At 46.2% G+C, this 71,941-nt stretch overlaps 1 protein-coding gene across 1 annotated transcript; it reads left to right on the plus strand.

The window, feature by feature from the left end:
• The first annotated feature begins 19,714 nt into the window (after positions 1 to 19,714).
• LOC136636261 (acyl-CoA (8-3)-desaturase-like) lies at positions 19,715 to 54,323 on the plus strand. The gene is made up of 12 exons (XM_066611236.1): positions 19,715 to 19,948; positions 21,648 to 21,758; positions 24,418 to 24,615; positions 25,785 to 25,886; positions 34,341 to 34,469; positions 38,810 to 38,870; positions 43,145 to 43,218; positions 46,526 to 46,623; positions 48,758 to 48,854; positions 49,970 to 50,049; positions 50,212 to 50,337; positions 54,053 to 54,323. The coding sequence occupies exons 1-12, from the start codon at positions 19,715 to 19,717 to the stop codon at positions 54,123 to 54,125; spliced, it is 1,383 nt and encodes a 460-aa protein (XP_066467333.1). The 3' UTR covers positions 54,126 to 54,323.
• The last annotated feature ends 17,618 nt before the right edge of the window (positions 54,324 to 71,941 follow it).

Here is a 71,941-nt window from a genome sequence, read left to right on the forward strand (position 1 = left end):
CAGTGCTCTTCAAATACCTGAAGAACTGTTATAGGGAAGAGGGATTTTGCTGGTACAAGTCCAAGTGGAACTGGGAAGGGGGATAAGATAAAACTGCCCTACTGCCACTGATACTGCCCCTTCTCCACCCCGTCTCTGCCCCCTTCCTCCCCCCCACCCCCATGCTGACTTACTGGTGCCGGGGCACACACTGTGGCTGCTGTCATATGAGTGCAGCTGCTTGCTTCTTGCAGTGGTGGCCAAGCTGCACTCTATGGCGTGTTGCTGTTCACAACAGCTGTACAGTACACTCACTGCGTTGCTGGAAGGCACATTCTGGCAGTGCAGGGGCCCAGTTGGATTGGGCTGCCAGTGAGTTTACTATAGAAAAGAGAAGGCTGGTGTGTTGTATGCTTTGGCTTAGAATGGTTGTTGTTTTGAAATAGAAGGCTGTTGGAACTCCAAAGACATAATCTAAGGTTGGTTGGCACGGATGTTTGTGGTACAAAAGAGTAAAAATAAATGCCAAATTTAAGAATCACTATATAAGAGGAGCACTTTTGATGACAATAAAACCAAGTTTTGTACAAAAATACCATTATGGATCTCGCCACACAAGGTTTTGTGGGCCCAATCCTCTCCAACTTTCCAGTGCGGGTGCAGCTGTGCCAATGGGGCATGTGCTGCATTCGGCAGTGGGGGAACAGTCATGGAGGGAGACATTTGTTCCCTTACCTTGGAGCTGCATTGCGGCTGCATCAGCACTGGAAAGTTGGATGGGATTGGGCCCTGTATGGCCAGGGAATATCATCTGTTTATTATATAAAAAATTATTAATTTTTTCACAAGGAGAATGTAAAATGAAGGTGAGAGAGGAACTATTAGAAGAAGGTTTAACTGTCAGTGGTTTTTATATGCCCACTCAGAGCTTCTGAGAGGAATTTTGTCAGGGGGTAAAAAGTTTATTTGGGGCCCCTTTGCAAAGGGGGAGGGGTGAAACAGAGCAGGGGAGGGTGGTGATGGGCAAGCAGAATGGGGGCAGGGAGGGGCAAAACAGGATGGGGGGAGGGTGGAGACAGTTGGAAAAGTCTTCTGAGCCCTGGTCTACCTACCCATGTGACATCGGCAGACAGATACAGTAATACAGAAAACCAAACACATATGTGGCATGCCAGTAGCATATGTGGCTCCTAAGCATATGTGGCTTGCCAGTAGCTACATGCTTCAGGTAGTGTCCCCAGTGTTATGTATGCAAGTTACGCAGGATCGAAATCCTGCATAACTGATTGGCCCAGACTTATGGCTGGCCAATCGGGTGATGGATCAAAATCCTACCATCTGATTGGCCCTCTAGTTAATGTTTCAACTGCACCAGTCATGGGAAGTTTGGGCAGAGCTAAAGGGTATAAAAGCCAGGGGTGTTTGCCTTGTGTCAGATTCATTGCCAGGTCCTGTTCTAAAGATGGAATAAACGTATCGAGCTGTTATCTCTATGCCTTCCTTTATTCGCATGGACTCACTATATAACATCCAGCATCCCATGCAGGCAACAAGTCTGAATATATAGGAAAATGTAAGATCCCAGGGAATTTCTGGGCCCCCTCCTTTGGCTCCTGGGCCCCCTTTTTGACCCTGGGCCCAGGTACAAATTACCCCCTATATCCCCCTCTCCTAGGCCCAGTGCCCACTTTGTTGAGAGATTTAGGCCCAGTCCTATCCAACTTTCCAACACCGATGTAGCCGCAATGCAGCCCTGAGGTAAGGGAACAAATGTTCCCATGCCTTGAGGGGGCCTCTGCGACTGCCTCCCCACCACAGGATGCAGCGCACGCCCCATTGGCACAGCTGCACTGGCATTGGAAAATTGGATAGGATTTAGCCCTCAAAGTAGATAAAAGAATTTATGGTTTTGAACAAGAAGAATCCCTATTGGAACATGATTATGCACAGAAGAGGGACAGATTATTGCTAAAACGTTCAAATGGTTGTTGAAATATGAGACAGAAGACAAACAGGTTAAAGACTTTATGATTCAAAGGGGTAAAAATGTGGAACATATTTTCATGAAACAATGGGAAAAATTATGGAGTAAACGATTGAAATTTACATTAATTGTAAATCTTAAAGAGAATTTTTATAAAATGATGTATAGGTAGTATATGACCCAAGTAAGAGCCCAATCCTGGCTTGGCGCGCTGGCTCACTGCCGCAAACCTGCCGTTAGGCACGTTTGCTGTCCTAACCACCGGGCGGGTGCCCAATAAGCGATGAGGTAAGTGGGGGCGTGGGGGGAGGCAGGGAGGAGGCATGCCAGAGGGAGGGAGTGGGGAGGGAGGGAGGCGGGATCTGTGGAGCTCTGCTCCACTGGATCCTGAGCCTCCGTGTTGGTCTCGCCACCCTACCTGGAGGCTCTCGATTCACTGCTGACCTTTTGGCCAGTGGTGAATCGAATAGCCCTATTGCAGGGCTACTGCGTTTACCTGGGGAAGGGGATGAAAGCACGCAGGATGTGGTGGCAGTTATTTTAGGCGCCGCTGTAGCTGCATGCCCTGGGCAGCTCAGGATTGGGCTACCCACTAGCAAAAATGTATGAAAATATGACAAACAGATGTTGGAAGTGTAGAAAACAAGAAGGTTCTTTCTATCACAATGTAGTAGACTTGTGGTGAAGCAAAAATGTATTGGATTCAGATGCATACTCAGATGCAGACAGTCAATTTTTAAAATAAGCATACAAATGAAACAAGAAGCTTTTCTGTTAGGTTTGATAGGATGTTGAGAAAAAAAAGCTTTGAAACTTTATTTCTATATATGACAGCTGCAGTGAGGATACTTTACACACAGTACTGGAAAACAACAGAAGAATGGAAAGAATGGAAGATTAAAGTTTTGGATTTAGCAGAAATGGACAAACTTACAATTTTACTTAAAGAGAAGTCAGTATATACATGTATGAACAATTAGAAACCACTCATCGACTTTCTCCATACGAGGGTCAAAATGATATTACGATTTGTGGATATGATGAATAGAGATAATGGAGATAAATTATCAGGAAGAAATTAGAAAATTAGTTGACAAATGGATGAGAAAAGTAATTTATAAGATCTGTTGGAGATCCATAATGCTTATTTTGATGTTTGGATTAGATCAGTGATTTTCAATCTTTTTCAACTCATGGCACACTGACAAGACACTAAAATGGTCACAGCACACCACCAGGTTTTTGACAATTGACAAGGCACACCATGCTGCCAGTGGGGGCTCACATCTCCCATTGGCCCTATTAATAAATGACCTTCCCCAAACTCCTGTGGCACACCTGTGGACCACAGCACAGTGGTTGAAAATGGCTGGATTAGATGCTAAGGAAGCTGTATGCAAATGCTGCTCCAGTTTTGCTTTATTTTATGTGGTTAGAGATTTTATCTTTTTTATTTGTTGTTTTGCTTATTTGTTGTGATGTTAAGTGGTCTATAAAAAATAAATACACATGGAAGAGAGAAAACAGAAGGCTGGCGGGGGGGGGGGGTTTGGACATGATAGTGCTCTTCAAGAACCTGAAGGGCTCTCACATGGAAGAAGGCTATGCTTTGTTCTCTAATGCCATTGAGAGCAGAACCACTTCAGAGGGGCTTACACTTCAGGAAGGAAGATTTTGGCTGGATATCAGAAAGAAATCCTTCACAACTAGTGCAGCCTGACAATGGAACTATTCCAAGAGGGTCTTCCCTTCAGGGAGAGATGCTGTACAGAGGACTGTCCTGCTTCAAGCAGGGGGTTGGACTAGACAGCCTGGAAGGCCCCTTCCACTTCTTTAATCCTATGATGAAATCCACATGTCTTTCTCCACCAGGGCTTGTCCAGGTTACCCCCAGCACCCACCTTCCCTCAGCGTCAAGTTGAGCACTTCAGGGCACCTGGGAGGTTGCTATTTCAAGCTCCTCTGTTCAGTGTCTCATGGCATCTCTACATTCTGCTTGTGCTGCCTGGAACCAGAAGTCTGTGTTTTGGTCAGTGTACAAGGATGACAGTTAATAGGGGAATGGCATTCAAGGGAGAATCTGCTTTGTGCTCAGTCCCATGCAAAGCAGCTGATTCTTCAACTGAGGGAGGTGGCTACCGAATGGCACCGACAACACCCTATCTTGTTTACAAGCAGGGGGTTAATGCAGTGGTGTAGCATGGGGGGGCACAGGGGTGGTTGCCCTGAATGCAAAATTCTGAGGGGTGCAAAATTTCTAAAGAAGAAAGGTAGGAGTAATAAATAAAAATTAGTCCTTTTCCACAGTGGGTTACCTTTCTTTCCATCGTCTTTTCCCCCTTTCTTTTGGTTCTCCTGGACTTTCAATAACAAATACCAAAGTGCAAATCTGGGTGAATCCCTGAGGGACACAATGCAGCTCTTTGGAACCACAGGAAGGGAAGGGAGTGGCAACACTGGCGACCACAGAAAGGTGAGAGAGACTGGCCTGGAAGGGGATGCCCTCCCCTACTCTGGTTCACACACACCAGGGCCTCCTCATGCCTCAAGGCTGCCCCGTGCATCCGGATAACCTCAGGCGCCCTCTGACCCAATTTGGCCTGATTTTGCTGTCTTGGCTGCCATGCTTGGCCTCTCCATCCGTGCCTGCAGGTTTCCCTTTCAGGTAGGTTGTCTCCCTCTCTGGCTCAGGGGGCAGGCTTAAGACTCCCCACCTTCCAATTGGGGCACATTGGCCCCTCCTTGCCATGTCATGCTGCCCCACCTGCAGAGGCCGCTCAGAGTCCAGATCCAGCAGCCGGTCTGCACAGAGGCTGCAACCAAAGGCAGCCCGTTCACATGGACGCCACTTAGCCCTGCTTCTCAGTCAAGGACATTCTCCAGCTGGAGCAGCAGAGCCTGGGGGGCCCCCATCGAACCACCCTTCCCCTCAGCTGCCCTTGCCTCTTGCCTCCTGGGCTGCCGCTTCTCAGACAGGGAGGAGGACGAGGAGAAGCTGGCCTTCCTAAACTTCACTGCAGCAGCAAAAAGCCACAGGACTCTCATTGGGAAACTATGTGCATATGGTGTTTCAGGGCACCTGTAAGCCCAAAGGGCTGGTGGAAGAGGGAGAGCTGACGCAGGACTCTGAAGCTGGTGAGTCCCAGGCCAGGGCTCCGAGGGGCCAAGTGGATGAAGGGGAGGCTTTTGGGAGGAATAAAAAAGTCTTCATCAACCCATCAGGCAAGCCTGGCCACGTCTGGCTTCCAGAGTGTCCGAAGAGCCACACTCTTCAAAACCCAATACTGTCACAACTGAGAGAGGTTTCAATGTATATTTCAATACTGTGATTGAAAAATTGGCACACATTTAAACCAGGTGATTTTAAATAAATTTGCATATACTAGCATTAAATTCATTTTACTTTAATTATAATGGTCCATGGGTTGCGGACACAATACTTGCCTGGCCCTGGGCACTGGCAACCTATACTACAACACTGGGATGGTGACTACTAGCACCTGGTGCACAGATGGAGTCAGAGATGATGTCCCCGAGTCTGGAAGGGGACCAGAGATCCTTGAGAGTAGTGAAGGTGGATGAAAGCACAACAAGCATTGCGGGCAGACAGTGGTAGTAGCTGATGAGGTATTTATCTCATCCTGCCATATAGTGTTTGTTATAGCGGTATAGAAGCAATGACTTCTTCAGCAATCAGTTGAAGGCACTGCAGTGTTCCTGGAAGGCCTGCAGCAGGGCATGGTGCTATGCTATGGTACGCTAGCTCCACCTTGTGGCAGAAGTAGTGAAAGCAAAGGAAGCAAACCCTGGATTGGAATTGTTGGCACCCTAGCAGTGCTTTTCAATTCCTGTGCCATGGCCGCGAAAGGGCCTCAGGTGAGCCATGGGGCCAGAGGAGACAGACAGCAGTTGATGGGGAGAGTGGCTGCTTTAAGCCTTGCTTGAAGCAAGGAAAATTTTATGAGAAAGATGTATTCATGTTTGGAGAAGTTTGATTTCAACTTGTGGTCAATTTCTTTAGTTGTCATGAAATGATTTAATTGTATTAATTAATTAATTGTAATGTAATAATTTAATGTAATTTAAAAAACTGGTGGTGTGCCTTGACAATTCTTGCATCTTGTCAGTGTGCCATGAGCTGAAAAAGTTTGAAAATCTCTACTCTATCAACTCTCACCCTGAGACTCTCTATAGTACCATGAGAATCCCTATGAAAAATGTCCAGGCCAGTCTCATGAGGCTGCAGGGCATGAGGGAAGTGGGCTAGAATCTGGGCCATGCTAGCATGGCATCCTCAAAGACTGAATGGCTTGAGAACCAGATGCTGTTTAGGCCTTCCCATCCTCTGGGCCAGTAGGAAGGAACCATATATACCCACCACCAGGGTAGCTCATATGTTTAATCTGCAGAGATCCTCCTTCCTCCAGTGTCTCCAGCAGTCTCCAAAGTCCATTCACCCATCAGCAGTTCCTCAGTCCAATCTCCAGCTTTCCTTCTTCTACTACCCACCAAACCCTTCCTGCATCAGGTGCTTCTTATATCCCTAGAGACCTCATTGCCTCTAGTGGCTTCAGCTGTGCAGCACACCCTCTGCTCAAAGCCCAGGCCTTAACCCTTAAAGGGGCACTGCTGACACCGCATCCTATCTCCTCAAGGTATCTTGTGCACTTCCATTACAAGTACAGCATAGGCCTGCCTGTTCCAGAGCAAGTGAGGATTGCGCTGCCCATCTAGTAAGTACTTTTGCATTCATCAAGGGTGTAGGGTCTCTGTTACTTCACAGAGCCCACCTTGCATCTAACCACCTTCTCTTCCCAGGCACAAGCCACCCCCGCCCCCACCCTGGGCAGGGAATGCCTGCCTGGCTTCTGGTCTCAGCCCTGGAAAGTTAATGGAGCAGCGGGGTTTTGCTTTGGGGTTTTGGCTGGCCCTCACATGCTCTGGTTTGGGTCCACAGAGCTGCCTGCCACTGAGCTCACACCCACTACCACAGTTTGGACAGGGTTGGTGCCTTGGAGGACTTGGCCTCAAGCTGCATTGGCCTCATCTCTTCATCAGTGAGCTGGAACTCCCTCAGAGCCTCCTCAGAGTGAAGGATGGGCAGGAGCAGGCAGCACAGCAGCTCCGCCTTTCCTGCAGTAGCCACTGCACAAGGAGCAACCAGCTATAGTGGCTGCCTGGCTCCCTTTGAAACCAGCAGCCACAGCAGCTGGTCCCACTCATTCTGCTCTTGTTGGTGTGAAGTTGACTTCCTTGTTCTCTTGTGAGAACAGAGACAGCTCATTCTGCCACCCACTGGCAACTGTATCACAGCCACCTCCTTCAGGTGCTCCTCGGCTCTGTGCACTCGCTTTCTTCATCATCCCCTGGTGCTCATTAAATCATTTTTAAAAGTTATCAGGGTGAAAACTGGCTTGCTTTTTGGCTTGATTTTTGCCCTGGTAAGTGTTTAAAATGATGTAACAGGTGCATGGGGGCAGCTGCAGGGGGATGGGGGCATCTGCAGTACTCGCGGACCCCCAGTATCCGGGGGGGGGGTCTATAATGGATCCTCCATGGATACCGGGGCACACCTGTATAACATGATGGTATTATTTGAAAACACCCAGATTTAAAAAATTGGGAGGTGTGCTCTGTCACCCCCTGCAGCTTGGCACTCAGGATCTGTGCCCCCCCCAGCCCTCTATTCATACACCACTGCATGTGGGTGCCCCAGACCTCTATCTCATGGCAGCAGGACAGCACTGCAGTGCCACAGTTACAGACAGCTTGTCATTTCTTAAAGACACAAGGTGTGTGTTCTCCAAGATGTAGGGGAGGCCCACAAGTCGTCAAGGCACCAGATAGGACAAAACCATTACAGTGCCGCTCACATGTTGAAGTGGAGTGCCCAGTGGTACACATGGGGCCCTAAGACAACCTGGCCTGGCCTCAGCAATGCAGCACCACACAGGCAGCCTGTCATTTCTTGAGGACAGAAAGGGGTGTTCTCTCCAAAATATGTATGGAGGCAAGATGGGGAGCATGTGGGCAAGGAGGGCATTTTGTCACCGGCATGCCCACATCCTATGATAAGAGAAGTCCTGCCCACTGGGGACTGGTTCAGAGACATGAGAAATACTTCCACCTCTCCCAAGTCAGGGGCTTGCCTCCTCCCAGGGAAGTATGGATAGAAGTCTCCCAGTCCTCCTTCTCAGGAAGGACATGAACCCTATGGGAGGAATTGGGCAGGAAAGTTACACCCACCCCAATGATAAAACAGTGGTGGCAGGAGGGGTGGGAGGCAGGAAGGCCACTTGCCACCAGCATGTCTAGACCCTTTTGGAGGAGAAAGGAAAAGAAAGGGTGGAAAGAGATGGTGGCATGATGCTGAGCTGTGACCAGCAAAGAGCCAGCCAAGCATGCAAACCAGCCAGGCAAAATCAGGCACACACACAGTGTGCTCACTATTACTTACAGGCAAGTTGTTTCTTGAAGACAGGAGGGGTGTTCTCTAAGATTGGGGGGGGCAAGTTGTCAGTGCAGTAAACTGGCAGCAATCACTGAGGTGGAGTGCCCAGTGGTTCATGTGGGCCCCCCAGACCTCCACCTCCTGATAGCAGGCCAGCACTGCAGTGTCACACTTACAGGCAGCCTGCCATTACTTGAAGACAGTAGGGCTGCTCAAATAAATATGGTGGCAATGTTGCAAGGTTGATGAGGCAACTCAAGAATAACTCTGTACTCAGGAGTGAAGGTTCACAGGCTTTTTATTTGATCTGCATGCAATTGGTTGATGGGACTTCCTGTCTCAAAGCATGGACCCCAACCCAATATGGATTCCAACCTTTTATACCATTTTTGGGCCCTTTGTCCCAAAATCTAGACTTCCCATTGGCTGAAATTTGACATCAGAAATGGGGCTATCTCCTAATAGGATACAGATAAGGTACGATTTACATAAAAGATGGGAAATAGGTGGCCAACAAGTGGGCAAAACAATTGATTGGCTGTGATTTACATACAGGTGGGGTTTCACCTTAAAACTAAGTCAAAATTACACTATTTCCAAAAGTTTTCAAAAACCAGCAGGGTGTGCTATAATTTCATTTACTCAGTGTTGAATTTCATTTACATAAATCAAGCCAATTATACAGATTGTTTGACAGGTAACATTATTAAAAGAGAGCAGTATAACACAAATACTTAAAAACAGGTGTGAAGGCCAACATGACTTAATTTCTTGGCAGAATTTCTCATCCCTCATTAGGATGGCCTGGTTCAAGCGGCCTATCTTATCTCCTCTGCATTCTTTTTAGTAAAGCACTGTGGGGCCCTCTGCAAACTTCTGCAAAGCAAAGGCTTTTAGACTTCTTTTAACAGTTTTACTAAAATCAAGCAGTTTGGGTTCCCTATGGCCTTCTTCTATAATTATTATTATATGATTATCATGTCCCCTTATATGTGGGTTACAGGTTACTTTGTCCCTATATTGCATATATGTGCTTTTGCTCTAAATCAGTGATGTGAGGCCCATCGCTCCAGTAGCTGCTCAAAACTGATACCTGCTATCTCTGGAGCGACATCCTTTGAAGCTCAACCAGCTTGAGTCAGACTGGTAAAAAGGATTCTTTATTGAAGCCAAGCAGCTTTTACATTGTGTGTTGCTATGCTTTAGCAGAGCAGGCTTTCACATATGGGCTACAGTTTGGGGGCTACAGTGTGTTAGCAAGATGGGGAGCAAGCAGTTTGAACATAAGAACATAAGAACATAAGAACAGCCCCACTGGATCAGGCCATAGGCCCATCTAGTCCAGCTTCCTGTATCTCACAGCGGCCCACCAAATGCCCCAGGGAGCACACCAGATAACAAGAGACCTCATCCTGGTGCTCTCCCCTACATCTGGCATTCTGACTTAACCCATTCCTAAAATCAGGAGGTTGCGCATACACATCATGGCTTGTACCCCATAATGGATTTTTCCTCCAGAAACTCGTCCAATCCCCTTTTAAAGGCATCTAGGCTAGACGCCAGCACCACATCCTGTGGCAAGGAGTTCCACAGACCGACCACGCGCTGAGTAAAGAAATATTTTCTTTTGTCTGTCCTAACCCGCCCAACACTCAATTTTAGTGGATGTCCCCTGGTTCTGGTATTATGTGAGAGTGTAAAGAGCATCTCCCTATCCACTCTGTCCATCCCCTGCATAATTTTGTATGTCTCAATCATGTCCCCCCTCAAGCGTCTCTTTTCTAGGCTGAAGAGGCCCAAACGCCGTAGCCTTTCCTCATAAGGAAGGTGCCCCAGCCCCGTAATCATCTTAGTCGCTCTCTTTTGCACCTTTTCCATTTCCACTATGTCTTTTTTGAGATGCGGCGACCAGAACTGGACACAATACTCCAGGTGTGGCCTTACCATAGATTTGTACAACGGCATTATAATACTAACCGTTTTGTTCTCAATACCCTTCCTAATGATCCCAAGCATAGAATTGGCCTTCTTCACTGCCGCCGCACATTGGGTCGACACTTTCATCGACCTGTCCACCACCACCCCAAGATCTCTCTCCTGATCTGTCACAGACAGCTCAGAACCCATCAGCCTATATGTGAAGTTTTGATTTTTTGCCCCAATGTGCATGACTTTACACTTACTGACATTGAAGCGCATCTGCCATTTTGCTGCCCATTCTGCCAGTCTGGAGAGATCCTTCTGGAGCTCCTCACAATCACTTCTGGTCTTTACCACTCGGAAAAGTTTGGTGTCATCTGCAAACTTAGCCACTTCACTGCTCAACCCTGTCTCCAGGTCATTTATGAAGAGGTTGAAAAGCACCGGTCCCAGGACAGATCCTTGGGGCACACCGCTTTTCACCTCTCTCCATTGTGAAAATTGCCCATTGACACCCACTCTCTGCTTCCTGGCCTCCAACCAGTTCTCAATCCAGGAGAGGACCTGTCCTCTAATTCCCTGACTGTGGAGTTTTTTCAGTAACCTTTGGTGAGGGACCGTGTCAAACGCCTTCTGAAAGTCCAGATATATAATGTCCACGGGTTCTCCCGCATCCACATGCCTGTTGACCTTTTCAAAGAATTCTACAAGGTTTGTGAGGCAAGACTTACCCTTACAGAAGCCATGCTGACTCTCCCTCAGCAAGGCCTGTTCGTCTATGTGTTTTGAGATCCTATCTTTGATGAGGCATTCCACCATCTTACCCGGTATAGATGTTAGGCTGACCGGCCTATAGTTTCCCGGGTCCCCCCTCTTTCCCTTTTTAAAAATAGGCGTGACATTTGCTATCCTCCAATCTTCTGGCACTGTGGCCGTTTTGAGGGACAAGTTGCATACCTTAGTCAAGAGATCTGCAACTTCATTCTTCAATTCCTTAATAACCCTTGGGTGTATGCCATCAGGGCCCGGTGACTTATTGATCTTTAATTTATCAATGAGGTCTGAAACATCTTCTCTTTTAACCTCTATCTGACTTAACTCCTCGGTTAGAAGGGGCCGTTCGGGCAGCGGTATCTGCCCGAGGTCTTCTGCCGTGAAGACAGATGCAAAGAACTCATTTAATTTCTCTGCCATCTCTAAGTCTCCTTTTATCTCCCCTTTCCCTTCCTCACCATCCAGAGGGCCAACCGCTTCTCTGGCGGGTTTCCTGCTTCTAACATATTTGAAGAAGCTTTTATTATTCCCCTTAATGTTGCTGGCCATGCGTTCCTCATAGTCTCGCTTGGCCTCCCCTATCACCTTCTTACATTTCTTTTGCCACAGTTTATGTTCCTTTTTATTCTCTTCATTAGGGCAAGACTTCCATTTACGGAAGGAAGCTTCCTTGCCCTTCACAGCCTCTCTAACTTGGCTGGTTAGCCATGCGGGCACTCTCCTGGATTTAGTGGAACCCTTCTTTCTTTGCAGTATACACCTCTGCTGGGCCTCTATTACTGTTGTTTTAAGCAGCCTCCATGCACTCTGGAGAGACTGGACTCTTTTTACCCTCCCTTTCAGCCTCCTTCTAACCAGCCTCCTCATTTGAGGGAAGTCCGCCCGTCGGAAGTCAAGGGTTTTTGTTAGAGATTTGCCTGGTATTCCTCCCCCAACGTGCACGTCAAAACGGATCGCAGCATGATCACTGTTCCCCAATGGCTCAGTAACGTTTACATCTCTAACCAGGTCCTGCGTACCGCACAAAATTAAATCCAGAGTCACCTGTCCTCTGGTGGGCTCCGTGACTAGCTGATCTAAGCCACAGTCATTTAGCACGTCAAGAAATCCGGTTTCCTTATCGTGACCAGAACACAAATTGACCCAGTCAATATGAGGATAATTGAAGTCCCCCATGATTACAACCCTGTCCTTCCTTGTCACCTCCCTGATCTGTTTCCTCATTTCAAGGTCCCCATCAGATTTCTGGTCTGGAGGGCGATAGCACACCCCCAGTATTACATCGCTGCTCAAGCCTGGTAATTTAACCCACAGAGATTCTACGGTGGAGTCGGACCCACCTTCAATCTCTACTTTGCTGGATTCTATCCCTTCCTTAACATAAAGGGCCACCCCACCTCCAACACGCCCCTGCCTGTCCCTCCTGTAGAGTTTATAGCCCGGGATTGCGGTATCCCACTGATTCTCCGCATTCCACCAGGTTTCCGTTATGCCCACTATGTCAATATTTTCCCTTGTCACCAGACATTCTAGTTCTCCCACCTTTGCTCGTAGACTTCGGGCATTCGCATAAAAGCAATTATACATGGAATGCCCCAGGATGGGCTGCTTATTCGCTCCTTTGTCCCCGCATCCTCTCAGTTTGGATGCTCGCATCCTGTGGCAGGTGAAGTCCTGCCCACTGGGGACTGGCTTTGAGACATGTATCACCAGAGGACACTAATGGCAACAGTCAGAAACTAGAAACACAGAAATGCGTGCCAGCCTATTTGTAAATCATGTGCTTCTAATATTAAAATTTTGGAATTTGGTATAAGGGCCCAATCCTATCCAATTTTCCTGTGCTGGTGCAGCTGTGCCAATGGGGCTTGCACTGCATCCTGTGTTGGGGAGGCAGTCTTGGAAGCCGCCTCAAGGTATGGGAACATTTGTTCCCTTACCTCGGGGCTGCATTGAGGCTGCACCATGCTGGAAAGTTGGATAGGATTGGGCCCTAAGTCCCCAGTCTTTTATCCAGTTGAAGACTGCTGCTTGGTAGTATAACTCCCAGTCTGGTAATCCGAATCCTGCTCTTTTTTATCATCTTGAAGTAATTTCAGTCTTATTCTTGGTTTTTTACCTTGCCAGACCAATTTTGTAGTAATTTCATTCAATTCTTCAAAAAAAGTTATCTTCAAAATAATCGGAATAGTCTGAAATAAAAACATTAATTTTGGTAAAATTTTCATTTTCAATAGAACTATTCTTCCCATTAGGGATAGTTGTAATTTATTGTTTTTCTCCAAATCTTTTTGTATTTCTTTCATTAATTTAATGTAATTGTGTACTTGTCTTTTTAGTAATTATAATTCCTAGATATTTTACTTTATTTATTTGTAGTTCAAATTCTTTTTATCTTTCTATATCATTGTCTTTTATATTTTCAAGTATCATTTTGGTCTTCTGGTAATTTATTTTTAAACCTGCCACTTCTCCATATTCTTTTTTTTTTTTTTACAGGTATTTCTATACCGCCTTTCTTGGTCCTCAGATTTCTCGTTAGACGTTTTATGTCTTCTATCAAAAATTCTATAGATTTCAGTGGATCTTGGAAAATAAATACCAAGTCATCTGCAAATGCTTGTAATTTGTATTCTTCACTTTTAATTTTGAGCGGTTTCATCCAGTTATCTTCTCTTATTACATTATTCAATATTTCTAGTGTCAAAATAAACAACAATGGTGAAAGTGGACAACCTTGTCTTACTCCTTGTTGAATGTCTTACAACCTTGTCTTACTCTCTCTCTCTCTCACACACACACACACACACACACACCAGTCCATCTACAAGGCTGTTTGAGACATTTGTCACAGGCAGAAGGTCAGTAGAGGGTGTGCCCCTCTGCCAGCCCACTTGCCTCCATTGCTCCTCTCTCTCCTCTGCTCACACCCTGATTAGGAAAAGGGAGAGGGGGTCAGAGTGCAAGGGGAAGTGTGCAGAAGAGAATGGTGGGCTAGAGCCTCAGTCACTCTCCTCATCCTCTATGCAGGGGCTCGTCTACCCTGGGGCAAGACAGGGCAAGAGCTCTGTGTGCCGGTGGGAGGTGGGACCAGAGTGTGTGCTCCAGTCGCTTCCCGGCCTGTGGCCCTCTCAGCAAAATCCCTTGACAGGTTGCTGAGAGCAGAGTGTGCATGCGCTCCAACAGCTTCCCAACAGGGGAAGCAATTGGAGTGCATGCAACCTCTCAGCAGCTTATCGGGTGAAATCGCCCCACCAGCTTCTGAGAGAGTGTGCACCCCAGTTGGAAGCTGTTGGAGTGCACACGCGCTATCAGAAGTCAGTTGAGTGATTTTGCTCCAGCAGCTGCTGGGACCACCTGCTGCCTGGGCCATCACAGCCCCAGTTCGGGCCATCTCACTCCAGCCGTTGTTGGGAGCGCGCAGGCTCGTTCCCGCTGCTTCCCCGAAGTGTCACCAGGTGGCTTCACTCCATTCCTGCCCAGGACGCCGCATCACCCTGGTACGCCTCTGCCTCTAGGCTTTCCTTCCCACTCTGTCCCCCTCTTCCTTTTATAATCTAGGAATGGGAGGAACAGATGCTGACACATCACCAAGGAAGGGGGGAATTTGGCAAACCACTCCAGGTGCCAGAAGACCTTGGGCCAACCCTACGCCCGCCCCCCACTTACCCACACAGTGTTTAAAAGGAAAACAAACATGCAGAATGGGAGGAGGCAGAGGGTGGGTGGATCAGACTCTGGAAGGGGGCAGGATCAACATGCCAGTGCACACTGAATCCCTGGCCCTTCCTAGGCCTGATCTGCCTACTTGGATCAACATGGGCTTGCACCAGCAATGTGGCTGTTGTGGATGCTGGAGCTTACCCTAAGGCAGGGATTCCCCAACTGGGGCATCACAACGCCCCAGCCATGGTAGTCCTACCTCTGCCTGCTTAAGCAGCAGGGAGGGGGGAAGGCAGTGATGCCATCACCAGGATCAATTCGCTGCCGGGGACTGGGGAGGTTTAAACTTACCCAATGCAGCACTGGCCTCTGGGGATGCAGGGAACCCTTGGACCCCTCCGCAGGGCTTCCTGTGCCTCCGCACATCTAAAAATAATGATTGTGACCCACTTCCGGTTTTATGATCGCAAAGGTGGCATGCCAAATGACAGCCTGCACGCCCTTAAGGGATCTTGAATATGGGTTACATAGGACTAAATAACCTATACCAGCAGTTCCCAAAGTCCTACTCTGACTTTGGAACCACAGTAAGTCTTTACGGGGGCTGGGGGATAACAACAATGTGATCCCCAGGATTGCACCACTGCCAAGGAAAAATGGGGGTTTTTTACTTACCAAAGCAAGCGCCAGAGGACTACATTCTGCCAGAGGAGGGGGGATAGGATTGGACTACCTAAGTGGGAAAGGTAATAGTTTCAGGCACCTTGTTCTTACCCCCAACAGGGCACTGCTGCATGTGCACCCCGGTAGCATCACTCTCCTGTGCAAACCCTGATCAAAAGATCATGAGCGACTGGTAATACTGCTTCTTTCTTGCTGTGTTCTCTGTGTTTCTGTTCACTTGCCGCAGGAAAGTGTCTAATGGGGCAGAAGATACAGGATCTTTCACATGACATACCAGAAGGGAAACCCTCAGCATGCTGGGCTGCAGTGACAAGTGCCATCCCAGTTCTTCTGTGAGGTTTTTTCATTGACATCTCAGTGAACTCATTCTGCAGCCTATGTAGGTCTATGTAGCCTATGTAGTTCTGGCATGCTTCCAACTCTTCCATTTAACAATAGTACACACATCTCCAGCTACAGCAATACAAACATGTGAGTAAACATAAAACCCGAGATGTCCCCAACTGCCCATCATGGCTAAGACTTTGTGCTCCATCCTGTCTTTTTCCTGCTTTCCAAAGCAAAGGTGATGCACAGACCCAGGTGAGCCTGTTTCCCTTGACTGATGAAGTTCTTCTTTCTTCCCACAATATCAATGTGTAACAACCAGGTGGCTTCAGAAAGAGGGCATGTGAAAGCAGGATTGGCCAAAAGCATAAATGACAAAAAGAATGAAAAAGAATGGCTGGCATGTTTTATTATTGTAATGCATTCGGTGTTCTAAGCCCAAATTCATTGTAGGTCAGGTTATAATTCAGACCCTTTGCCCCAAAACTCCAAAAAGAAAAATGACAGCATTTTTCCGCAGACTGCAAAACATCAAAGCAAAGTACAAAGTCTGAAGCAATATGATGTTACCTCATGAAGAAAAGCAGCTTTTCTTCATGAGAAGGATTAAAGGGATGAAGATGGAAGTTCCAGATAACATCCCTTTGTGGTTATGTAATTCAAAAACGTTTATCATCATGTGCAGGAGGATTGGATTCTGAAATTCAGGACCAGTTTAAATTATATCTGAGTCTGGAAACAGCCTCATACAAAAATAGATGCATGTGCTCACAACATGTGCATGTTCTGGTCTCTCCCTTCTCTTCCCACTTAATTCCCATAATCATAGGCAATTCACCTGAATGACTACATAATCAACAAGGAAGTGAGAGGAAGGGCCAGGTTGTGCATGCACCACGAATGCACAGTGGGCCTCGTTCCAGACTGAACATACCATCTGCGCCAGTCCGATGCTGTTCATGGCACAACATGCAACCATTCCAGGGAGTTCAGCCTTTAAAGGAGAATCTTGCCGATTACATATATTGAAGACCCACATGACTCTAGGAATGTGAACTTGCATTCTCACATGCTTCTGGAATAGGTTTTGCCTAGATATTACCTGTGCTGAATTAGATCCTGGTGTATCACTTAGAATCCAAGTATTCAACTGCTGTGAAGTTTGGGTGTGATGATCAATAACTTTTAGGAGGTTCATTGTCCTTTGCAATCCATCCAAGCCATCTTGCAAAACTAGGCTTCATTTCATCTAAAGCTGGTAACTATAAATGAGTATTCCTGGACATGAGATTTTTGGTGTCCGAATGATATTAGCAGATTTAGGGGTTTTGAAATTCACTTCAGGCAAGGTATTCCATGTACCCTATGTTGGTCTTTCATCATCAGTGAAAGCCAGCCATCATGTTTTATACTTCTTAAAAAATAGTGCCTGGTGGTTAGCATACCCTTCTCGTAAGCCACTTCCTGGATTTAATGGGTCAGGAGCTGAATGGGGATGGGGAACTGGTAGATCTATCCCATGGGTGCTCACACTTTTTTGGCTCGAGAGCTACTTTGAAACCCAGCAAGGCCCGGAGATCTACTAGAGTTTTTTTTACAATGTTCGCGCCATCATAACATATAACATTTATGTGTACAATGTATGTTGGTGTACCTTGAGCCCCACTGAGTATAACAGGACTTACTCCTGAGTAGACATGCCTAGGATTAGGCTGTGAGGCTGCAATCCTAGCCACACTTACCTGGGAGTAAGCCCCATTGAGTACAATGGGCCTTACTCCCGGCGTTTCCTCCCAGAGGTACCTGAAGGGGGGGGGTCGGCACTCCGCGATCTACTCATTTTGCCTCGCGATCTACCGGTAGATCGCGATCCACCTATTGAGCACCCCTGATCTATCCCCTGCTATATCACAGGCTACGGAAACAAAGAAGGGAGATGCCTGGGATGCCCCCTCCTCAGATAGCACAAAATCCCACGGTTCTTGTTTAAAACCAAACCTTGGTATTCGGGGTCATCCCATTTAGGCATAATGAATATGAAAAACTACGCTTCATTCACATAGTGCCTGGCACTCAGCACAGCCCTTCCTCTACTCTGCTTCCTGGATTTCCTGGATCAGGAGCAGAATGGGGAGAGGGTACTAGCAGATCTATGAGCTGCCATCATCACAAGTTAAGGGACTTATGAAGGGGGCTGGAAAAAACCACACTCCCTGGAGAGCGCAGAACCCCATAGTTCTTGTTTAAAATCAAATTATAACAGCACCCACAAATGATCAAACATGACAACCCAAAGAATTTGTTAACATGGTTAAGGCTCAAATCCTAACCCACTTTCCAGCACTGGCATAGCTGTGCCAGTGGGACCTGTGCTGCATCCTGCAGTTGGGGGCACTCACGGAGGCCACCTCCTCCTAAGGGAATGTTTGTTCCCTTACTTTGGAGCTGCACTGCCCTTATGTCAGTGCTGGAAAGCACTGACATAAGGAGTTAGGATTGAGCCCGAAGTCTCTGCAAATTAAATAAATTCAGAACTAATGAATAAAAGAGGAATGCTGGGGTGGAGAGAATTTGCTCTGGCATAGGAAAGGCGGGATATAAATCTTTTAAATAACTAAGGGCGCAATCCTAACCCCCTTATGTCAGTGCTTTCCATAGCTGTGCCAGTGGGATCTGTGCTGCATCCTGCAGTTGGGGGCACTCACGGAGGTCTCCTCAAAGTAAGTGCAGCCCCTAGGTAAGGGAGCAATGTTCCCTTACCTTGTGGAGGACTCCATAACTACCCTCCCACCACTGGATGCAGCACAAACCCCATTGGCACGGCTACACCAGGGCTAGAAAGTTGGATAGGATTTGGCCCTAAGTTAGGATTGGGTCCTTAGTTAAGCAAGGAGTCAAAACACAATCTGTTTAGTAAAAACCCAAAAGAGAAATGATTCAGGCAAAATGGAAAGAGGGCAGAAAAAAGAAACCCAGGCCAGGACAGTGCAACGTCCGAGCACCTCCCGTTTTCTTTTCTTCACCAAACAAGCGATCTTCATTCCAAACCAGACGCAACTGAGCGGCAGTGACACACACGCAGGCAGTTCTCCCCCACGCGCCTCTTTCTGCGCTTCGAAGCTGGTCCCATCATCGCAGTTTGCCTGTCGCTCCCAGGAGTCACAGGCATCGAGGCTTCCCTGAAGGTGCAGCAGGAAGGCAGGCAGGTCGGCCACACTCACTCCGCAGCAGATTTGCAGCATGACTTCCCGGACTGGGGCTGGATATGACCTGTGGTGCGCTGGAGGAGGGGTGGGGGTGGGGGTCCTCAGTTCCACGTGCTGGGTCCTCAGTTCCAGCCAAGTTTCACGATCCGTCCACTGGGTCGGTATTTCTGCAGCAAGCCCCGGGGGCTCCTCCGTCCAGGGTCACTTTCCTGGGCGGAAGCCCCACTGACGACTATGGGCCTTACGTCTGAGTAGGCGAGCCTAGGATGGGGCTGCGGAGCAGCTCGTCACCCGCGGTCTGCTGGCGGCGTGGAGGGGCCTCCTGCGGGGATCTGTGGACGCGCCTCCCTCTCGGGGACCCCCTGTCCTTCCTTCTCGCGCTGCGGGCGCCTGAGAAGGGGCCACAAAGGGAGTGCACCGCGCTCCCCTTCTGCAGTCCGGCTCGCTGCACCCTCGCCTGGGCGCCCTCCAGCCTCTGCCCCCTCGCGGTGCTCCCTCCTCCGCCTGGGACCTGGGACTGTGGGCGCGCCGCACAGCAGCCGAGAGAAGCGCAACTCTCGAGACTTCGGGAGTGGTTCCCGGGCGCAGCCAATGGGCTCTCGGGGGGCGGCGCTCCTGGCCAATGGCGTGCGCGGCCGAGGGGGAGCGGAGCGGAGCGCCCCTTTCCCGGCCGCGCGTGGCGCTCAAAAGGGGAAAGTGCGCTCCGCTCGGCAGAATCGGTCTCCGATGGCGCCGCAGGAAGGAGCTGCAGCTGCAGCGGGGAAGGGGCAGCCCGAGGCCGGCGCTGGTTCCCCGCGGCTGTTCACCTGGGAGGAGGTGGCGCTGCGCAACGGCCAGGGACGCCCGGCTGCAGCCCGCTGGCTGGTGATCGACAGGAAGGTCTACGACGTCAGCCGCTTCCACAAGAGGCACCCCGGCGGGTCCCGAGTCATCTCCGGCTATGCCGGCCAGGACGCCACGGTGAGCAGCGCGCCGGGCCGGGGCTGCCCTGCGCCTCTGCCCCGCCCGGCCGGAGAGGCTGCTCCCAGCGGGCGCCCCGCTCCCCTTGCCGGAGTCCGCCTAGCCAGGCGCTCAGCGGTCGTCCAGGCACCCCCTGGGTCGCGGAGACCCTCCCGCAGGCGGGGTCCCAGAAAGCGCAGCGCCTTCTTTCTTGTGAAAAAGAGATCGCATGGCAGTGTGGTCGGGAAATGTAGCCTCAGGCTGTGACTTGTCACATCAGATGATCTTGCACTTGCGTCCTGCTTTCAGAGCCGCCTGTAATATAAGTATTGTTACATCAGGGCTGGCAGAGGCCGGAGGAAGCAGCTTGCCCAAGGCCGCCTGTGGAGTTCTTGGCTGATGTGGGATTCAGACCAGGAAAACCAGACCAGCTTCAGACTAAGGCCTCTCAGCCTCTGTGCAACACCAGCAGGTGGACAGCTGCCTTAGACCTAGTCACACCATCAATCCACCTGGGCCAGGATTGCCCAGGCAGGCAGGCAGAATATCTCCACAGTTTTGGGTGGGAATTTTTCTCAGCTCTGCCTGAAAATGTTGAGGAAAGAGGTTGGGACCTTCTACATGCAACGTGGGTGGTCTTCCCTTGGACTACAGCCCCTCCTCTAAGCTTGAACCAGATGCAGAAGTACCTGGTCACAAGAGGGGTTGGCTATTCCAGCATTTCAATCGAAACCATCATTACTCCTATTCTTTAAACTTGTTGTGATGATGACACATCTCTGATATCTTGCATGTAATATGTCCTGGACAGTCATTGTGAAAGAAACTTATGGCCAATCCTATTCCCCCCCCCCCCCCACACACACACTGATATAGCTGCACCAAAATGGTTACTGCTGCATCCTGCAATGGGGGTGTAGTTGCTTAGGTCTTTTCTGAATAAAAGAACAATTGTTCCTTACTTGGAGGGTAAGCCTCTGTAGCATGAGGTGGGGGAGGATCTACTTGGACCTACTCTAGCTAAATAGCTGGCACAGGTCTGCATGGACCTGCACTGTTGGATCTGTTGGATCTGCCACTGCTGCTGAACCTGCCCTCTTCTCTGACCCAATCTGCCGATCTCCCACCCCGTTACTGTCCATTCCACACTCACCCCACTCCTGTTCCTCTTTCCTTTCACCACCTCCTGACTCTTTCACTGACTTACCTGCTTTTGGTGAGTGGAGGGAGATTCAATGACACTGCCAGAAAGGTGCAGGCCTTCCTGCCAACTGTGTATGTGCTGCCAGAACACCTCTGATCTCTTACCAGTCATTCTGGTGCTGACTTCTTTACAACTAGGGTTGCTGCCCCTCATCTGAGCTCCAGTCAAGCATAAGAAAGGTGGAGGGGGAGAGGGACAAGGAGAAGGAACAACTCCATGGGAGGGTATGGAAGCCTTAGGAGGCCACCAGAGGAGTGTGCATTTGGGATACAGTAAGCCAGTCATTCTGGGGTCTCCCCCTCTGATGGTGTCATCTGTTGCAGTCTGCACACCCCTGGTGCCACTGGAGCTGTTCAGCGTTTCTCCAGACAGCTCCCATGATTTGTTTTGCCATAGTTGGTTTTGCCCATATCTTCACAGCAGCACCTGCTTCAAAGTCCCAACCAAGCCTGTTTATAAGTTGGATGTTTGTAACTCAGTGCCTGTAACTCAGGGACTTCTTTGTTTTTCCTTTAGGATCCTTTCACAGCATTTCACCTTGACAAAACTCTGGTGAAGAAACACATGAAAACACTCCTGATTGGAGAACTGGCTCCTCATGAGCCCAGCTCTGAGCATAGCAAAAATGTAAGCTTGTCTTCAAATCCACAACTGCAATTAACATGGGTGGCAGCGGCTTGAGGCAAAAGACAAACGCAGTGTTTCTTGTACTTGAGCAGGGGTCTCTGAACTTTTTAGTATGAGGGCCACATCATATACTTTACACGTGTTCATGGGCCAAAAACAAATCAGTTTTACCTAATGTTAATTAATATTTAATTGAATGAGTAAGTTTTACTTGAATATTTTTGTAATCAGTATGATATGATTGTAAATTTAACACATTTACATGAAATGAGAATTCAGTGTGCACTTTTCAACCCAATTTTGGACATCAGAGTCTTTACCATAGCCATCAAATTTAATTTAGTATGTTTAATTTAGGAATTTAAAGCTGTAATTGTGAAAATATATACTCATATATTAAAATACCCATTTTTAAGGCTGATTTATAATTTCATTTTCAGTATTTAGTTATATTTTTGCTCAGTTCAGTTCTGGTCATCCACTTCAGATTTGTCTTATACCTCTCCTCCCCCAACCCCCATCTCTATACAGTTGCAGCTGGATAACGGTAACTCCAGTTCTCCATTAAAGGTTAACTGTGTCAATTACAACCACCTGGATCAGACATCTCCAGACAATGTTAGCCATTTGGCATCTGAATTATACAGGCCTGTCCTGCCAGAGCCTTCTTCCAGAGCCAAGTACTTTCATTTTTTGCGGAAAATGGAAGTGCCTTCGTGAAGATTCCAGCAGGCATTCTGAGTTGTGGGGAGGCTGCATCTGGAAGGCACTTCTTTTTTGTTTTCTGCAAAAACTGGACACTTTGGAGGTCCTCCAGCTGCAGGTTCAGAACCTGGGGTGAGTGAAATTCACAGGTTCCCAATCTGCAGATAAAAAGGACCCACAGTACTGACTTACCTCTCCTTGGGTCCACATGCAAGAATGTGTCCAGAAGCTTAATCAGGTCTAGCTTACACAGACTTTCCTACCACTTCTGAATGAGCTTGATCAGGTGCCAATAAATGTTAAACTGCTGATTTCCAGCTTTGAGAAAGGTGAAGAAAGAGAGGTGAAGAAAGGCTGGTATTTAATATAGTTATTCCTCTAGAAATATTTTAGCAACCATTTAAACATCCCAAAAATACTTGTGACTCGCATTGCCTGACCTGCTCACAAATTCTCACAAACCACCTCACAAATTCTAAGCTCTAATTTCACACATTTTATGCAAATTCCCAGCATTTCATTGCAGATGAAGCGGGGCTTAATTTTTAGCAGGAGAGCAGCAATGTTTTGACTGCTAAATGTTTTGATTTTAATACCATATTTGACTAGAAACTTGTTAAACTTACAAGTTTGTTAACAGGTTTTTTGTTTGGATTTTATGGCTTCACAGGAGGATGCAATACTTTCCAGCTATGGGGGAGAGACAGGGAGGAACACTTACCTGGTGGTCACTTAAGCTCAGTGGGTGTGCAATCACACTGTAAAACCACTTCACCCTAACCTCCAGGTACATTACGCAAAGGAAGAAGCTTACTTTTTTTGATTGCTTGCGCACCTTTGATTTGTGTTGCCAAACCGTCGCACACGCACACAAGCCACCTCAGAAATGTAATAGCACAAGCCCTCAGTCTCAGGCAAAAGCTCTAACTTCTTGCATCCCAGCACCAGTGAGACTGCCACAGTGTAACCAGACTGCTGAGCTGCTTTCTCTCCATGCACATGCCTGCTGGTGTGCTGCTCTTTCCTCTGAACAGCCCACCAGTTGGAGTGTATCCGGAAGTCTGCCTGCCTCAGGAGCGCTCGGGTATGTTCGCATGCTTTCTGCTTGTGCTCAGTCACCCTAAGGCCAGCCGTGGTTGCTGCAGACTGGATAAAATCTTAAGAGCCAGAGTAGAAGTGGTCCCTTAGTATTGGTGGGGAATTGGTTCCAGGGCTACCCTTAGATACTGAAATTTGCAATCCATAATAATAAATAAATAAATAATAACTTTATTTTTACCCCTCCTTTCTCCCCAAAGGGACTCAAGGCGGCTTACAACTGGTTAAAACAGATTAAAAACATAATTTAAAACCAATAAAAACATATTAACACATATCATAAAAACAGCAGTCAGATAAAAAATAGTCAGGTAAAAAGAGCATAGAGCAGCAGCATAGCACCGCAGTAATTCACAAGGGCCATGAAGGGCCATCCAGAGGCCACGCTGGCTGCATGGCCCACTCCACAGGCCTATCAACTTCCTCAGGAGACCTCTAGAATGTGACCGGAAGCTAATTCCAGTTCACATCCTTGACTTCTAGTCCCATTTGGGAGGAGTTCTGAGCTGCAAGGCGGCCTGTGGAGTGGGCTGTGGGCTGAAAAAATCCAGAGATGCCAAGGCTGTAGGCACCAAGGGCCCCCTGTATAGACCACATTGTACTGGGGAATGCCAGCTATCTGCAAAGCAGGAATTAGTTGTGCAGAATTCATGGAGTTTTCTAATCTCAGAATGGTCTAGGAATCTCAAGCTCTAGGAATACTAACTAGGAGATGGGAAGAAGTTGCAATACTTCTTTTGATAAAAGTTCCCACCATCATTATGAAGACCAATCTGACATAACTACTCTGATTTCTAAGGCAAATATGTATCCATGCTTAGAGCAAAGTGAGCTGCAAATTTGGATCTCTCCACAGAAATTGCTAGTAGAGGACTTCCGGGAACTGCGGTCCACTGTTGAGAAGCTGGGACTCATGAAGCCAAACCAGTTCTTCTTCTTCCTGCTCCTTCTGCACATCCTACTGCTGGAAGCTGCTGGCTGGTTTGTCTTGTGGCACTTTGGGACCTCTGTATATACTTTCCTGATTTCTACAGTGCTGCTGACCCTTTCACAGGTAACATTCTTCAATCAATTGCTTATGCTCATATTTATTTAGGGGCAGCTACAATCTGTCTATTTCAGACTTTCAACCAGCCTAGCAGAAAAAGAACTTCTTCCCAAGACCAGATAAATTTGGCCCACTGATTCAGTGACATGGGCATTCAGAAGGGGCAAATGGAGAACCACATGTGGCAAAGTGCAGTTCTACAGCCTAACTGTGTTTCTGCAGCTGGTAGCTCTTGCAAAGAAGTAGAAAAGATTAGTAGGCAATGGATTAAAACTACAGGAGCAACTGACTCACTCAGAAAGTCTATTGGAGATAAAGCGATCCAAACTTGCTTGCTATAATGCAGGGGTGCCTAAACCCTGGCCCTGGGGCCACTTGTGGCCCCTGAGGCCTCTCAATGCGGCCCTCACGGAGCCCCAGTCTCCAATGAGCCTCTGGCCCTCCAGAGATTTGTTGAAGCCCGCACTGGCCCAACGCAACTTCTCTCAGCATGAGGGCGACTGTTTGACCTCTCCTGTGAGCTGTGGGATGAGAGCTCCCTCCACTGCTTGCTCTTTCACGTCTGTGATGCAGCAGCGGCAGCAAAGGAAAGGCCAGCCTTGCTTTGTGCAAGGCCTTTTATAGAGATTGAACTATTGCAAGACCTTCATTCGTTCATATAACTTAATCTTTAATATATTCATTTATGTAAACTTATGTAAATTTATTCAAATTTTAAATGTAAATTAATTCTTTTTTTCCCCTGGCCCCCGACACAGTTTCAGAAAGCCGATGTGGCCCTCCTGCCAAAAGCTTTGGACACCCCTGCTATAATGCATAACAAGTAAGCTTGGTCAGTGTGCTACTGAAGACCAGGTACTGAGGGAAAACAGCAAGGAATACTACCTTTGCCATCATGTGCTGCTGGGGGACCTTGTTAGGGCAGGTAGCTGAAGAACCTGGTTTCTGGTTTGGCCCTGGTAGCTGAAGAAAAACTTCTGGACTATGTTCTGATTCAGACCTTTGTTCTGATTCAGCTTGGCAATTCCTATGGCAATTTCATTCCTAATATACTAATTTAATCTGACCCTGCACAGGCTGTGTATTCCTAGAATTGAAAAAGGATGGGCATAACCCTGTTTGATGGAGTCTAATAATAGGGTCCTCTTGTCTGAACTGCCCCTTTTCCATTTTAGTCCCAGGCAGGTTGGCTAGAGCATGATTTGGGGCACCTTTCAGTCTTCAGCAGTCCAAAATGGAACCACATTGTTCATGAGTTTGTGACGTGCCATCTAAAGGTAAGTGCATTACTCTGGGTGTGCTCTGAAGCATTGGCCAAAAGTGAGGGTGGAATATAGTACAAAGAGAGGTCTCTACATTTTTTTGTTGCAAATTATTATGACACAGCAGGGAACCAATAAGGCAGGGCTTTTCAAGCTGGGGCATTGCAACGCCCCAGCCTGAGGGCCCTGGCCACTTCCCCTTAAGGGGCGGGGGCAGGGGGGAAGGCAGCAACGCGATCCCCAGGATTGTGTCACTAAAGGGGGCGCAGGGACTGTCAGTCACTTAACAGCCCCTGCTGCAGCCTCCTAGGGGTGCAGGGAGCCCTGTGCGACCATCTGCAGGGCTCCAAAAAGCTTAAGAAGTGAAAGCGGATTGTGCTGTACTTCTGGTTTTGTGGAGGTGGGGTGCGATTGCTCCACTTTCACTTTCACTTCTTAAGGTTCAGGGAGCCCTGCAGAAGATTGTGCAAGGCTCCCCATGCCCCCAGGAGGTTGATGCAGAGGCTGGTAAGTGAATGCCAGTCTCTGCACTCCCCTTAGTGACACGATCCTGGGGATCGCGTCACTGCCTCCCCTGCCCCCGCAAGGACTTACTGCAGCTCAAACTCTCCTAGAGAGTTTGAGAACCACTGCAATAAGGAGTTAGTTTGAGTCAGCTTTCATTTCCATGTATCAGAACTGATACAAGAACTCTTGTTCGGTTGTAAGTATCTTTTATTTCTTTGAAAAACTTATATCTCGCCTTTCCCATGCCAAAGCAAATGCCCAAGGCGGCTTACAAAGCTCCATAATAGGACAATATATGAGAACAATAAGTTAAAAAGTGTGTGTGTGTGTGTGTGTGTGTGTGTGTTTGTGTGTGTGTGTGTGTGTGTGTGTGTTCCCTGAAAGGGAATTCCATATTTATCAAGTTGGCCACTGGTTTCTGTTGGTTACTGATTTGTTGGGTGACCTGTACTGTTATCTATTATTAAAATAATAAGGTTAGTAGGGGTTACACCAACTCTAGTGATGCCACTGCATTGAGGCTGTTTGTATGGTATTGCAATTTACATATTCTATATGCTCTGGTATGGAAGTTAGTCCATCACAGGGGATGACACAATTAGCTCTTGCACTGGATGACACAAAACCTAGCAATGTCTCTGGTTTAATACTGGTGCAATCCTCAAGAAAAATGTAAGCTGAAGCCATCTAATGGTGGAAAGTGGAATCGAAAGAATAAGCTAAACAAGCCTATAATGCCTTGCTGCATCTTTCTGGCCTTCAGAAGCTCTGGAGATGCCTTGTTTTGGAAAGAAAAACAGGACCATGAGATGACAAGGCAATCCTGGGAGGGATAAAATTGGGGTTATTTTTTATTATTTGTAAAAATCATTTCATTTTTTGATGCAAATTTTGCATTATATCACATTATTTTGCATTTACCATTTTCTTTTTTTTTCTTTTTTTGTATTTTATTTATTTATTACAGATACAGGAAAGGAAATAGGTTTTACTTAGGGTAGGTACAACACAGGTTACACATAAGGATATTGGCCCTAGGTTCCAACATACATCATTCAGTTAACAAAAAAACAAAACAAAAACCACAATAATGATCAATACAAAGGCTATCATATTTATCAATATAAAAAAATTAAATTTAGCGAAACACTCAATATTGTTTAACTAAAATTATCTATCCAATCATAAAAAAACTTCAAAAAAAACTTCCAATATTTTCTTACTCTATCTAAATCTCTCTTTCATTCTTTCTGTCAGAACTTCCATTTCTGCTACTTCATAAATTTTGTCTATTAAATTTTCTCTAGTTGGCACATCTGTGGATTTCCATTTTTGCGCAAACAGTATTCTTGCTGCTGTAACAATATGTACAATAAGGTGTTTCTTACATTGGTCTTTAATTTCTGATGTCACATTTAGGAGGAATATTTCTGGTTTGAATGGTAATACACAATGCAATATCTCTTGCAACAATTTATGTATCATTTTCCAGTGTTTCTTTGCTTTTTCGCATGTCCACCACATATGATAAAAAGTTCCTTCTACCTCGTTACATTTCCAACACTTATTTGATAACCCAGAGTACACTTTTGCTAATTTTTCTGACGTTAAATACCATCTATAGAACATTTTATATAAGGTCTCTTTGAAAAACACTGCTTTAGTTATCTTAATATTTGTATTCCAAATTTGATTCCAGTCATCCATCGATATATTATATCCAAAAAATTTTGCCCAACGCACCATTGCATCTTTAACAATCTCATCTTCCATTCTTATCTCCAGGAGAAAACTGTACATTTTTCTTATATATTTCCCCTCATCAATCAAAAATATTTTATCAAAATTTATATCTTCTTCATATAGACCTATTTTTTGGTCTTCTCTTAATCTTGTTCTTATTTGCATTTCATTCCACCAGTGCAGCTTTATTCCTTTCTCTTCTAACTCAGACTTACTTAGGATCTCTCCTTTATTATTCAGCAACTCGCTATATGCTTTATTTTGATCTTTTTTTAATCCAGTTTGGATTGGTTGCTATTTCAAGCAGTTTTGTCAATCTAGGTAATTTAGAATATATCTTATATTTTATCTGATCCCATATCCAAATTAAAGATTTTTAAAATATGTTGTTTAAAATATCCGTGATGTTTAACTTTATCATAAAACAGGAATGCATGCCAGCCTATTTGTAAATCATGTGCTTCTAGTGTTAAGATTTTCGAGTTTAGTATGAGTCCCCAATCTTTTATCCAGTTTAAGGCTGCTGCTTGATAATATAATTCCCAGTCTGGTAATCCAAATCCTGCTCTTTTTTTATCCTCTTGAAGTAATTTCAGTATTATTCTCGGTTTTTTGCCTTGCCAGACAAATTTTGTAGTAATTTTATTCATTTCTTCGAAAAAGGTTCTCTTCAAAATAATCGGAATAGTCTGGAATAAAAACATTACTTTGGGCAATATTTTCATTTTCAATAAAGCTATTCTTCCCATTAGAGATAGTTGCAGTTTGTTATATTTCTCCAAATTGTTTTTTACTTCTTTCATTAATTTAGTATAGTTGTCTTCCATTAATGTACTTGTTTTTTTTGTAATTTTAATTCGTAGATATTTTACTTTGTTTGTTACCTGTAGTCCAAATTCTTTTAATCATTCTATATCATTATCTTTTATATTTTTAAGTATCATTTTGGTCTTCTGGTACTTTATTTTTAAACCTGCTACTTCTCCATATTGTTTTAAGTCTTCTATCAAAAATTCCATGGAATTGAGTGGATCTTCCAGGATAAATACCAAATCATCCGCAAACGCTTGTAGTTTATATTCTTCACTTTTAATTTTGAGCGGTTTCAACCTATCATCTTCTCATTACATTATTTAGTATTTCTAATGTCAAAATAAACAACAATGGTGAAAGTGGACAACCTTGTCTTACTCCTTGTTGAATGTTAATCTCTCTCATCAGTTCTCCATTTACTCTTATCCTTGCTTTTTGGTCCGAATATATTCCTTGTATCATCTTGATAAATTTTGGACCAAAATCTAATTCCTGAAGACAATTAATCATAAAGTCCCAATGTAAATTATCAAAAGCTTTCTCAGCATCTAAAAAACACTAGAGCTAATTTCTTATCTGGATGGGCTTCAAAAAATTCCAATATATTTATTATAATTCTCACATTGTTTTTCAATTGTCTTTTTGGTAAAAAACCAGTTTGATCTTCTTTAATTATTTGATTTAATACTTTTTTAAATCTTGTGGCTAAAATTGAAGCGAAAATTTTATAGTCTGTGTTTAATAGCGAAATGGGTCTATAGTTTTTAATTTCTTTTTCATCCGTGTCTGATTTATGTATCAAAGTAATTGTTCCTTCCTTCCATGTATTTGGCATTTCTCCAGTCCCCATATGTCATCAATCACTTTTTAAAATGGTAACAACAATACTTCTTCAAATTTCTTATAATATTCAGCTGGTATTCCATCAGGGCCTGGCATTTTTTGGAGTTTTTGTCGTTTAATTGCTTCTGTAATTTCACTTATAGTAATTGTATTTTCCAATAAATTCTTTTGATCATCTAAAATTTTCATGCTGTTGTTTTTCTTCAGATATACTGTTTGTTTCTGGAGTTCTATATTTTTTCTCCCATATAATACCTGATAAAATTGTTCAATAATTGTTTTTTTTATTTCTAATTTTGTTTCCTCTTTTCCAGTCAAATCTTTCAATGTCTTAATATGATTTTTTTGTCTTTCTTTTTTGAGCTTGTGAGCTAACCATCTCCCTGGTTTATTTGCATTTTCAAAAAAATTCTGTTTTGCCTTTTTCAATTTCTTCTCCATTTCCTGGGTTTGGAATATTTTGATTTCATGTTGTATGTCAGGGTTAGAAAACAACCCGGGGAAATTTGGTCTGGATAAGGTAGGGCCTAAGCTGTGTAAAATGCTGAGTCACCAAGAATCAGGTGAAAAGAGAGCTCACTAATTGTAATAGGTGTTGAGCTAGCACCAGGAGGAGGAGACACCACCCTTCCTAATTCATGCACAGTGCTTTAAAAGGACAGCAAGAGCCCTCATGTGTGGGAAGGCAGGGGAGGTGTATGTAGCATGTTGTGCTGTCTTTATGTTTCTTTGCTATGCTGCTGTTATTTTCCGTTACCTTGTAAATACAGACTGAAATAATGAAGGACTTATGTTTGAAGTGCTCTTTGTGTAGGCTGAATCTTTGAGGCTGCATTCCGCAGGCAGCAACAGATAAGAAGCTGCTCCTTCCTCGACATTGTATCTTCTTAATCTTTTGTTGGATTCTTTGATTTGTAGGTTCTTTCTGTAATTCCTTTTTGTCATTCTCTGATCTTTGTACAAGATCTTTCATTTTCTTCTCTTGTCCAATTCTTTGTTTTGCTGCATTTCTTATTGCTAATCCTCAAAAAAAAAAATGCTTTACTTGCATCCCACACCATTTATGTTTTAGTTTCTGGATGAAAATTGGTCTTAAAAAAAAAAAATTCCATTTCTATTTTTGCTTGATTCAAAAAATTCTGATTACTCAACTGAGTTGTATTTAGCTTCCAAGTATTTCTCCTTAATTTTTTTATTTATTATTAATGAAATTGGATTATGATCTGCATATATATTAAGTAAAATTTCAGTCTGAAACGTTCCACCTAAACTGGATATTGAAGCCCAGCACATATCAATTCTAGACCAGGAATTATGTGAATTTGAATAATATGTAAACTGTTTTTTCAGTTTGAGGAGGCGGAATTAACACAGTGCAGTAGCAGTGAACTTGGAGGGCTCTCCGGGGGATCTGCTAAATAGATGTATTTTCCAAAGTTCCTCACTAATGAGGAACTCTTCATTGCCAAGAAGAAGGGACGAAGGCTGAGAGCGTGAACCGGGACTATCTTTAGAAACGGCAGTTTCAAAGATATCCCGATTTTGCTCTGTGCTGGATCACATCATATCCCAGTTGCCATTTTGGAGAGATACGGATAGCTGGGACTCCCCCCAATGGCCCACTAGATACAACATGAGAGCGAACAAAGGTTTTAACCGTGAGTAATCAGATCATTAAATTGCTAAGCAAGAAGTTGGAAGGAGGAAAAGATAACTTTAAGACTATTTACGTTGGCTGGCAGCCACCCAGAGGAGAAAGCAGCGAACTCAGATGTTAACAAGCCCCATCTGGAGTATATATACATTTTTTTTTTTTCTAGTAAGGGTGATTGTAAGAAAAGACGATAGATAAGATTAAAAAATAAAGGAAGATTATGTAGATCACCCAACTGTAATGGTATACATGGAAAAAGAATGAACAACACTTTTAGCAGCTGAAACAATTTTACTTTCGCTTTCATTGCAAGAGGCTTGGAATTGGATTCAGGCCTGTTGCTGCAAGAGACTTGAACTGGATTTAGAACTGAGTATTTAAAGAGACAGTAATTTGATTTGACAGTGTTATTGATTTGAATTGGACTAGTGATCCACCCCTTTTGGATACAAGACTTGGATTTTGGATACAAGACTTGGTTGTTTTTTTATTTGCTGGAGAAGCCTTGCGATTATAAAATTTGGATTAGCCTTATAAGAAGGTGAAGCAAGAATAAGATTGGGTTGGATTATTCAGTTGTTGGAATAATTGCATCTTCAGTATTAGAGACTTGCGATAGAGCTTTTAAAGACTCGTTGATTTGAGCTGATATTGGAACTGATATTGGTATTGATTTAAATCAGATTATTGATTCTTTTTCCAATTTGGGGATTAGCCTTGCAAGAAGGTGAAGCAAAACACCCTTTTTGGATATAGAACTTGGGGATTAGCCTTACAAGAAGGTGAAGTAAGATATCCTTTTTGGAGATAAACTTGGAGATTTGCCTTACAAGAAGGTGAAGAAAGAAAATTAGTCTGGGGGGACTTTTTTAAATGCTAGATTAATGATTATATCTTTTTTCTTTTTTTGTTTTTTTCCATTCTTTATTTGTAATTGTGTGAAGTTATTGAATTGTGGTTATGATGGTTTTTTGAATTGTTTCGTTTTGAGATATTTGAGATTGTTATTTTAAGGGATTAGATGGATTAAAAGAATCTTTTTTTTTATTAAGGAAGAGAAAAATAGTAAAAAGGGAAGAAATGACATCAAAAAAGGAAGCTAGTAAAATTACGTCTAAGACATCACCATCGGTTGGATCACAAATTGCTACATATGCAACTATGGAACAAAGGAGAGAAAGTCAGACTTCACTATTCGATCTGATGAAAGATTTTAGAAATGAGATGAAAGAACAGATAGGCAATCTCTCTGACCAAATGAAGCAGATAAACTCTTCTTTGACAAGTATGCAGGATCAGATTACACAAAATAAGCAGGATGTCAAAAATTTAAAGAGAGATACGAAGAAAATTAATAAAAGTATGGAAGAGATGGAAAAGAGAATGGAACAAATGCAAAAGCAAAATGAAGAATTAGAGACTTCTGTAATGAGACAGGAGATGGAAAAAGCAGCATTTATTTTTAGAATACAAAATTTTAAAGAAAAATTCCCAGAAGACATTAGAGGTTGAATGGAAGAACGGTTGTCAATGGAGTTGGAACTGGAGGAGGATCAGATTAAAGAGATAATAAATACTGTATACAGAGTCAATTCTAGATATGCAAGACTGAATAAAAAGCCAAGAGAAATAGTGATAAAATTTACGAAAAGATCTACAAGAGATAATATACTAAAAAGACTGGAAGAAAAACAAAGAATAGTGGAGGGAGAGCAAGTGAGAATTTTGAGAGAAGTGCCCTGGAAAGTTTGCCAAAAAAGACCGTTTTATTGAAACTTTGCTGCAATATTAAGAAGAAATAGTGTGAAATACCGTTGGCAAATTCCGGAAGGCCTTCTGTTTGTTTATCAAGAGAAAAGATTTAATATAAATTCAATGATGAAAGTTCAACAATTTTTATCAAAATATGGAGAAAGTCTGGGAGAACAAAACAGGGAATTCTCAGAGAAAGAGAGTACTTCCTCTCAAGAAGAGGAAGAATCCTCGGATAAAATTCAAAACGAACAGAATGGAGGAAAGGGAAAAAAGAAAGAGAAGGAGCAAGATATAGAAGACAGCCAAGAACAAGAAGAAGGAGCAGTAGGAGGAAGAAGGAAAATACAAACAAGACAGAACAAGTAAATTAACAAGAAAGACAAAAAAAAATTTCTAAGTGAAAATGGCTGAACAACAAGTGAAACTTTTTCTGTAAATATTAATGGACTGAATTCTCCTCAGAAGCGTAGAGGAATATTCCATCCAAACCAAAGAAGAATATCAAACCAAAGCAGATGTAATCTGTATACAAGAAACACACATTAAAAAAATGATGTTAGATTTTTTTAATAGAAAAATGGGAACTTTATTTTTTGCCTCAGACCCACACCAAAAGAAAAGGGGGGTAGCTACATATGTTAACCCCAAATTGGAACCTGAATTGAAATGGCAATCAGAAGATGGGAGAATTTTGATTGTAGAGATCCAAGTTGAAACAAGGAAAGCATTAATTGTCAATATTTATGCACCAAACACCCATCAAGATAAGTTTTATAGAAGATTAGATGAGAAACTAATCACGGGAGAAGACAGGGATCTTTTTTTATTTGGAGATTTTAATGCGGTTTTTCAAGCTAAATGGGACAGAAAATTTAACAAAAGATCTTTAAAAAGAGGAGGAACCCTACCCAGATCTTTTTTGGAAATGGCAGAAGAATTACAGATGATTGATACATGGAGAACACAATACCCAGAGAAAAAACAGTTTACATATTATTCGCATTTACCATTTTCAAACATTTATGGGTACAGAATGTTGAAAGAGGCTCATTGAAGGGCATACCTGCCACGAATTAGTGACATGAACTAGTGACAAATACAATATTAGGAAGAGCATTGACACCTGATTTCTCACCTTTCTTCTTTCTCAACAGGTACTTTCAGCCAAGTGGTGGAGTCGGCACCATTCCCAGCACCATGCCAAGCCAAATTGTTTCCTGAAGGATCCAGATCTTGACTTACATCCCATACCTCTTTCCTTAGGGGAAACTCCATCTATGGAGGTAACCAGCAATTCTTACTCCAGAACAGCTTGAGTGACATACCATACTAAGTGTTCAGAGCAGGTTTCATGATAGAGACTGCCTTTGTGGTCCTGGCAAATAATCTCTGTCTAGAGGCAGGCATAAGAAAATGGACTGAACCCATTCTTCTGGATGTCTCATCAATGGTAGACTACCACGCCTTCCTGGACTGCCTGAGAAAGTTGGGTTCTGCTCCTTCTTGATTGGTCAGTATTGGAGGTTAGCAGTGTGAGACAGCTGCTGTATGACATGGGAGCTGCTCTGTGTTGCAGTGCAAGGCCACAAAGTGGATGGAAAGAACTCTTTGTCCTTTCCTCAGAGCACAGGTCCAACCTTGTTATACACGGATTGTTTATACATGGATTTGACTCAACACAAATGGCCACTGCAAATGAGAAGGAATGTGCTGATCCCTGGAGAAAGGGAAAAATGCACCTCTTTAAAATGCTTTTCTTAAAATGTTGTAGAGATTTTTATCTCAATGTGATGAGAAGGGCCCTTTAAATTAAAGGAAAGCAGTCCTTTACAATAGTTAGAGCAGAGGTGTCAAACATAAGGCCCAAGGGCCAGGTGCGGCCTGCTGAAGCTTTTTATCTGGCCCTCAGGCTCTCAGCTGCTGAGCAGTGCTAAGGAGTTACTGCTGAAAGGGCAGCCCACATGAAAATCTGGCTCTCCCATATCTTGAAATATGATCAAGATTTGCATAATTTCTCTTCTGTCATTTGCAGCTAATGAGTTCCTAAGTGAGAAAAAGTGCCTATTTTTGGTTAAGACCTGTTTAATGACATAACTTCCTGCGTAATGACATCACTTCCAGCCCTGAGCAGGCATCATGAATGCTATTCGGCTTTTGTATGAAACAAGTTTGACACCCCTGAGTTAGAGAGAGGACAGCATGCTGACAATCTATCAATTATTCTCTCTCCAAGTGACCCCCTCCCTTCCCCCGAACAAGTGAAAGAAAGATAATCCTTTCTAAGCTCCTGGAGAGAGACTGATTGTTGGATTGTCGTCTTAATGACTCTACTTTAACATCACGAAGGTTAGCAGGGCTGTTTGTAAATCACCAGAGCAAAGGAACTTTGTTTTTTAATTGATTTGCTATAGCAGTGGTGGCTAACCTATGGCACGTATGCCAGAGAGGGTACGCCCCAGTGGCCAGGCGGGAGCCTCTAGGATCGCCACCCCGGGAGGCACAGCAGCTGCGGCACGTCTGTCTGAGGAGCCGGTACAGCCACAAAGCCAGCCTCCTCCTGCTCGGCAGCAGCCGGGGCTAAGGAGGGAGGGGCGAGGCCAAGGGGCAAGACGGAGATCAGGCGGGGCTGACGGTGCTCCCAAGACGCCCCATCAAGCCAGGCCCCCCGGGGAGGAGGAAGGCTGAGAGGTCCTCTGCCCAGAAGCCCAATGGGAGCGCTTCCTCCCTCCCTCCCGGTGTGGGGTAAGGCGGGCAGCTCACATGCCGCGTGAGAGTGTGGCATGTGGGTGGGCACAGCGAAGCTGCTGCTGCGGGCTTTGGGGAGCCAGCCCTGCATGTGGTGCTGGTCCTGAAGTAAGTCTCATTAAAGTCATTGGGGTTTGCTCCCAGGCTAGCATTGCAGCCTGAGAGCCCAATCCCATGCATGTCTACTCAGGAGTCAGTCCATTGTAGTCAGTGGGGCTTACTCCCAGGAAAGTGTGGCTAGGATTGCAGCCGTAGTCAAAAGGGGGGGTTTGCTCCTAGTTTAAGAGCCCAATCCTATGCATGTCTACTCTGGAGTCAGTTCCATTATAGTCAATGGGGTTTGCTCCCAGGAAAGCGTGGCTAGGATTGCAGCCTAAGAGCCTGCTTCTATGCATGTCTACTCAGAAGTAAGTCCATTGTAGTCAGCGGGGCTTATTCCCAGGAAAGTGAGGGTAGGATTGCAGCCCTAGTCAAAAGGGGGGGGGAGTTTGCTCCTAGTTTAAGAGCCCAATCCTATGCATGTCTACTCTGGAGTCAGTCCCATTATAGTCAATGGGGTTTGCTCCCAGGAAAGCGTGGCTAAGATTGCAGCCTGAGAGCCCACTCCTGTGCCTGTCTACTCAGAAGTAAGCCCCATTACATGGATGAGGCTTGCTCCCAAGAAAGGGTGGCTGGCATTGCAGCCTTGGAGCCTGCACCTGTCTGTGTCTACTCGGAAGTAAGCCCCATTACAGTGGATGAGGCTTTCTCCCAAGAAAGGGTGGCTGGCATTGCAGCCTTGGAGCCTGCACCTGTCTGTGTCTACTCAGAAGTAAGCCCCATTACAGTGGATGAGGCTTACTCCCAAGAAAGGGTGGCTGGCATTGCAGCCTTGGAGCCTGCTCCTGTGTATGTCTACTCAGAAGTAAGCCCCATTAGAGTTGATGAGGCTTACTCCTAGGAAAGAGTGGCTGGGATTGCAGCCTTAGAGCCCACTTCTGGGGAGGGGCTTTTAAAAAAAATATTTTCTTGTTTGAGAAAATGAGCAGTGGCAAGGTCTTGCAGCCACCCCCTCCCTGCCAATATTTCTTTACCCAGCATGTAATTAGTCTGTGGAACTCTTTGCCGCAGGAAGCAGCGATGACAACTTGCTTAGATGCCTTTAAGAAGGGATTGGACAAATTTCTAGAGGAAAAGTTCATTATAGGTTACAAGTAATAGTAGGTAAAAGATGTTAATGTATAACTAAAACCTCAGTATTCAGATTAAATTCACCTATTTAGGTGGTGCAAATCTGAGTATCCCCATTTGGCCCACTGCCCTGTTACTTGGGGTAAGTAGAATTACTTCCCCTTGCCTTGAGTTGCACCGCAGCCAACCCCAACTCTACTCTGGATGCAGCGGATGTTCTGGATGCCAGCCAGCCTGCCTGCCTGCCTGTTCTTTTAATAAATTTCTATTTTATTCTGAAACTGGGTGTTTGTCTTCAAACTAGGAGAAAGAGTGTTCAGCTAGATCTACTCTAGTACAGAGGCACTGATTCCAATGGTAATCTTAGTTTTCATCGAACTTTTTTAGTTATTTTCAATACTGTGTTGTTAATCCTATTGCCTAATATAATGTTCCCAAACTGTGGGTCACAACCTACCAGTTGGTTGCAACCTGATTGTTGGCGGGTCTTGAAACTGAAACTGACAAGTTGACATGTGTCAAAGAAAACGTATTGAATGTTATGGAATGTGAAAATAGCCATATGTTCTTGTTTACTTGCAAGGTGGCAACCAGGCATTAGTCTACTTCGAAGAGCAGGCGGAGTGAAATGCCACCAGAATGGTCCGAGCGACCACCTGGTGGCAGAACACAGACCCAGCACTGGAGCTGGCCCAGTGTGGGCTTGTGCTGGGCTAGCTCCGGTGCTGGGCCTGCAGTAAGGGCTTGCAAACATGCCGTAAGGTGAGCCGGCACGCATGGATCTGAATCAGACCTTAAGTGTTTTGAGCTGAAGCTGAAATGGGGGTGAGAAGAAGTAAGACTTCAATCAACCCCTGTCTTCATCACAATGGATTCTAAATACAATAATCCAATGTGACAATTACAGTAAGGAGCTAATACCATTTTTTAAAAATTCCATTTGCAACATCTTCATGTCTATGGTTGTGGAAGTAGAATAATACATTGCATCTATCTGTAAATTGTCCGCGACTATGCAGCTGGGCTGCAATCTGCTGTTGTGGAAACTGACTAAGTATACATGGCTTTGATGGCTAAACTGTCTGTTTCATGATGGGATCAGATAAAGTGAATTTATAGAGCTGCATCACTGACAACACATCAGTCACAGTGCAATTCTGAGCTGGCTACTGCCAAGTGGACAAGCACATGTGTGCAAATATGCTGTGTGCAAAGATATGTGTGCAAAGATACTGTGGCAGCATGGTGTATTGTGGTGCTGGCGGAAAGGCCTATGCTGGCCTGTTGGCACCAGTTGAAGGCCTGCACCCACAGCAGCAGCTTACTTGTCCATGGGCCAGCAGAGTGGTGGCAGAAGGGCAGAACTGAGACAGGGAGGGAGTTAACAGGGTGGGGAAGGGTGGATTAGGTTTGGGACAGGGGCCACTGTCGCATCTGGGCCTGATTCCCAACATGGGGCTGCTCAGACTTGCATTAGCAATTTTACTAGTGCATGCTCAAGTAGCCCCATGGTGGCTGTTGGGTCTTACCCCAAGGGAAGAGGACAAATGTCCCCTTCCCTCATAGAGACTTCCAGCAGCTTCTCTTTCCATGCTCAGATTCCATTTTGGCACTGCTACATCACTGCTCAGCAAGTCAGTTAGGTTTGGGCTGTTAATGACAGTTTGTTTCTTTTTCATGAGCTTTCTTGACCATCTTTTGTTTGCAGCTGGGCAGGCAGAAGAAGAAGTACTTGCCTTACAATCATCAGCACCAGTATTTTTCCTTCAGTGAGTATCGCCATTTTCCCCTTGTGTCCCCCTCATCCCTTTGGACCACTAGCCAGTACCTGTTGTTAAGTTTTCAGTCACTCCTCCCTCACTCAAAACAAAGACATTCACCTCATCTAAAAGCCCTACTAATATCCTTGGCCTTTCTCTAATCAGTCTTCCTTTAGTAAGTCTTCTGGGGAAGGGCCATGTTGTGTTTTTTTGTCCTATCCATATAGTTGCCATATTAAATGGTTGTGGTATTGGCACCCTAGAAGAACTTCATGTGGCCCTGGACTCCCTTGCCTTTGGCAAGGCACCTGGAAAAGACAGCATCCCTGCTAAAGTCCTAAAGTGCTGCAAAGAGATCATCACTGAGCTGCATGAAATCCTCTGTCTTTGCTGGAGAGAAGGTGGAGTACCTCAAGACATGAGGGAAGCAAACATCATCACGCTGTACAAGAACAAAGGTGACAGGGGTGACTGCAACAACTACTGCGGCATCTCTCTCTCCTTGGCGTTGTAGGAAAGCTGTTTGCCAGAGTTGCACTACAGAGGCTCCAGGTACTTGCAGAGAGCGTCTATCCAGAATCGCAGTGTGGATTCCGAGCCAACAGGTCCACCACTGATACGGTATTCTCCTTTAGACAACTGCAGGAGAAATGCAGGGAACAACGACAGCCACTCTTTATAGCCTTCATAGATCTCACGAAGGCTTTCGACCTGGTCAGCAGAGACGGCCTCTTCAAGATTCTCCCCAAGATCGGATGTCCACCCAGGCTCCTCAGCATCATCAGATCTTTCCACAAGGACATGAAGGGCACCGTTGTCTTTGATGGCTCCACATCAGACCCCTTTGACATCCGAAGCAGAGTGAAGCAGGGCTGTGTTCTTGCGCCGACCTTGTTTGGGATTTTCTTGGCTGTCCTGCTGAAGCAGGCCTTTGGAACTGCAAAAGAAGGCATCTATCTCCAGACCAGATCAGACGGAAAACTCTTCAACCTCTCCAGACTGAGAGCAAAGTCCAAAGTCCAGCTGAAATGTCTGCGTGACTTCCTCTTTGCCGACGATGCAGCTGTCACTACCCACTCTGCCAAAGATCTCCAGCAGCTCATGGATCGTTTTAGCAAGGCCTGCCAAGATTTTGGACTGACAATCAGCCTTAAGAAAACACAGGTCATGGTTCAGGATGTGGACTCACCTCCCTGCATTACAGTCTCTGCGCATGAACTGGAGGTTGTCCATGACTGTGTACCTTGGCTCAAAGATCTCCGACTCTCTTTCTCTCGATACCGAGCTAAACAAGCGCATTGGTAAAGCAGCTACCACGTTTTCCAGACTCACAAAGAGAGTCTGGTCCAACAAGAAGCTGACGGAACATACCAAGATCCAGGTCTACAGAGCTTGCATCCTGAGTACACTTCTGTATTGCAGAGAGTCATGGACTCTTCGCTCACAACAGGAGAGGAAACTGAACGCTTTCCACATGCGCTGCCTCCGATGCATCCTCGGCATCACCTGGCAGGACAAAGTTCCAAACAACACAGTCCTGGAACGTGCTGGAATCCCTAGCATGTATGCACTGCTGAAACAGAGACGCCTGCGTTGGCTCAGTCATGCCATGAGAATGGATGATGGCCGGATCCCAAAGGATCTCCTCTATGGAGAACTCGTGCAGGGAAAGCGCCCTACAGGTAGACCACAGCTGTGATACAAGGACATCTGCAAGAGGGATCTGAAGGCCTTAGGATTGGACCTCACAAGTGGGAAACCCTGGCCTCTGAGCAGCCCGCTTGGAGGCAGGCTGTGCGGCATGGTCTTTCCCAGTTTGAAGAGACACTTGGCCAACAGTCTGAGGCTAAGAGGCAAAGAAAGAAGGCCCATAGCCAGGGAGACAGACCAGGGACAGACTGCACCTGCTCCCAGTGTGGAAGGGATTGCCACTCCCGAATGGGCCTTTTCAGCCATACTAGACGCTGTTCCAGAACCACCATTCAGAGTGCGATACCATAGTCTTTCGAGACTGAAGGTTGCCAACAGACAGGTATTGGCATCAGTGGAAATAGTAGCAGTGGCAGGAAATGAGACCTTGGCAGAAAATGCAGGACAAGCAGTGCAAAAGGAGCAATTCAGAAGATGTTCACCCACCTGAACTTTCTGCACTGGAAGTAGCATCATTTATGCTGCTCTGCAGCTATTCTCTGGTGATCCACCTTTCAGATACAGGTCTTCCTTGGTCCTGCATAGATCCTTCCCAATGAAAGTATCTTCACAACTTCAGGCAGTGTCCATCTTGTATCAATACAGAAGTTGTACACTACAACAAAGCCTGAGTTGTATTTTCAAAGGTGTAGCTGTCCCTTCTCTCCCCTTCTCAAGCTGTGGTCCCTTCTTAGGCTGCAGAGACACTGGCAGTGGAAGGATGTCATGGGGGCTGGAGATGGGAGAATGAACTCAAATTCAAGTGGGGCTCACCTGGTACATCCCTGAATTCTGCCACCTCGGACTAACATCTAAATCTTCCTAAAGTGTAAACCAGAGATTAGGAGTGGGCACCATGGGATTTAATGGAACATGCGTAAGGGCCAGTTTCACTTGAATTAGAATATCTACTCCCTTTGTTTCCATTAGGAAAGAGAATATTTCCCAGTCCAGTAGATTATTAATGTGTTCAGTAGCAGTGATAGGTCAGAATGGGCTCCACCACACGAGCACACTGAATGGCTCAGTTCACAGCATACCTGTAAGGCACAAATCAGCACATACATTTTGGTTGTAGCATTGTCTGTCAGTGGCATAGCTAATTATCATATAGCCAAGTGCTGAGCTCAAAAAGATGCCAAAGTGATGGAAGTGATGTCAAAGTGAAAATTGGAGGGAAACCTGCCTCTGTCCCCAAGCAACTTGCCACCCACTTGCTCTGCCGCCTCCCCCAGTCAGTGGCACAATTAAAGCATCTTTCTGCCACCTGGGTCAAAGAACATTTTGTAGTGCCCCTCCATTACAAAATCAAATTTAATTATGTAAGTAACTAAAAAAATTGTGCCCCTTATTGGTTAGAGACCCTGTGCTGGGGTGAAGAGGAACAGTTATTCTCCCCTGCTGAATAAGAGGAGCACCATTTGAAAAAGTGCCCCTTTACCCAATCAGCAGGGGTAATTGAATTATGATGCATGGAAATGACAGCTGACTCACATTAACACCTTATTTGCTCCATGCTTTATCATAATAACATGTCATTGGTTCTCAGAACAATTAGTCCGATAGGTCAGTTTTGAGTTAAGAAAATCAGTTTTTTGTTTCCATAAGAACTGTGTTTTCATTTTCTGGTTAATTGGCCATAACTTTTGATAGAATACAGATATTCCAATGCAGTCTGTTTCATTGCATTCTGTATTAAATTACCTTTCCAATGATATGTAACATGATGGTATTATTTGTACATACCAAAATTTTCACAATTTTGGCCACTAGTGTCAAGTTGAACTTGTTGCCCCTTCTAAAGGTTGTTGCCCGGTGCAACTGCTACCCCCTGCGCCCCCTTAGCTGTGCCACTGTTGTCTGTGACATGGCTGTCTAGCTAATACTCAGAAACTGTATGCCCCAGAATCCTTTGTGACATTGCAGGGCATTCTGAGGAGCTCTCTTGGTCTGGCTGGGATTGTCCTCATCCAACCTGTATGCTGCCAAAGGTGGCCCTAGAGTCAGGTTACTCCTGGCCCGGTAAAAACAGAAGTTGAGAATGAGGGTAAAGAACACAACTTGAACAAAGTGAAATAATACCCCCTCTGCATTTGCAGAGTGTGCAACTTAGTGTGCAACTGTGGTTCATTCACCTAATAACTTCATCTTATGTAGGCCAGGGCTATGGATTGAAGGCACATTCTACAGCAGCCTTCCTGAAGCTACGTAGTCTGGGTCTGGCTAGTGCCTAAATGGGATCCCCTGTTGTCTCTGCACATGCTACCTTGAATTATGTTGAGGAAAGGAAGGGTGTAAATATCATTAATAATAATCTGATGGTGGAGTCGGGTGAGACAGAAATGTCTACAGAAAGTAGGAGAACAACAGAAGGATCCTCCATGCAGTGTAACATAATTGCATCTAATTACTACAGGAAGGTGGCACAAGACTTTTAGGATCAAAGTATTAAAAGCCAAATGATTTGTGGAGAGAAAGGGCTAGAGAAAACTCACTACTTTTTTGGAGATGTAGTTTGATGTGACTTTAAGGAATTCTTCTCTGCTTAGATTTAAAAAGAATGACTAAAGTCTTTGTCCATTTGTCCTCTACAGTTATGCCACCAATTGTGATGCCAGTGTTTCGGACTTATTCATTGTATTACATGTTTAAGTACAAGCTTTGGAGGGTAAGTATATCTAAAATTGCACCCTGTCTTTCTAAACAATAAGAAGCTGACATTCTCTAGTAGCCTTTTGAGAATGTCACATGTCTGAATGGTAGGGATATTATAACCTATTTTGCCATGTTTGGAACGAGTCAGTGACTCGGACTTGAGTCGTGAAAATGCATAATTTATGCTGACTCAGCGACACGAGTCACGCATGTGGAAGACTCTGAAAAAGACTCGAGTCAGGGCCCCCCTGACTCAGCACTCATCCCCATGTGTGCTGACTTGAGTCTGCCTGTGTCTGGGGTGCTTGCTTACTGTTTCCGTGGCGGGAAAACCTTGTGGGGCCAGCATTTTGATCAGTGAGTAATAGGGAGTTCCAGGAAGGAAAGGGTTAATGAATCAGGCGGGAGGGGGAAAGTGGGAGTGAGCTCTTTTCCCCCATCTCTGAAGGAAGGAAGGAACAGATGATCATTGGACAAAGGATGGGCATTTGGATATTTTCATTGGCTGAGGGAGAGCAGGAGGAGGAGCCCAAGGAGTTTCTTTCCTTACAATTGGCTGCCGAAGCCCAGGGAGGCAGGAGAAAACTCTTTTGCCTGATTCTGCTTTCTAACTTCATGGCTTCTTGGCTCCCTTACTTGGCTCCCTTACTTACTTGGGAGTTACTTAGGGGAGCAAGCTTCATTGAATGACTGGCTGCAGTGGGACTACTTCTTAGGAGGGCTGCCAAGGATTGGGTTGTCCTGATAAGCCTCCCAGCTGTTGCTCGCGATTCTCCTTCTTGCTGCTTCTGGCCCAGCTTTCTCACAGTCCCTCCCACCCCTCCTGCCCTGTTTACAGATGGGCGGGAATAGCAGGGGAGTGTTCGAAGAGAGCTCTGAGACACACACACACCCCTTGGCAGCAGCCCTGTTTGGCAAGCCAACTTTGGCAGAAAGATAGTGGTGCTAGCAGAAAAGCCCTGGGAGTTGTGGAATAGTGTAACTTGTGCTATGGACTTCAGGTGATCCATGCAAGGTGAAACGGAAGTAGCAGTAAAAAGAGGGAGAGCTTATCTGTACTGTCCTAGAAAGAGTATCCTCTATCCGCATTTTTACTTCATAGGTTTCTCTTGCAGCAAATTCTGAAGACCTAAAACTAGATGGAGCCCTTGTTGAAGAGCTTTGCCCATGACTCTCATGGGGGAGGGGGGAGAAATACAGGAGAAATTGACAAGTGTCTCTTTTTTAACTTTAGGAGAAGTATGTGCTGAAGTCTGGAGAGAGAGAGAGGACACAGTTCTCTCCAGGGGTGGCCAACCTGCAGCACACATGCTACTAATGACACGCAGACACTTTATAAGTGATACGCGCAAAGTGGTTTTATATTGTTGGAAAAAACCATTTAAATAATAACAAAGAAAGCACAACAGCAGTTTATGGTTTGCTTGATTTCTTTTCTACTCATCATGCAGTCCATGCCCATGCCCTGCAATGGGCACATTCGGGGTTGCTGTGCCTACTCTCCTTGAGTTGCTCTGGTTAGAAAATAGGGAGAAAGGCAGGAAAAGAATGACGAACAGGAGAGAAAGCCAATAAGGTGAAAACTAACAAGCTGTATTCCACTAATTGGCGGAATTACCACTTACCCAAGAAGGCTGGTATTGGTGGAGTGCTGAACAAGCGAGGGATGGGCTGTAGAAGGCAGCAGGGTCCAAGAGGGGCAGTGCAGTGATGGTCAATGAGATCAGCACAGCCCAAGTGCCTAGCTGAGCAGAGATACCATCTTCAGAAAAGTCATCTGCAAAGAGACCCTGGCTAAGATCATTTCTGAGGATGAGGTGGGTCAGGAGAGAGGGGCTGGGCTGGGCTGTGCGGAAGGTCAATGAATGCACCTTAATTGGGTCTTGGAAAGAGTCCTGTTGGGCCAGGCTAAAGGTTTCTGGCCTTAGCAGCAATCAGCCAGGTGTCTTTGGAAAGCCCCAAACAGCACTCCAGTATTTTATGCTCTGTACCTTCCGGCACTTGGAGGCTCGATTTAGCTACTGCAGTAATTGCCAAAAGAGACATTAAGTTTGAGTGGCTCGTTCAAGATTCTCTGCATAAAAAATTGCATGTGATGTGCCTTGGGTTGGCCTCCCCGATCTATACACAGTGGAGACACCATTGGTCAGGTATTGGCCACAATTTTTTAGGAAGTGCTAGATGAGCACTGCTGCTGTTTCTCAGAGTTAACAAGGATATGCTTAACCAATAGATTTTTTAAACTTTTTTGTGCAAAAGGCCTAAACTTTTGAAAAGGAAAGCAAAGGAAATGACAGTGGTGTAAAGCTGATGCTGGTGCATGGGCTGGTGCTGCTGTTAATGCTGTGTCCTTTAGGTGTCATGGGCACAACTGAATCCCATGACCCTCTCTCACACACAGACCACAAAGGAGCTTTCAATGCATACCTGGGGAGAAGGGGATGGGATCTCATTTCCCCAGCAAGAAAATATTGTGGATCGGTTGCTGAGAGAATGCAGTTTTGCTGCAGTTGTATTGCTCATTTGGGGGGAGGTGTGTGGAATGGATGTCCTTCAGGTACTGAGTTGCCACTGCACGTTTATCACTTTATGATGAGTGTCAGGAGAAACCCCGAGAACCATCTCACATGACCCAGTGTGAATGTTCAGTCTGTGTTGTGAGAAGAAATTGCATTGTGATAAATCAGTCCTTTATCACACATACCTCTGGTTAGTTTCTGATGATCTAGCTGGAGGTTTCACATGCAGTTCCTTTTCATGAGCTTTCTGAAACTTTGGTGCACTGCTTGGAAGAAAGGCACTTCATGCACAGACTAGATGAATGGCTTCTGTTAATGCACTGGAAAACGAAATAGACTTCAGTAGCACAAACTGGACCTTATTGTTTAGGCCAAATCTCCATGGGAACTTCTCATGCATTAGGCTTGATGGTTTAGCGTTAATCCAAAATTAGGAGAAGATCTCCACCACCACACCATTGTACCACCACACTACAGTAGATGGGTATGGGGTGTGTAACCTGTGCCAACACTCAGCCTGCTGGGAATACAGATAATGTTCCCTGTGGTGCAGTAGGGCATGGGGCAAATGCGGGGACTGGATGGTTTCAAAGAGTCTATCCATGCAGGATGCACTAGATCTCTGGGTTGGGGGAATTCTTCAAAGAGTTTAAGTTTGAAATTTCCAGTTGTAGCCTATACATGATATGTGTGAATAGTGTTCATTCAAGCTTGAAATGTGTGACTGCTTGGAGAGGGGAAGAGGCTGCAATGACATTATAAAACAAATGTTCTGATTTATGCCATTCCTTTTTCCCACAGGAAATAGCCTGGACTATGGCATATTATGTCCGATTCTTTGTGACCTTTATACCCTTATTTGGAGTGATGGGTGCTCTGGGATATCTTGTCCTGATCAAGTACTGTTCATATTTTGCTCCTCTGTTGGGTTTTCCCTGGTCCTTCATCATTTTCACTAATGAATCCTCTTCTCCAATTTAGCAATTAACCCTTCCCACTCCATTGGAGATTACCTTTTAGACCCCTTCTGTTCTCCACACCTGAGGGCTGGCCCACATATGCTCATCACATAAAAACAGCAGCACTAAGCAATTTCCATGACTGAATTAGCACTGCAGATCTAATGCCACAGACCGAACTTGCACATTTAGTCTGGTCCCTCCACATGCTGTACTTCTGAATGGAGTAACTACTCATTTAATCAACTGCTGCAAGTCATCAAGTGTAGCAAAATCAAGAGCGGAGAAATCATGTGGTGGCCATGAGTATGTGAACCTGCCTGCAGCAATGATTTCTTTTCTTGACATCACAATCCTATGCATGTTTACTCAGAAGTAAGTTCCATTGTGTTCGATAGAGCTTACTCCCAGGAAAGTGTGCATAGGACTACAGCCTCAATAATACTTCTTGTTTTCTCTTTAACTTTTTTGTGGGTTTCAAACGTGCATGGACAACCCACTGTTTGGAGCATGAAAATATATTATCGACTGGCTGTATACTGAGTCACACAGGGAAGTATCAATATGTTAGACCTTACTGGCATTTGAATCCAGTTACAATTGATTTGTGTCATTCCGTTTCAATCCTGCCTTTTTTGTGTCATGGAGCTCAAGGCAGTATATATGCAGGATGACCAGATGCAATGGAGGACAGAGTGTCTATAATCCTTGTAGAAAAGAGGGAATTTTGGCAGCTCAACATAGTGCAACTCAACATGGAAGGGTTTAAAAAGCTGCACCTGCCAAAATCCCCTCTTCTCCACAAAAGTTAAAGGTATAGGAACTTTGTCCTCCATTGCATCTGGTCACCCTGTATATATGGGATTCCCAGCCTGTCACTCATTCAGGCACTGACCAGGTGGCTTGGCTTGGCTTCAGCAAGGGTGCTAAAGCATGAATTTTCCCAGCATACCCCAGGACTAGTTTCCCATAAAAAAAAGACTGGTGGCAGACTTCTATAACGCACTATTACAAATGTACCATAAAGCACGTTGCGACAGCACAGTTTCGAGGCCTGCTGGTGGCAATGCAAGGAGCATAATGTACCACATGAGATACGTTCCTCAGTGAGCAGAGGAGGAAGAGCATGGAAAAGGCAGAACAGGGTGGGGGAGGGTAGCGACGAGGGTGGAAGTGAGCAGATCAGGGTCGAGTGGAGGGTGGGACTGGTGGCACCAACGCACTGTATCCTAACCCCTTTCCTGGGCCTGATTTACTGATACGGATCAACTTGGACTTGTGCCAGCTATTTCGCTGATGTGAGTCTGAGTAAACTAATTGAGCTAGCTGGTGCTTTCCTCAGGGCAAGGGGACAAATGTCCCTTATCTCTAGCATGCAAAATTCCCTTGCAGGATGCAACAGAAGCAGCACTGGTGCAGCTACGTTGCTGTCGGGAAATTTACACTGGATTGGGCTTCTAGTCAGTCGACTAGTCCATCTTCAGTTTGTGGGCTAGATGGGAATCGGTGTACATTGGGCCCTTGGTATCAACGGGCTTAGCATCCATGAATTCCGCTACCCATGAATGCCAAACCCTTGCCTCAGAGGACCTCCAGGGTGACCAGAAGTGGTGTTCTGAGGTGTGGGCAGGCCTGTGGCCAACTACACATGCCTTCCCTGGCCTTGGAACACCTCTCTGACACAACCAGAAGCCACTTCTGGTTCATGGAAATGGCTTCCGGTTGTGTTCAGGAGATGTTCTGCAGCCAGAGAAGGCCCATGGAGTGGGCTGTGGGCCTCCCCATGCCTCAGAACGCTTCTCAGATGCAACCAGAAGTCATGTTTGTGTACCAGACATGGCTTTTGGTTGCATCGGAGAAGAGTTCTGCAAAGGTGGGGAGGCCCGTGAAGTGCGCCTCAGGTCCGGCGCATCCTCTGCAATTACCTTAGGGCCGCACTGCCCTGCCCCAGAAATCCATGATTTCTGTATCATGGTCCTAAAACAGATCCCATGCAGATACAGAGGGCCTGCTGTACTTTTTATCTCCCCTGACTCCTAGTGTACTGACTCTTATTATTTTTCTTTCCCTGCAGCATTCTGGACAGTATCCTGTTTGTATGGATAAGTCAATCAAGTCACATCCCTATGCGTATTGATTATGATAAGAATCTGGATTGGTTCTCTTCCCAGGTAATGCAGCCATTTTCATTCCTCTCCAGAGTATGAGAGAGACAGCTGATGCATACATGCACACAATACTGTGACATCAAATTGCAATCTTTGTGTGTGAATGATCTGAGTCGCTCAGATCTGATACAACAGAGATTGTTCATACATTCATCTGCCAATTACCTAATGCTGAGTACTTGAGGACAGAAAAGTGAAGTGAGGGGCATTCATTCACTGAGGACATGAGAGGTCAGGGAGGAAGTCACTCCTGCTGTATGATAAAATCTGAAGGAAATGGGCCAAACAAGTGGGTCCAAAGAGATGGCCAGTTTGAGATTCTAGATGGAATCTGGCCTGAACACCAGGAGCAGGATATGCCTTTCTTGTTCTCCTCTTTGACCTTTTTAAATAGCATCAGATGAGGTGGGCAAATGTATGCTGTTCACATTTCAGGGACACCAGTGAGACAACAGAAAGACGGAAAGGAATTATCCCTTTTCACCAAGAACAGTTTAGGAAAAGAGAGGCCTGCAGTTCCCACTCTCTCATGATCTGGTTCAATCTGGAACAAAGAATGAGACAGTTGGGAGCAAGACCTGACATTAAATGCTGCACAAGTTGCAAATCTGACAAAATTTAAAATTCAGAGTTTTTCTGAACTGTGAAAATTTAGCATTTTGCTTTCATAATTTGACATTGATTTGCTTGATGTTCCTCCGGATCCACCCACACCCTTCCTGAAATAATTTCAGCTGTATTAATTTCAGCTTACCCCTGCTAATTGGGTAAGAGGCACTTTTTCAAGTGGGTGCTCCTTTTTTTAGCAGGGGGAGAGTAACTGGCCCACCTCACCCCAGCACTGTCTGTTCTAGTGGCTGTCTGCTGGTATTCCTTGGCATCTTTTTAGATTGTGAGCCCTTTTGGGACAGGGAGCCATTTAGTTATTTGATTTTTCTCTGTAAACCGCTTTGTGGACTTTAAGTTGAAAAGCGGTATATAAATACTGTTAATAACAATAATAATAACAATAATAATAACAATAATAATAATAATAATAATAATAATAATAATAATAATATTCTCTTGATGGAGCATCAATGCATCCACACTTCCTTTTCTCTCTTTTCCCCCACTAGCTTCAGTCAACATGTAACGTGCACCAATCTCTTTTCAATGACTGGCTAACAGGACACCTGAATCTTCAGATTGAGCACCAGTGAGTACAGATTTGGGGAGTGGGAAGGATTGCCAAAGGCACTGTTGCAAAATTGTCCTAAGAAATGGGCAGGTGCTCTGATGGAACACAAGACCCTTTAAGGAGAAAGGGGGCCTGATCTTGCTTTCTTGCCATCTTTTTTTCCTTTGTCTCTCCTTCCAGCCTCTTCCCTACAATGCCTCGACACAACTACTGGAAGGTGACCCCTTTGGTCAAGTCCATGTGTGCCAAACATGGTATTGAGTATCAGTCAAAGACCCTGTTTACTGGCTTTGCAGATATACTTCGGTAGGTATCGGCTGACAGGCTATATAAAGGTAGGGAATGATGCTGAAGATGGACATGCAGAGAAGCATATAGGGCTTGGGGGAGGAGAATGGGTTGGAAAGCTGACTTAAGAAGATGATAAATGCAGTTAGCAGGGATGGGAATGCAAGTTAAGTCACTCAAGTCAGAGTCAGGAAAACACATGTGTTTCACTGACTCATGTGGACCTGACTTGTGTGCATCAGACACGGACAAACACTTGAGTCTGGGGCTACTGACGCGAAAAGCACCATAGATTTGGATGACTCGAGTTGCCCAGACCTGGCTTGGGGGTGCTGATCGCATACACTTGATGCCGTGCTGCTTCCGTTTTGCCCTGAAGGTCTTGTGCAGTGATCTGGAAGTTGGGCATTTGGATCTGTGTGAGCAGCAACAACCAGCAACAGGGAATGTTATGTTCAGTCAGGAGGCAGAGATAGGGGCTGGGGATGGAGGAAAATGGTTAATTTTTTTTTGTTTGGGTTTGTTAAGGGTATTGGGTTGCAGAAGTAACTAGCTGGGTGCTGCATGTGTCCAGAACATGGAGGAGGGAGGTGCTTCTTCTTGTCACCTAGTCTATCCATGAGACGGAGGATGTGCCCTGATTTGTGTCTGGTGCAATGATACTGTTGGAGTTCTGAGTATATCTGCAAAGGAGTAGTGGGTAGGTTGTAAGCAAGACTCCCAGCTGCTGCGGGTGAGCGATGCATCCCGCTTACCCACATCCACTTCTGTCAGCAAGCTCACTCATTCTCTCGCTCATGCTGCCCCCGTCCACTCCGACCTTGCCAAGCTGAGATACATCCTCCCTCTCTCCCTGTAGGCCCATCCATGCCCATGATGTGACGGGGGTGGGTTTTGTCATGGCTGGGGATCTTATGGAGGGAACCAATCAGCACATTTTGCACTGCTGCCTTCACTTGAAGAATAGCATGGCTTTTGTTTACTGATGGGATGCGAGGGGACATCAGGGGAGTGTTTAAAGAGAACTCTCACTCACACACACACCCCGGCAGCAGCTCCATTTTTTTTCAGGCAGCCACAGCTGACTTCTTTTTACGGAAAAGACTTGGGACTTGAGTCTTTTAGACTCCCCAATATGCTCTGGGTGACGCAGAAAGTCTGCTCATTAGGACTTGCTTACAAATCAAGTTATAGGGGGCGTAGACTCGCGACTTGAGTCAAACCATGCTGGATTTGCCCATCTCTGGCAGTCAGCCACCCTTCCATTTCAGCTGCAAAGGGCAAGGCAGGAAAAGGTAGATGAGAGATCCCCTCTTTCCTGGATTTGCGTTTGTGAGTGTGCAAACTGCACCGGATCTGATTTGGGAGACTCTGAGTGCAGAGGCCACAAAAGACACCTTGTGTGTGAACATAAACTAAAGACTACTCACATTTACTGCATAAAGTGAAGTGTTTCACATTAAGATTGTTCTAGAAAATGCCTAAAACTGGCTGCTGAAAAGCAGCTGTATAGCCCGGTTTTACAGCATGTACTGCCAGAATGCCTCTGGGAAGGCTGGAGTCTTCACTCACACGTCATAAGTGTGCTGGCCACCCACCAGAGCAGGTAAGTCAGCATGGGAGGAGGTGGGAAGGGTAGAATGGGGGCAGGGAAAAGGCTAAACTGGGCAGGAATGGAGGAGGTGCAGCAGTGGTGGGCCTGGGGCGGCAGCAGAGGCCCCCACCGCTGCCACCTTCGCCCACCGTGCCACCTCCACCTGTCTACCTTCAGAACATAGGATAGTTTGAGTTATGATTAGTATGCTAATTAGACACTCCAGCCTTCCCAGCATCAAGATCACACGCAGCTATCAGGGTGCTGCCTGCGACACCGACCATTCCCTGGTGTGCAGCAGAGTGAAACTGCAAACAAAGCGACTGTACCACACGAAAAAGGAAGGAAGACCTCGCATTGATAGCAGCAAGACCCAGGATCAGAGAAAAGTGGAGGAATTTGCACGAGCACTTGAGGACTCTCTTCCAGGTGTGGCCGATGCAAATGCATCCAACAGATGGGAACATTTCAAGAATGCCGTTTACAAGAACGCCTTGTCCATATTTGGCAAGAAGACCAACAAGATGGCAGACTGGTTTGAAGCCCACTCTGAGGAGTTGACACCAGTCATTGAGGAAAAGAGGAGAGCTCAAGCAGCATACAAGGCCTGTCCCAGTGAGCGCAACCTGCAGGTCCTCCGAGCTGCTCGCAGCAAAGTCCAGCAGACTGCCAGGAGATGTGCTAACGACTACTGGCTCCAGCTCTGCTCCCAGATACAGATAGCAGCTGACACGGGCAACATCAAGGGGATGTATGACGGTATCAAGCAGGCCCTAGGTCCAATGCAGAAGAAAATTGTCCCTCTGAAGTCTGCCGCAGGCAAGGTCATCCAGGATCGGGCGCAGCAGATGGAACGCTGGGTGCAGCACTACTCTGAGCTATATTCTAGAGAAAATGTAGTCACCGAAGAAGCGCTGAACAACATTGAGTGCCTGCCTGTGCTGGAGGATCTTGACAGTGAACCAACCCTAGAAGAACTTCACGTGGCCCTGGACTCCCTTGCCTTTGGCAAGGCACCTGGAAAAGACAGCATCCCTGCTGAAGTCCTAAAGTGCTGCAAAGAGATCATCATCACTGAGCTGCATGAAATCCTCTGTCTCTGCTGGAGAGAAGGTGGAGTACCTCAAGACATGAGGGATGCAAACATCATCACGCTGTACAAGAACAAAGGCAACAGGGGTGACTGCAATAACTACCATGGCATCTCTCTCCTTAGCGTTGTAGGAAACTTGTTTGCCCGAGTTGCACTAAGGAGGCTCCAGGTACTTGCAGAGAGCGTTTATCCAGAATCACAGTGCGGATTTTGAGCCAACAGGTCCACCACTGATATGGTATTCTCCCTTAGACAGCTGCAGGAGAAATGCAGGGAACGATAGCCACTCTTTATAGCCTTCATAGATCTCACAAAGGCCTTCGACCTGGTCAGCAGGGATGGCCTCTTCAAGCACTGCTGAAACAGAGACGCCTGCGTTAGCTCGGTCATGTCGTGAGAATGGATGATGGCCGGATCCCAAAGGATCTCCTCTATGGAGAACTCGTGCAAGGAAAGCACCCTACAGGTAGACCACAGCTGCGATACAAGGACATCTGCAAGAGGGATCTGAAGGCCTTAGGAGTGGACCTCAACAAGTGGGAAACCCTGGCCCCTGAGCGGCCCGCTTGGAGCCAGGCTGTGCGGCATGGCCTTTCCCAGTTTGAAGAGACACTTGGCCAACAGTCTGAGGCTAAGAGGCAAAGAAGGAAGGCCCATAGCCAGGGAGACAGACCAGGGACAGACTGCATTTGCTCCCAGTGTGGAAGGGATTGTCACTCCCGAATTAGCCTTTTCAGCCACACTAGATGCTGTTCCAGAACCACCTTTCAGAGTGCGATACCATAGTCTTTCGAGACTGAAGGTTGCCAACATGGGATTAGTATGCAGAGGTGAATTGTGAATTGAAGCTGTGGACTAGCTGTTAAAATCTTAAATGTATGAAATATCTGGACGGAATAGCAATATTTAAAAGTACGTAGTTGAGAGTATGAGTGCTGCGGTAAATCCACTACTTTTAACAGAGCTGAATCAGAAATAAATGTATCAAATATATGTTCTGGGTATTCCCTCAATACAATTAATTAGGTTTTTTCTGGTATTTGCAGATCCCTGAAGGTTTATGGGGAAGTCTGGTTCAAAGCCTATCATCAGGGACAAGAAACCCTGAGGCGAGAGTGATCACCATGAAGATGCAGCTTACGGAACTAAAGAGCAAAAGGACACCAGCATGGAGATGAGCTTGCCCTGGCAAGTGGAGTATGAAATCGGATGATACTCGGCTGCACTATGGCTATGGGGACAACAAGACAATTTCTACTATTTTCCTGGGGCTTGCACGCTGTATTTTATTGTTATTGTTATTGTCATAAAAGACTTCTGGGAATGAGTTTTAACTGAGAAAAAGGGAGTTTTCACCACTGGAATTGCTTCTTTCTCCTGACAATTATTTTATGCTGAAATGAATAAAAATGCCCTATTACTGTGGGCATAAAAATTGACTACTGTATAAGACATTTTTTCATAAGATGGAACAAAAAACTAGAGAGATCAGGCGTGAGAAATGAGAAGGAAAGAGGCTATGCCTATTGACATGTAATTTTGATGGGTTTTGTCCAAATTGCATGACAGGATCAAGGATTGTACTGTGCTATGAAGGTTGCAGTTGACATAAATTGAGACTACTTAAGTTAACAACTGTGACTCCTTCCAACGTTTGGCTATACTGTATTGTACATCATATTAGATATTAATAACCTGGTGCCACAATGGGAAAACAAGGTTCTTTGGACAGTTCTATCATTTAGTGTACCAGTGTAGGTACACTAACAGGTAGGACACTGAGGGCCCCATCCTATTCAATTTTCCAGTGCTGGCGCAGTTGTGCCAATGTTGTGCCAAGGTGCGCCTGCATCCTGTGGTTGAGGGGCAGTCACTGGGGTCTTCTCAAGGTATAGGAACCTTACCACAGGGCTGCACTGTGGCTACACCAGAGCTGGACAGTTGGATAGGATTGGGCCCTAAGGATCTTGCTATACTAATACTAAAATTTTGGCCAACTTGTCAAAGGTAGATTCCCCCAGCTGAGTCTTCCCAGCTGCTAGAGGGAAGTGCCTTGGGCAAAGCTCCCTCTCCTCTCTTCATCACCAAGGGTACCCTAGCCTGGAATGGGAGGTTCACCATCAATGCCTCTGAGGGGGCCTGAGCAGCTGCTAGTGGTAACTGGTTATCATGGAGGATGCTGAAGGGCCCCGGCTGCAGCTGATCCACCCCTGGGGGGGCACGTGGAGAGTTGCATGTGGAGCCTCACCATTTTGCATGGGTGGAAGGTGCTGATGGCTTCATTGCTGAAGCTTCTACTGCATTTGGGAAGGAGCAAGATGGGAGCTGCCTCTTCCAGTGTGTGAAATAAAGGTTTTCAGCTTGCTGCTCTAATTGCCAGGGAAGGTGTGTCACAGCTCTCCCAGAGCTCTTGGAAATGGGAAATGTGAAGGGGATATGACAACTTAGAAAAAAGGCACTACAAGCACTGGGTCCAGAGCGGCAGCCCTAGTTGCCTTTCCCAAGGACCTGGCCTGGCATAGCATACATCAGAGGTTCCCAAACTCTCCGGGAGTTAGGGAACTGCTGAAAGGGAGGAATGAAGGCAGTGGCACAATTGTCACCATTGCACCACTGCTGGGGACAAAAGGGATTTTTTTATTAATCCCTGGCAGGGCTGGCCCACTAGAAGGTGTGGGGAGCCTACAGACCCCCCCCCCCCATGCAGGGCTCCCCAAGTCTCAGAAAAGCTAAAAATAGCAATCACCACCCATTTCCAGTTTGCTCTAAGGTCAGGGGTTTGGGATGAGTCGGAGGGCCTTAGCATGCTGGTTTCAACTATTGGGCAAGATGGGGTGCTCAAGCCCCCTGCCCCATTCCTTCTCAAGGGCAGTCAGGTTGGCGGGTTCCATGGCAGACCCCACAGGGGGTTCCCCCATCAGGGGTGCTACTGAGTTGCTCAGCTGTGTCCTCTTTCCTATCATTTACAGGTGTTTCTCCAGTCAGTGGGGCATCTTCAGGGGGGTGCCTCCACAGGTCATTTTGAAAAATTGGACTAAGTGTTCCTATACATCTTACAGGGATATTGCACTACTCAATGGGGTGGGGGGGGGGTCATTTGGCTCTCTCCGTCAGAGATTGGCAGGGAGAGTTTATGGATTTGTTCAGTCTGCTCCACACGAAGCCAGAGCCTGTTCCCTGTCTGGGCAAACCTGTACAAGATCAGGAATTGGTCCAGAATGAAAAATTGATAAAAACTGGAGCAATTGGTTATATGAGTTCTCCATATATATGGTGGTTGTGTTGCAAATGCAGCCAGCCAAGACCCTGGCCGTCATAAAGTTTATGGACCACGTGTGGCCACTGCCAGGGGAAACCTCACACTGATTAAGCTATCTCTTCTAGTAGTGATGTTCAAGATTTATCCAGCGGGTAAGCCAGTGCATCGTGCTCAGGATTGGGCTCTCAGTCTGCAGTCTGCAACCCCCTCCCTCTTGCCCTGACAGCCACAGAGAGGCCAGAATGAAAAGCCAGCTTAAAACCAGAGACTCAGACATGAGAGAAAAACAATGAGATTGGACAAGCAGGAAAAAACCCAGGATTAATTAGTCAGTGACTTAACATAGGTTGCACAGGCATCTTTAATTGATTGATTTAATGCAATTAAAAGCTCAGTTCTAACAAAATCCCCCCCCCCCATGCAGCTGTACCAACAGGGCATGTGCTACATCCTGCAGGAGGCCTTTTTTCCCTTTTCTATTCTTTTTTCTTGCTAGACTTGAGCCCCCGTTGTCTCTATAGGGGAATCTCCACTGCATCAGGCACATCTCCACCTCTACCAGAGAGCAGCAGGTTGCATGAAGAAAGAAAGGGGAAAATGTTGGAGCCCAGAAATCTACTGATTTAAACTGATCCCTGGGGGAAGGCCGACAGGAGCCAAGGGGCATCCGGTTCGGGACTCCTCATCCCTATGGGATGAGGATGGGGAGGTTAGAGAACAAGACAAAGGCAGGGTAGGAGAAGAAATTGGGAAAGGTAGGGTGATGGGATGTGATAGACGGTTTGGCACAATGAGAGGATGCGGGGACAAAGGAGCGAATAAGCAGCCCATCCTGGGGCATTCCGTGTATAAATGCTTTTATGCGAATGCCCGAAGTCTACGAGCAAAGGCGGGAGAACTGGAATGTCTGGTGACAAGGGAAAATATTGACATAGTGGGCATAACGGAAACCTGGTGGAATGCGGAGAATCAGTGGGATACCGCAATCCCAGGCTATAAACTCTACAGGAGGGACAGGCAGGGGCGTGTTGGAGGTGGGGTGTCCCTTTATGTTAAGGAAGGGACAGAATCCAGCAAAGTAGAGATTGAAGGTGGGTCCGACTCCACCGTAGAATCTCTGTGGGTTAAATTACCAGGCTTGTGCAGCGATGTAATACTGGGGGCGTGCTATCGTCCTCCAGACCAGAAATCTGATGGGGACCTTGAAATGAGGAAACAGATCAGGGAGGTGACAAGGAGGGACAGGGTTGTAATCATGGGGGACTTCAATTATCCTCATATTGACTGGGTCAATTTGTGTTCTGGTCACGATAAGGAAACCGGATTTCTTGACGTGCTAAATGACTGTGGCTTAGATCAGCTAGTCATGGAGCCCACCAGAGGACAGGTGACTCTGGATTTAATATTGTGCGGTACGCAGGACCTGGTTAGAGATGTAAACGTTACTGAGCCATTGGGGAACAGTGATCATGCTGCGATCCGTTTTGACGTGCACGTTAGGGGAAGAATACCAGGCAAATCTCTAACAAAAACCCTTGACTTCCGATGGGCGGACTTCCCTCAAATGAGGAGGCTGGTTAGAAGGAGGTTGAAAAGGAGGGTAAAAAGAGTCCAATCTCTCCAGAGTGCATGGAGGCTGCTTAAAACAACAGTAATAGAGGCCCAGCAGAGGTGTATACCGCAAAGAAAGAAGGGTTCCACTAAATCCAGGAGGGTGCCCGCATGGCTAACCAGCCAAGTTAGAGAGGCTGTGAAGGGCAAGGAAGCTTCCTTCCGTAAATGGAAGTCTTGCCCTAATGAGGAGAATAAAAAGGAACATAAACTGTGGCAAAAGAAATGTAAGAAGGTGATATGGGAGGCCAAGAGAGACTATGAGGAACGCATGGCCGGCAACATTAAGGGGAATAATAAAAGCTTCTTCAAATATGTTAGAAGCAGGAAACCCGCCAGAGAAGCGGTTGGCCCTCTGGATGGTGAGGGAGGGAAAGGGGAGATAAAAGGAGACTTAGAGATGGCAGAGAAATTAAATGAGTTCTTTGCATCTGTCTTCACGGCAGAAGACCTCGGGCAGATACCGCTGCCCGAACGGCCCCTCCTAACCGAGGAGTTAAGTCAGATAGAGGTTAAAAGAGAAGATGTTTCAGACCTCATTGATAAATTAAAGATCAATAAGTCACCAGGCCCTGATGGCATCCACCCAAGGGTTATTAAGGAATTGAAGAATGAAGTTGCAGATCTCTTGACTAAGGTATGCAACTTGTCCCTCAAAAAGGCCACGGTGCCAGAAGATTGGAGGATAGCAAATGTCATGCCTATTTTTAAAAAGGGAAAGAGGGAGGATCCGGGAAACTATAGGCCGGTCAGCCTAACATCCATACCGGGTAAGATGGTGGAATGCCTCATCAAAGATAGGATCTCAAAACACATAGACGAACAGGCCTTGCTGAGGGAGAGTCAGCATGGCTTCTGTAAGGGTAAGTCTTGCCTCACCAACCTTATAGAATTCTTTGAAAAGGTCAACAGGCATGTGGATGCGGGAGAACCCGTGGACATTATATATCTGGACTTTCAGAAGGCGTTTGACACGGTCCCTCACCAAAGGTTACTGAAAAAACTCCACAGTCAGGGAATTAGAGGACAGGTCCTCTCGTGGACTGAGAACTGGTTGGAGGCCAGGAAGCAGAGAGTGGGTGTCAATGGGCAATTTTCAGAATGGAGAGAGGTGAAAAGCGGTGTGCCCCAAGGATCTGTCCTGGGACCGGTGCTTTTCAACCTCTTCATAAATGACCTGGAGACAGGGTTGAGCAGTGAAGTGGCTAAGTTTGCAGACGACACCAAACTTTTCCGTGTGGTAAAGACCAGAAGTGATTGTGAGGAGCTCCAGAAGGATCTCTCCAGACTGGCAGAATGGGCAGCAAAATGGCAGATGCGCTTCAATGTCAGTAAGTGTAAAGTCATGCACATTGGGGCAAAAAATCAAAACTTTAGATATAGGCTGATGGGTTCTGAGCTGTCTGTGACAGATCAGGAGAGAGATCTTGGGGTGGTGGTGGACAGGTCGATGAAAGTGTCGACCCAATGTGCGGCAGCAGTGAAGAAGGCCAATTCTATGCTTGGGATCATTAGGAAGGGTATTGAGAACAAAACGGCTAGTATTATAATGCCGTTGTACAAATCGATGGTAAGGCTACACCTGGAGTACTGTGTCCAGTTCTGGTCGCCGCATCTCAAAAAAGACATAGTGGAAATGGAAAAGGTGCAAAAGAGAGCGACTAAGATGATTACGGGGCTGGGGCACCTTCCTTATGAGGAAAGGCTACAGCATTTGGGCCTCTTCAGCCTAGAAAAGAGACGCTTGAGGGGGGACATGATTGAGACATACAAAATTATGCAGAGAATGGACAGAGTGGATAGGGAGATGCTCTTTACACTCTCACATAATACCAGAACCAGGGGACATCCACTAAAATTGAGTGTTGGGCGGGTTAGGACAGACAAAAGAAAATATTTCTTTACTCAGCGTGTGGTCGGTCTGTGGAACTCCTTGCCACAGAATGTGGTGCTGACGTCTAGCCTAGATGCCTTTAAAAGGGGATTGGACGAGTTTCTGGAGGAAAAATCCATTATGGGGTACAAGCCATGATGTGTATGCGCAACCTCCTGATTTTAGAAATGGGTTAAGTCAGAATGCCAGATGTAGGGGAGGGCACCAGGATGAGGTCTCTTGTTATCTGGTGTGCTCCCTGGGGCATTTGGTGGGCCGCTGTGAGATACAGGAAGCTGGGCTAGATGGGCCTATGGCCTGATCCAGTGGGGCTGTTCTTATGTTCTTATGTTCTTACTGGCATTTCCAGGGGGAAGATGCTGTGACTGGAGGCTGAATCCTATCCAACTTTCCAGCAATTATGCAGCCATGCCAACGGGGCATGCACTGCATCCTGAAGTGGGAGGGTGGTCACAGAGCCCTCCTCAAGGTATAGGAACATTTGCTTCCTTACCTTGCGGCTGTGTTGTGGTTGCATTGGGGCTGGAAGCCTGGATAGGATTGAGAGTGATCATGACACAGTGGGTTCCCGAGGCAGTACTGGCAGTGGGTGCTGGTTGCACACACAAATGGCTGCTAGCAAAAGTGCCATTTACTTGAGGCTCCTCACCCAGAAGACTGAAGTGGGATGGAAAATAATGTTGGTATATTTCAAATTATACGTAGCTTCTAATATTGCTGGCATATTTCTGACAATTGAGGAACAGTTTCTTGCCCAGAATAACAAGAAAAATTATAGGACCAGAGGGAGATTAACTGGCCCTCCTCACCCCAACAGTGTCTTTTCTAGTGGTGGTTTGCTGGTGTTCTTTTGCATCTTTTTAGATTGAGGGCCCTTTTGGGACAGGCAGCCATTTGATATTAGATTTTCCCTGTAAACCACTTTATGAACTTTTCGTTGAAAAGTGGTATATAAATACTGTTGTTGATGATGATGATGATACTGCTTCCTATAAATTCCTATAATAATCTGGGCAATAAGCAATCCCTGTATCACTCCTGAAAATCCTCTATTACCATTAACTTCCTAAAGGGACTCTCTCCATGTTTGGGGCAGATATTACAGACCTCAGCTATCGCCTGTTACTTCTCACTTCTTGCTTGAATTCTGTTGCTATTTGGGGCAAGAAGCAATCCCTGAAATCATCCATTAGCACTGGCTTCCTGGTGGGACTTTCTCCTCATTTGGGCAGATATTTAAAACCTTAGTAACCTTATCTTACTTTGTACAAGATGGTTATTTTGGGCCAAAGATCAGGATTTTTCATATGCAGGCTTTGACATCCTTAAGGGTTTGGTTGGATCTCATGTTTGCGTGGGTGGAAGCTATAATGTTAGTTTGGATATACAGTATGTAGATGTCTCTTGTCTTTTCTCATTTTAAAAACAAGTTTCCTAAATCTAATGGCTGAGATACAGAAACAGGACATTTGTAACTCAGGTTGGATGAGAAAAAGGCTAAGAAGGATGTGTGCAAAGTCAATCCTAAAAGTGGCATAAAACAGATTAGGGCAGCAGTTCTCAAACTGTGGCTCCAGGACTCACAAGTGGGTTGTGACCCAATTTTTGGTGGGTCACGAAATTGACAAGGCAGATTAGGCTATGTACATCAAGGGTTAAACAAGATGCTACTTGGGGGGAGACCACTGCTGCCTAATCACCATTACAGCCACACCCCTTGGCATTTATAAAACAGGCAGCAACCTCTAAGGCCTCTAAAACAGTGTTTCTCAAACTGCAAGTCAGGACCCACTAGGAGGGTAACAAACCTATTTCAAGTGGGTCCCCATTCATTTCAATGTGTATTTTAATATATGAGACTTGATGCTGCCATGGTATGTGACTGCTTTTGGTTGATATTGTGCTTCATGATCCCCATCTATTTCCAGATTCTGCTGCTGGAGCAGGGGGGTGGGGAGGGACAAAACTGGGTGGGGAGGAGGAACAGGGAGGCTGCAGGAGGGGCTGGATCTGGCAGTGATGGCATACACCTGATCCCATCCTGTCTGTCAGCAACCTCCCCTTCCCTTCCTCTCCTCACACTTGTACCAGCTAGAGCTGGTTCAGGTCTCAGGAGATTCATTGCAGACCCAGACATGCAGTGGCATTCCCAGAGGGGGGCACAGCACTAAGTTTTGTAGGGCATCTCATTGTGCCCTGCAAGCTACCCCCCCTTCTGTTGTTGGAGCCACTCCAGGAGGCAAAAGTAATGTGAAGGCATCTCCTCTACTTTGTTCTGCCACCTGGAATGGCTTGGACTGCAAGGGGGAGGGCAGCTTACAAGGCACATTGAGGTACCCTGCAAAACTTAGCGCTGTGCTCCCCCTCTGGGAACACCACTGCTGAGTTAACAGTACAGTACACAGAGATAGTTTCAAACAGGCTGTGATGAAACGGTTGTGGTTATTGTGGAGAATTTTCCTTTAAATTCTGAGGTGCTTCAGTTTTCCATGGGGAGCTAGCCAGTTAGAGAGCAGGACCAGAGGCAGGGCCAGAAAAAAAGATCACCAGTCCTGAGGTGATCTCCAATGTGTGCTTCTGACTGGGCAAGACAGGGAGGGCCCACTCTCTCGTGAGCAGAGTGGAAGGCTGTGGGGGAGAGCCCCCAGGTACAAAAAGGAACCAAGTATTAGCCAGGAACATTAGGTTCTGTTGGTCTGTCCTCCCCCTCCAAATGTAGGGAGCTCTTAGTATCCTCAGCTCAGGGATCCAGGCTCTCGGCTATTCCAGCAGGGCCTGCACATATGAGGTTTCCCCAGTGGCGTCGCTAGGGGGGTGCAGGCCACACCGGGTGACGCGCAAGGGGGGGGTGACGCGCACTGGGAGGGAGACGCCCCAAAACTGCGGTGGTTAGGAGTAATACCATCATGTTATATACAGTTGGATGCAGAATTTCCAGCAGAATGCAATGCAAAAACGGGAGTGAAATATCTCTCTTCTATCAAAAGTTACTGGCAAAAAAATGGAAAACAAAAAATGCATGGAGCCCAATGGAAAGTGAAACTGAGCTGTATCGCATGTTTACTTGTGAGTAGGCGAACTTGCCTTAGTCCTTCTGAAAGGGCATGCTGAGAGGAATCCAACAACACTGGAATGGTCCTGATCCAATGAATGCAGCCCCCCCCAAAAACACACGAGAAGGCAGTCCCTCCCTCCAAGCTGGCGAATGTATTGAGCCCTATGGAAAGCAAAACTAAGCCACATGGGTGCGTTTACTCATGAGTAAGCAAATGTGCCTTGGCTCCTGGGCAGGTCAGGCAAAGGGAAATGTGAGTCCACCAGTATGGTCGTGATTTGATGCAACTGGAGTTCAACAAATGCTCCAGAAGGCAGCCCCCGCCCCATAAAAAGAATGAAACAGACTTGACAGGGTAAGGTGAAATTTTTTTCTGTTTTAGGCTGCAATCCTATGCACACTTTCCTGGGAGTAAGCCCCACTGACTATAATGGGACTTACTTCTGAGTAGACAGGCATAGGATTGAACTCTCAGACTTGTAAAGCCAGATGGGTGCTGATAGTGATATGCTTGAAATATAAGAACTTAAATTGAACTGGGTACTGGGTAGGGGGAAAATCTTACTGATTCGTTGTTGTTTTTTTGTTTTTTTTTGGGGGGGGGGTGTTATTGCCTGCAGGCTACAGAGAAAATTCACTTGGTGGAACAGGGCTGGCTTTCCCTTATTTATTTATTTTACTTTAATTTATTTATAATTACGGTATTTATTTTAATTTGCTTTATGATGGGCCCTGGACAGATTGTCATTCTAAAAAGGGGGTCCCAGTGCTAAAAGTTTGAGAACTGCTGCAATAAGGTGTTAGTAAGTTGAACACCCTGGGGGGAGGTGACACCACTAGTGACCAAAATCACTAAAATCACAGTTTGCAAAAATAATAACATCATGTTATATATCAATCAATGTGTAATATCATATAGAATGCAATGAAACAAATTGCGTTGAAATATCTTTATTCTATCAAAAGGTACAGCCAAAAAACCAGTGGGGATAGGGTGATGGTAGATCACCATGCCCACCACCTGAAGTGTTGCCCTGCCCACTGCATGGGGGTGACGCGCTGGTCTCCCACACTGGGTGACACAAACCCTAGTGACGCCACTGGGATCCGGCATAACTGCCTCTCCTTGCCCGTCCACCGCCGGGGCGCCCATCACCCTCCCTCCCTCCCTCCCCCCCCATGTCTACCTTTTTCGCTTGCATTGGCAGGGAAGCCAGCGCGGAGGCGTCTGTCAGCCTCTGCAGGCCATTGCTTCTCAGAGCTCCGGCCTGGCTTCCCCTTGAGGAGGGGCAAACATGCTTTTCAGCACGTTTGCATCCCTCCCAGGGATGTTAGGATTGCGCGCTTACTCTCCTCAAACCTGTGTGAGCATAATGGCTGGTATAGATCAAAGGAGACCCATTGAGGCAGGAGAGGCTTACTGAAGGAACAAATGTTACATTACCTCAAAGAGACCTTCACAACTGCCCCCCCACAGGATGCAGTGTGCACTCAATTGGCACTGCAGCATCAGTGGGGGGTGGGGTTAGGGTACTTACTACTAGTGAGTAGACTTGCACAGGCTTGTGCTGCAAGCAATCCTTTTATTTTGCACAGGACTGCCAAGTAATTTTGATAACATGGTCACAACTGATAGTTGATCACAACTATCTCAAGTGGCTGACAACAAGAGTGTCAAACATACAGCCTGGGGAAGCTGTTTATCTGGCCCACATGATTGTCATCTCCTGGTTGCCAACAGCAGCTGCAATAAAATCTCTGCTTGCATGATAACAATTGTCCATGCGACCAGTAGGGGGAGTTGAGGAGGAGGATATGAAGCTCTCGGCAGCACAGGAGAAGCAGCAGCCCAGCAAAGGAAAGGTGTGGGGCTGCACACACTGCAAAGGCACACAGAGTGGGCAAGAAGCTGCTCTAGTGAAAAACGGCCTTTGCTGACAGGGAGAGCCAAAGAAAAGCTGCAGCAGCAACCAGGCAGCAGGGAAGGGCTGAGTGTGTGTGCACGCATCATACACACATGCAGAGTGAGCAAGCGGAGGCTGCTTTAGTAAAAAAAACAGTCACTGTGCAGCTTCTTCACCTCCTCAGCTTCCCCCTCCCTGCCTGTTCATAGCTAGTGGGAAGCCACTGGCTTCAGCAACAGCCACTCCCATCCTGTGCTGCCTGCCTTGTTTCCCAGCAAATGTTTTCAAAAAACTTGGCTTGGTGCTGGGCTGGGCAGGGCTCCAGTCCTTCCGTCCCAGGCTGCATACTGGAAATTGGGAAGGTTGCTTATTGCACAGTGAAGGCAAATATCCCTGCTGGGTCATTTGAGGGTCAACAAATTTCCCTCCCCCTACAGCAGGAGTCTCTAAACCTTTCAGCTGAAGGGCCGCATCAAATATCTGGCACAGTGTCAAGGGCCGGAAAAAAAGATTAAATATAAAATTTAAATAAATACATTAGAGATGGAACTTTGAATGAATGAATGAATGAATGAATGAATGAACAGACTCAAATGTCCAGGATTTCTCCAAGCACCAACACAGCCCAAGAAATAAAGCACACACTTAAATGGACCCCATTCCCCCATCCCACAAGCACAACTCTGGTTGTGTTTGGTCAACTGGGCCAGAGGGGATCAGACATGGGCTGAATAGAGACTCTTTGTGGGCCACATTTGGTCCCCAGACCAGGGTTTGGAGACCCCTGCCCTACAGCAGCGATTTTCAACCACTGTGCAGTGGCACACTAGTGTGCCGTGGATGACCCACAAGTGTGCTGCGGGAGTTTGGGGCAGGTCATTTATTAATAGGGCAATTGGGGTATTTGTTTGGACAGGCAGCTTGATAGGACAAGTCTTGGTAAATCTTCCACCAGCCCAAGAGATCGGGTTCCCGGGGCAAAACCCCTCCCCAAGAATGCTTTTCAGGGTTGTTAAAATGCCCTCACTCTGACGGCGGATCCAAACCCCCGTTCCTGGGGAGAATGGAGCGGCTTCAAACCACTCTGCTCTCTTCGGACTTGTGCCACCTCAGGAGGTGGTGCAGGTCCGAGGAGACCCATTGGGGTCAGCAGTCCTTACCCAGGGGTAAGGGAAAGAGTTTCCCCTTGCCTCTGGCTAAGCCGCTGCTGGCCACAATCCTGTGCTGGATACAGTGCCAGCCTCCTGGCTTGCCTGTTCCAGAGCAAGTTAGGATTGCGCCCAAAGGTTGACAGAACAGGGGAAGAAATAGGCTAGGATACAGGCAAAAGTTGCTGCCAGCTCATTCTTCCCCCCCCCCCGCACTTCCCTGTTCCTCTGCTCTTTGTTCTTCTCAGTGCCTGCTCTCATTGCCAACTTACCAGCAGTGGGTGGCTCCTCTGTTGCCACATGTGTGCGGCTGCCAGTCATGTAAGCTGGCAGCCCCATTGCATATGCTGCGACCACATCATTTTCACCAGTAGAACGTGCATTGCACTGGTGCATCTATACATTAAGATTGGGCCCTCAGTCTTGGAGAGAAGCTGAAGAAGCTGTGATTTCTAAGGAAGGAAAATATCATTAAAATCTAACATCAGCTAGACCTATTTCTGTTAAGCAAAGATTTTAAACTATTTACTACAGTATTAGCAGATCAACTAAAGAAGATTCTGCCTGTGTGTGTCCATGTAGATCAGTCAGGGTTCCTTTCAGAATGTAGATTCTCAGACACTATTAGGAAGGTACTGAACATCGTAACTGTGACAAATTATAAGAACCAAAGTTTACCTTTGACTCTTTTAGATATGGAGAAAACATTTGATCAACTTACTAAAGGGCTTCTGTTTCAAACCCCGAGGGCCTTTTATGTAGGGCAGAATTTCATAGAACGGATTCAGGTTTTTATAGGTTATCAGCTGCAAGAATGGTCATAAATAAAACACCCTCTGAAGCATTTAATCTGTACCAGGAAGTGCAGCAGGGTTGATCCCTCTTTCCATTAATCTTTGAAATGAAACTTGAGTTGTTAGCAAGAGCTATCAAAGAACAACATCATACAAAAGAGATTACAATAGATAATGAGTTTAAATTCTCATTATAAGCTGATGACATAGTTTTGACACTTGTTGAGCCATATAATACACGGGCAGCCCAAATCCTATCCTGTGTTGTATCAGGTGCAGGGTAGGAGGCGGCTGCTGCACAACTCTGAGCAAGGGGATTTATCTGTTCATGCAGATCTAAGCCAGCCCGGAGTAATGATGAGCTGCTCCAGAGGGGGGCTAGGGTACAGCCTAGGTCACCCAAGTTGGTCCAACACCCCCCTCTCCGGGCCCGGTCTTCAGACCAGTCTGCCTTTCCCCACCTTTCCCGTCCCCAAACCCTCCATTACATCCTCCCAACACCCTCCCCAATCCCCTGTGCTGGCCACCCTCAACCAGCACAAACCTAACCCCTCCCGGATGGTGCAAGATTATTATTATTAACAGTATTTATATACCGCTTTTCAACTAAAAGTTCACAAAGCGGTTTACAGAGAAAAATCAAACAACTAATGGCTCCCTGTCCCAAAAAGGCTCACAATCTAAAAAGGTGCAAAAGAACACCAGCAGACAGCCACTAGAAAAGACACTGCTTGGGTGAGGTGGGCCAGTTACTCTCCCCCTGCTAAATAGAGGAGCACCCATTTGAAAAAGTGCCTCTTACCCAGTTAGCAGGGGTATATCCTGCTAACTGTAGATCCAGCAAGTGTAGGCCAGTGGGTGTCCTAAAGCTAGCGTGCTCTGCTCACATGAAGGTGCCTGATGGCACATTTGTAACGCCCTTGGAACTGAATAAGGGACTTACACTGGCATTAGGCTTGTGCTCTTATTTACACATGAGGTAGAATTAATCAATCGGCAATGATGACGGGTTATGAAATAAAGCAAGATCAGGATAAACCAGTATTCAAGTTCAGCAAAAAGGTTGGAGAAGAAGAATGTACAATGGGCCCTTGCTGTCTGTGAAGGATCCATTCCCAGACCCCCTGCACATACCGAATTCTGCGGATAAACAAATCTGGGGGGGGGGGCATGCTGGGAACCAGAAGATCCACTTCTAAGCATCTCAGGAACCTTCTGAAGCACAGGAAAGCTGCATGTGACCTCCCAGTGCCTTGGAAAGCCTCCTGGATGCTTCAAAAAGGCAATTCCGGTTTGCCCACACCCCCAAGTCTCCAAATGTCTCCTGGACACAATTGGAAGGCCCTTCCTGTCGTGCATGGGAGGTCTTTGAGGCCCCTGTGGGCTTGGCACACAGACTATGTAAAATCCACATATGCTGAACCCCTGGATAAGGAGGGCCCACTGTAGCACAGGTATTCCTGCCAGCTGTGACAGGCTTGGATAATTAGCTCAACCCTTTCCAGCTGTCTGAAGTAGGTGAGGAGCCACAAAAGGGTCAAACATATGATAGCATAACATTTCTACTTGGTCCCTGGAAGAAAACCAGCTAAGCTCAGGCTGATTTCCTGGATGAGTGGGAGAGTCTGGTCTTGTTGCAAGGATACTGAATGCCCCTCTTTGGGGGTGAAGCAGCATGGGTTGCCACAGCTTCTCCCCCAAACACCCCATCAGCCAACTGGCTGGCTGCATTTTGCTGGGTGTGGCAGAGATGAGGCAAGGCAGCTCCTGCACCCAATTATATTGGGGGGGGGGGGAGCAATATTCTTCAGGTACAATGCCAGGTTCTACACTGTACAAACTGTCAGTTTCTCAGATGCTGCTTTCATCAATGATAGAAAGAAATGGAACATTTCCAGACCAGCCAAGTCCCAGCAAGTGACAGATGAGGAGGAAGCTAGCAACTGTTTTGAGCTCAAAAACCTTGAAAACGCTGATGAAAAAACAAGAGGAGACGAGATTTCAGAGGCTATTCCACCTTTGGGCCCCTTTGAATGTCTCTAACCTTGAAAAGCAAAAGAGGCAGCTTTGATATGAGGTATTTTGATATGAGGATTTTGTAACTAATTTTTGAACAGCACTTATTATCCTTTAATTGTTGCTTCGAATAAGAGGGGTGTGCAGTAGTCTTCTAGTTCTGATTGTAATCACTTCCAGTTTCTTTCTTAGAAATTCATCCCTTCAGAGCCCTGGTGGAAAGGGGGGGAAAAGAATTAATTTACATTTAAAATTGAATAAGTTTACATAAATGAATATATTAGAGATGGAACTTTTATGAATGAATGAAGTTCTTGCAATAGCTCAAGGCTGATAAAAGGCCTTGCACAAAGGCCTTTTGCTTCCACCAGGGCCTAAGAGAGGATTTTTATTGGGGGGGTACAGTTTCTTTTGGGCCCCTTCCCAAAGACAGTGGGGGCAGGTAGAACGGGGGGGGGGAATAGGGCAGGGGTAGGGTGCTGACAGCCACAATAATATTTGGAACCCAGGTCTACTAGGCTTCTTGATGCAGGCTTCTTGATGATACTAGGCTTCTTGGGCCAGAGACTCATTGGAGACTGGGGGCTCCCCGTGGGCCAGATTGGGGGTCCCCCAGGGCCACAAATGGCCCCCAGGCTGGGGTTTGGGCAGCCCTGCTCTAGCCCACTGCTTTTCTCTCCTCCACACTTCTGCTTGTCCCCCTCTTCCTTTTCCAATCTGTAGAATGGAAGTAGGAGGGTCACTGGAGGCAAAAGGGTAGAAGGAATTAGGTTTCCCCTACCCTTTAGTTGCCTGCGGTGATCACTGCAGTAGACCTCAAGGATGGGCCGGCCCTGCTGAACAAATGCACCCACAGCCCTCAAGGACAGAGAAGAAAATAACAATCACTAAGCAAGCAGTCAATGTGACCAGCAGAAGGAAAGATAGGGGGAAGTTGGTGGTCTTTGGCAAGGCTGCACCACAGCCCAAGTTTGCTGTTACTGTTGCTGCAAGGCTTGAGAGCCTTGTGTTGCTGAAGCCATTGCCAGGAACAGAGCCAATGAGAGTCAGTGGTGAAAGGGACTCAGTATGCAAAAGGAACCCTTTGTACGAACAACTGCTGCCCTCAAAATATTCATGGCAAGACACCTTCTTATAATGCACCTTCTCAGAATTCTGATTGCAAGCACTTGCCCAAGAGGACTCCGCAAACAAACACCCACATGAAACATCCACTCCCCCCCCCCACCAAGACAGAGAGCAAGGGAAGGGAGGCAATGCCATTCATCAACTCAGTGATGCTGCAGATTGGTCTCCTGTTTCTACCTGCTCTTTTCCATGTTGAGAAATGTCTCCATGTCATAAACCGAGTTGCCCAACCAGCTCTGCCTTTTGCGGCTGCTAACAGCAGTGAGTGCATGTGCTGGCTTGGTGAATTCCAGGTGCTCCACCATTGCCACTCCTGGCCAAATGCTCCTTTGTTTTTTAGGACTGGGGCTTTGCTACATGGGGAAGAACAGTCATTTCTCACAGACCTCCACTGCAACTCCCACTGGGTAGGAAAGCTCATGTCAACCGTCAGGGCACTGCTGCATGTGGACTCAGGTGACACCGCTCCCCTGCACAAACTCTGCATTTACTTTCAAAACCAGAGATCATGTGTGGACAATGGTGCTATCCAAGTTTTGCTACACTCTCAGTGTTTCTCTACACTTTCCCCAGGGAGCATTCCAACGGGGCAGAGGACACATGAACAGAGGGCACATGGACATATGAAAGTGCAGACCACAAGGAAATCCCACAGCACGCCTGGCAGCAGTGACCAGTGTGATCACAGCTGCTCCTCTATGGGGCTGTTCATCTACCTGCTTGTAAAGGGCCCCTGTTGCTTTCCAAATGCCATGATGGACAGTCAGCTAAATGGTATAGTCAGACCTCACTAACACCTTCTTTGCCATCTGCTTTATGACGTGCATAGGCACAAGAACCCTGCTGGAATGAGATGGTTGGCAACCTCACCTGTGTGAGGTTTCAAATGCTCTGCTATTGTTTCCACAATCCATCCTGGGACTTCCCCACCACTTGGTATGCGTGAAACAGAGAGAACACCAGACTCTTAGGTGGACAGTTAATGAGGAAGATTTGTTGAGGACTAAACAGAATAAAATTCAAGTAGACATAATTACTAAGGACTGGGGTAAGGAACAGGTAAGTAGATGACAAGGTAAGTACTGCTCCATGAACACCTCACAAGATCAGATAGCAAACGATAAAGAGACCAATAACTAAAGGCTTTTCTCAAATGGTCATCAGCATAGGGAGACCAGTATGCACTTCCCTGAATGCACCTGTTTACTCTACTGGCACTCGCTCGCTCACGCTCACACTCACACTCTCTCTCTCTCTCTGCCACTGTGGCTGACAGGGTGGCTCTCAAGGTCACACTCTGAGGCTCTCTGTCTCTGCGTATCACTCCAGAGCATCTTCTCAGGCGGAGCTCCTCCCCTGTATACATTCTGCCCTGGGAACTTTCTAGTCTGGGCCTGCTGGTGATAGTTTTCAGTTAGGTCCTTTAACAGACCTGCCTGCTATTTAACCCTTCAGATATCATTGAATGCCCCCCCCCATCTGTATTTTCTGAGGTCAGTATAATTAACGAAATGCTTAGCAACATTTGTCTTTGCTGTTACTGATATACTTCAATAAAATTCTTGGCTTGCTCACACCTTTGCTACTCTGCTGGCAGGTAGGGATCCCTTCTCCCAACCCTAGCTGTGTCTTGCCTCTGCTGAACTCAGACTGGGACCCTGCAGGGGAGGGAGCAGGGCTCTGGGTCTGCCCATTCTCTGACTCCTCCGGCTGAAGAGGGAGCAGGCCCCTCACAGGTCTCAGTCTGCCTCTTGCTGCTGTTGTGGCATTTGAGACAGACCATGAAGGCAGAAATGAAGAACAGCACAATGACAGCTACCCCAGGAGGGGGGCTACTAAAAAGGGCATGTGGCTAGATGGGTGGGCTGCTGCAGTGGGGCCCTGTGTCACATGCAGATCCAATGCATTGACAGTCCCTTTTTTCCCTTTTCTAACTGGTCTCCTCTTTTCTCCTTGCAACAGGTGAGTATGACGTTGGTTGTAGCAAGCCCATGGCTAGGCTTGAGCCCCGGCCTAGGGGTCTGCAGTGGGATACCAAACCCTGACTTGCCTGAGTGCTGTTGAGCCTCTTCCCTCACTAAAGGGGTCCTTCCAGCTGGTGCCACCCCCCCCCCCCCCAGGAATCA

This window comes from Tiliqua scincoides, chromosome 1 (genome assembly GCF_035046505.1).
Source record: "Tiliqua scincoides isolate rTilSci1 chromosome 1, rTilSci1.hap2, whole genome shotgun sequence".
In the NCBI taxonomy this organism is placed as follows: Eukaryota; Metazoa; Chordata; class Lepidosauria; order Squamata; family Scincidae; genus Tiliqua; species Tiliqua scincoides.

Excerpts from the sequence above, each read along its gene's own strand:
- LOC136636261 (XM_066611236.1), top strand. The coding sequence starts at position 19,715 with ATGGCGCCGCAGGAAGGAGCTGCAGCTGCAGCGGGGAAGGGGCAGCCC. Across the intron at positions 24,616-25,784 it reads TGCTGCTGACCCTTTCACAG|TCCCAGGCAGGTTGGCTAGA; the intron begins GTAACATTCTTC and ends TTTCCATTTTAG. Across the intron at positions 46,624-48,757 it reads GGATATCTTGTCCTGATCAA|CATTCTGGACAGTATCCTGT; the intron begins GTACTGTTCATA and ends CTTTCCCTGCAG.